The following is a 72089-nucleotide window of genomic DNA, read 5'->3' as shown; positions in this document are numbered from 1 at the left end:
TAGACACAGATGGCTTCAGAAACCATTGGCGTGTTGACTACTTGGGACATCTGCATCTTTAATCATGATTCTTTTTACTACTAATGCACAATGAAGAAATAAGGCTAAATTTTTTTTCTAAAAGAAGGATATCTGAATGATGATTATAATTATCTACAGACATTCACATGGAATGTCTGACACACAATAAGAGAAAAATGATGGTACATTCAACTAACTGTAAATCTGTAAGTAGATGGACAAGCATGACGTTTCATACGTTGGAAACACAGTAACAGTTAGATCATGTGGAAGTAACATAGGCCAAAACAGAAGTGGGGGTAATTGAAATGATGTATCACACCCACATAGCTAAAAATCTGTATAGAGAGTGGTAACTACTGGGTAAGTACTGGAGACACAGCTGATTTACAAAAGAACACATGCATAATGGTAAAGGAAACACAGGTACCTACGGAGATACCATGTTAAAGGATAATATTCAGTATTCAAATCTGAGCTCCGTGATACTAACTAGTCCTCTTCCAGGGGACTGAAAAGTCCCTGGAATATTTTTGTCTGTAATTTTGTTTATATTGATATACATACAAAAAAGGGACAATTTTAATGAGTATCATAATCAGTTATCATCATTGAACAGTCATAGAAAGACTAAAGTTCTGAATATTCTGTTAAATTGGTTGAATGTATTTGGCACTTCCTTACTTAAAGGTATATCTTGGTACAGGACTGGGTGTTTGGAAAGTGGAAGGGTGGGAACGAAGGGGAGGGGGCCAACGAAACAAGTGAGAGACCTTGATTAAGCTTGAACTAAATCGATTAAAAAGAGCACAAATATGGAAATGGAATTGATAGGTGTTGAATGTTATGTTGTGTACTAGACATATCGTCATGCACTTTATATAGTCTACCTCATTAAATAATAAAGCCATTTTAACCCTTTATTACTACTCTTAAAGCATTCAACGTGTTCTCTGCCCTTTAAGCTGTGCTGAAAGTCCCTGGAATTATTTTGTCTGTCATTTTGAGCCCACAGAAAACAAAAAATAAAGCCATTTTAGTGACCTTCATAATCAATAAGCACTTATCAAATATTTACGAAAAGAGTGCAGTTCTGAACAATCTGTTAAATTGGTTGAATAGATCTGTCAGTTTAAAAATAAATTTTAATGCTATGTTCTAATTAAGAAAATACATAGTAGTAGCAAAAAGTAGAAAATATTGAAAAGAATAAAGAAGAGAGTGAAAGTCATCCAGAAAGCATCACCTAAATTTGACCATTATAATATTTGAACAAATTTGACCAATGTGTATATATCAGTGCATTTCTTTTTATCTTCACATATATATGCACACTTTAGCATAGTTGAGAGCATATGATATACACAATGCTATATTCTACTTTTCATTACCCTTTACTTTTAAGCAATTTCTTATACCATTAAGAATCCCATAAAACATAATTTTAATACTGAAATGTTATATCCAATTATATATGTGTACTATAATTTACTTAACCATTCATAGGATACTTTTTTCTACTACTTTATTGTTTTAAATATTACTATAGCGAATGTCCTCCTTCCTTCCTTTATTCATTTGTTCATTCAACAAATTTTTATCAAATGCCTTTTATGTTTTAGGCACTGTATGCCAGGCACTGTGCTGGGCTACGGAGGTACCAAAGTGAGTAAAGGATGAAGATAGCCTATAAAAACAAACAATTACAATAAAGTATGATAAATGCTAGTATAATGTCCATATAATTCTGTGTTTGCACTTCTGATTATTTATTAACATTATATTACATTTGTCACTAAACCACTATCAACAACATATTATTAAAATTTTATAAATATTTGCTAATTTGATGATAAAAATTGTATTTCATAATTGACTTATTTCTCATTTCCTTATTAGTGAAGTTAACATACTTTCATAGCCTAGTCAGTTTGTTCTGTATCTTCTTTTATGAACTGTTAGTTCATTTTCTTATATTATCCCATTGGAGTACTAGTGTCTTTCTTATCAATATGTATGTTCTCTTCATAAAGTTATTATTTTTTGTGATACAGTTTTAGTAAATATTCATTCTCAATTTGTATGCCCTACCATTCTGTTTTGATAGTTTTTGAGTTTTGATATACATTAAATTTTAAATTTTAAACACTTACTTTGATATTTTATTTTATGATTTATTTCCACATAGAACTGTATACTTTTTCACAACTTAAAATTTTAAGTTGAAGATTATATGGGTGTTTCTCTCATATACAGTTTTCTTCTATTATATCAAGAGTTTCTTATCTAGATCACTAAGATACGTAGGCTTATTGATTGGGTCAAGGTGGACAGCAGAATTATAGGGAGCTCTGGAAATCCACTGGTTCTACCATCTCTCTCTAATAGAATCTCAGTTATCCCTGGGTATAAATTCCCCCTTACAACTTGGCCTTGTCGTGATCCCACACGGCCCTGACTTACTGGAGCCTCTCTCTCTTTATACATATTTTTCATATTAGATCCTATAGCTAATTGGTTGAGGCTCTTTATGTTTCCCTATTCAGATTTAAAGAACACGTCCCAGTTCATCTTTATATACTAGATCTTGGTCTAGATTGATCATCAGTATATGGATTGCATGTTCTTGAGTTGGGTTCCACTCTTTAACCACTGAACTGGGACAAACACAAAAGAAGTAGTGGTGCCAGTGAGCCAAGTTGAGCAGGATTTGTCTGTGGGCTGGCCCGTATCCCTTAGAATGGATTGTGGGTGTTGAAAATCCTGTGATTGACACTGTTGTCTCAAAACAGTTGCAAGTAAGGATGCAATTGGGCCATCAGGAGATCATTGTACTAATCTCAGCTCTGCTGCCAATTAGCTCTGGGACCTTATACAAATCCCTTGACTTTTTTAAAAACACCGTTCACTCACTTGAAAAGTGTTTAAAGTAATTCCAATTTCAAAATGTTTACAATTCTTTTACATAGTATTTGACCATCTGAAGGTATTTCAGAACATTTAAGTCCTGATGTAGTTTAAAGAACTGTTATCCAGGAGGAACAAATATACAGACTTGATAGTCCTTGATTGCTTACAAGGGAGTTCAGTTAAAAATGTGGTGTGAGCAAACCATTTATTATTTCAGTTATTTGTTTTGAACTTAATAATAAAATTTGCTAAATTTCTGAAGAGAACAACAATCACAAAATGCTCCTCAAATTAACAAACCTAACACTTATATGCAAAATCAATTATGTCAACAGAAGAATTCTTAAGGGAAAGTTTGTTATTTGGGGGTAATTAATGCTAGCTGCCATAAAAACAACCCCAAAATCTCAGTAACATATCAAAATAGGCCTTTATTTCTGAATCATATTACAGTTTGAATATTTGATGTGTGGTCTTTTGCATGATGCTTGAAGGATCCTGGCTCTTTCCATCTCTGGCACTGCTGTTTTCTAAGCCTTCTTCAAATGTCTCCATAGCTTTCTTTGCTTTTATCTGGCAACAAGCAAAGTGTGAGTGAGAGGGAACTCTTGGAAAGTCCTGGAAGAGGTGTAAAATACTTCCACTCACATTCTTTCAATAGAACCTAGGAACAGGGCCCTACCCTGACTGCAAGGAAGTTTGGGAAATGAAGTCTTCCTATGTGCCAAGAGGAGGAAACAGGGTTGAGAACATCTAGACAGTATTTGCCACAATGCGTGAAATATGAAATATATGATAAATAAAAAAGTAAGGGAGCATACAAAATGAAGTTTCTATCTTAAAGCTGTATCAATAATAATGAAATTGTCAAAAATAAATTTACTTCCTAGAAACTGAAAAAACTTTTCGTATAGAAATAAAAATTATCTTTCACTAAGATACTTTTGGGTAATTCTTATTAAATATGGAAAAATGTCAGTAAAGTTTGCACCAAATAATTATATTTAGCATCATATTTTGGTGATATTTTTTTCCAAAGTAAATTTTTTCATAAATTCTCAACTGATTTTAGATCTCAGGTAAATTGACATAAGGTGGCTACTGATAACATTGTTACTGTCTAAGAGGAAGGATATTTTTAACACCTGTGGATATATGTATCATAACAAAGGGCTCAGAAGGACAGTCAGCATTTTTACATATTATTTTGTACACAGATGTCAGTCACATTTTAACACATTTTTTCTTACTTTCACATAAGAAAAATAACAATAAACAGTATTTTTTTTATCTTCTAGCTTCATTGATCTCAGTGTCACGATTTATTCCTCAAGGTTGATTTCTTTTTTCCCTTCTCCTTTCTACTCATCCTTTATTCAAACTCCTATAGAGAGCAAAATGTTTTTCCTTGTGTCTATTTTCCTATTTTGTCTTTATGAATTTCTTTGTTAAGGTGTCCAATAGACTTATTAGTATCTTTTCCTTAAGCTATATCTCTGTTCTCATGACTTTGTCACTTGACTATCAGTTATACTTAGCCAGTAATTCAGAGTATATTGAAAAATAGAACTTTAATTAGTGTTCATTAGGTGACCTATACATTCTCTCATGCACAGAAAAATAGTATTGTTCTTTTGAATACAGGAATAATTTCTGAGCCCATTCAGTGTGTCATGTATGTCATGTTAACTAACAAAAGAAACCAGTACTAAAATTCTACTAATTTGAAATGATTTTGATTTTTGTATAGTGTTTTGTTTTCTGGCTGATTGACCAATATATGTATTCAAATTCCTTTAGTTTAGTAGACTAAATCATTTGGAGCATAAGGGTGACATTCTTTTTACTTCAAATGCTTGACATAATCCTTTTCTTCAAATGGATAGCATAGAAACAGTATCTGGCATCTTTTTCTTTTCAGGTACAACCAGTGCTTTGTCAAAAAAAAAAACAAAAAACAACAGAATATAAAGCTGATTCTCCATCATCTTGGTTTGAACCAATTTAGCAGTTGTCTTCCTTAAGTTGTCTTCATTTTATCATAATAAATCATCAACAATTCCAAAGAATATTGAAATTAAAATATCTTTAAAGAATTATGGTTGTTATGGATACTGCTAAGTACTCTACATTGTGGAATGGTGCCCTATTGTGAGATCTAATATTTACCAAGCCTTAGCCCTATTAGGGAAAAATACCATGATATTTGGATTTCAATCTGAGTTCTGCAGTTCTGAATAATATAATGAGATAACAGTTCCTAATGGTGTCACCAATTGAACTTTTGGTGAGAGTATCAGTATCAAATTTACAATGTTCTGTGATACCAATAAATATGAGGTGTGACTGAAAAATATGGTGAATGTTTAAATTAAAAAAATTATTACACTAAAAACACATTGCCATTAATCCCCCTCAAAGTACTCCCTCTCGCTTCGAACACACTTATCCCATCGTTCTTGCCACTTTCTGAAGCAGTTTCGGAAGTCCTCTTTCATGAGTGTCTTTACTTCATCCTCCATCATGATACTGCTCCGTGTCATAAATCGCTTCTGGTACAGCAATTTCTGTCAAATAAAAACGTTATGGAGTGTCCTCATCCACCTTGTTCACCGTATATGGCACTGTGCGACTTCTGGCTCTTCCCCAAAATGAGCATGAAAGGTAAACATTTTGAATCAATTCAAGACATCGAGGCAGCCACGACAGTACAATTAAAGACACTCACGAAAGAGGACTTCCAGAACTGCTTCAGAAAGGGGCAAGAATGATGGGATAAGTACGTTTGAAGTGAGGAGGATTATTTTGAGGGGGATTAATGGCAAAGTGTCTTTTACTGTAATCATTTTTTTTTAATTTAAACATTCACCATAGTTTTTGATCACATCTCGTAAGCCCACAAGTTTATCCCCTCTAATACTGAACATCATTAATGTAAACATTTTTTACAATTTATATACATTAACTGAATACCTAATAAGTACAAAGCATTGTTTATGTTGCTTATAAGAAGATAATAGTCAATGAAACACACATGCCCATTATATTTATTTATATAATGTGCCCAAATAAGTAGGGACAGCCCTATGATGGAATGCTAATTAATCATTAGATGATTTTTCAGATTGATACTTGCTAATGTGGGAAATATACACCATATGTCTTTGAGCGAAAAACACACAAGCTGAAATTGATATGGAAATATAATTTTAAAAGGAAATATATGATATAAAGATATACTGGAAGGATTTATATCAAATGTTTATAATAATCATCTTTGGATGATGGCATTATAGGCAATTATTTCTTTGTATTTTCATGATTTGTGCTTTAAATATATCACATGCCTGTAATAATAAGAAATGATAAATGCAATTAGAGAACATAATATAGTTTCAGAAATGAATATAAATAAGTGTAATATTGGAAAGAGCTACAAATCCATTCATTTGTTTATTCAGCAATTTTATTTAATATTTACTGTTTCAGACTTTGGACTAAGTACTGAGCATGCAGCCTCTCCCCTTAAAGACCCCATTGATTTGTAGCAAAGTATTAGGGCAATTCAGAGAAAGACACATTATTTTGGTTGATATCCAAACACCAGGTTTTTATGATACCAGAGAAACTTGAGGGTCATTATTCACATGAAAACCTCATCTCTTTGTAAATGACATCAAAGAAGCATCTGAAAAGCATCACAGCTGCCAGAAAAAAAAAGGGGGGGATATTTTAAAAATAATTAGAGTAATTGAAAATTCATTTTTCTATTTCATAAATAGAATATTTGAAAAGGAAAAAGAAGCTTGGGAATAATACTATTTCAAAGATTTATTGTTAATAATAGAATGTTATAGTTTATAAATATATAATTTCTCCTACACTTTAATATAGCATAACCTCTTGGATATAGACTATCGTAGGGCATGCCCCCATGTTTCAAATATCATTAGAAGCTAAGAGGACTTTCTGTGTTCTAGGAACTGTCTCAGGTCAAGAAGGCAGTGGGCGCTGGATCAATGTTATTTGTCATTGCCCCCTCTTTCTGGTGGTGTGGACCATAAGAACATTTCCTCTTCACTGGCCACTGGTAGGCTACTGATTTGGAATTTCTAAGGTTTAAAGAAAATAATTTTCACAGGAGAATAAGAGATCATATTTTGTACATTAGCTCATCTTTATTATCCAAATTTATTTCATTATCCCAGGGGTGGGAGTTTATTTGTTTAAAATTAATCCATCATTTTAAATGTTTCTTGCAGACCTACAAGCTTCTTTGTGTACTGCCTCAAAATAGATTTCTGTATGTTTGTTCTGGTGAAGGTTTTTAAAAAATACAATTAAGACATCAAATAAAGTGATTCAATATTGCGAGAATATTTTGAAAAGAATATTAGCTCATCCACCTGGGATGCTAGCTTACCCAAATAAGGATCATGGCTTAGATGATTTTGAAGTTCACTGATTTACTAAAATGACTTTCATTCATTTGGTGATTTTTAAAATTGCAACTCAGTTTTTATCTGGGGAGGCTTCTTTATATCTTGTTGTCTTGCACAATAATATGCTCTGAATTTACTTTTTTGATTCCGAGATATAATCAATTTAGTTTCCATGTGCAAATAGCCTATCTTCCTAACATACATGTCAGCAAATTTCTGTCAGAGCACATGGGGCTCATACACACCGCTTAATGTTGCAGTGTGAATAAGGAAGTTATTCACTTAATTTTATACTAAACACTCTGTAATTGGACTATTTCTTTATGTTTTTTTAAGGTCTACAATTAACTAGCCAATAAGGGCATGTTAACAAGAACTTCATAAAGGATGTAATCTTCATAGGAGATGGTGAAATGTGACTGGAGATAGAAAGAAAAAGACTTGTAAAATTATACCATAAGCCACATGGCTCCAACAGCAAAATGGAAAACTGTAACAAAGAATAAACTGGCACATATGATGGTTATTGGTGAAAATCTTAGAGGTCACACAGACCTGGAGAGAGGAAACATTTATAGATAACTGGGTGTGAAGGGGTATGATTATAGCACAGAGCCCCAAATGAGAGGAGACACAGACCCGGATTCTTAGCATCTGTGGGATTTACCTAGAGTGTTCAGTCAGGCCTGCTATTTTCAGGCTGCTCAAAACATTTCTGCCCTAATTCCTTCTGGCCTTTATCTAACTCCAGCCAAGAATTAAAGTAGAAAAACAATCTGATTGGACATTTTGCTATCAGCATGATGGCAAACAAATGTTTTGACCAAACACTCTTTTCGGCCTAATGGAATGATAGATCCTATAGTACTATGGTCCATTTTAAGTAACAGTAAAGAGTATTTTTTTTATCTTTCAGCTTCGTTGATCTCAGTGTCATGATTTATTCCTCAAGGTTGATTTCTTTTTTCCCTTCTCCTTTCTACTCATCCTTTATTGAAACTCCTATAGAGAGTAAAATGTTTTTCCTTGTGTCTATTTTCCTATTTTGTCTTTATGAATTTTTTTGTTAAGGTGTCCAATAGACTTATTAGTATCTTTTCCTTAAGCTATATCTCTGTTCTCAGGACTTTGTCACACACTATGCATGTGTGAATGTGTGTATGAGTATGTGAGTATGTTGTGAAAGACATATAGAAAATAATATATAGGAATATATAAATATATATATATATAATAGGAATATATAAACTATATATAGGAATATATATGTAGGAATACATAAACATAGGGAGAGGTGGGTGGAGAGACAGACAAACTACAAAGCCTGATGTGGACTAGGTCTAGATTTCTAGATTTAAGAGTTAACAGAATAACTATGATTTGTCTGGGTTTCTAGGAAGCTTTCCCTGCATAGTCAAATATTCTTAATTTGTTAGGTTCTAAAAATTCATATTTTAGGGATTTATTTCTCAGACCTAAAATTTTGTCTTTTATCCTAGCAATTTCACACCTCAGTGTGAAGCAATTTGCTATAACTTTTTCTGCTTTTGTACCTTCAGTTAATTCTTACTATACACTTTCCTCCTATTCTTTCCCCCACACCTAATGGTTCAAGACCTGGTTCAAGTGTCTTCCAATCTAAACTTTCATGAATCTTCTAAGTGAAGTTGGTAACTTTCTTCTATAAGTCGTGTTTATATATAGTATGTCACTCTAATTATTGTATTCATTACATTGGTTTGCATTTATTTTGTATCTTTCTCCCATTAGACTATGAGTTATTGAGTATATACTTTATGCCTTATGTGTTTTAATAATTCTAGCATCTGGCACTTGATTCTTCCAGATTCTTAACTGAATACATGATTAAATGAGTTTGTTGTCAGAGAAGGGGAATGCTTCAAGGATGAGGGAGCATTCAGAGGAAGAGAGATGAAGGAGAAAGGTACTGCTGTGCACACTCAGATGAATTTCACTTCACATTTTCTTTGGGGGCTGAGCCTTTGTGTCAGTTACCACCTGTGTACCTTAAGCTCTGTGTACCTTAAGTCAAGCCCTTGATTTGCAACCTGGGCTGCTATTTGCAAAAACCTGATTCTGAAAGCCTTTTCTTAAGATCTTTTCTGCTTGTTGCAACTACCTAATATGGTCTGTCTTTTGTGGTAATTTCCCAGAAGTCTTCATCCAATTGTTTGTTCAATTAATCCTTGAAGAATTTCTTCTTTGGTGGCCAAATAGATGGCTTCAAAGTATTGAGGAGCTGAAAGAAATAATGTTACACGTAGGAGGGGGGAAAACTCTCATTTTAGACATGTAGACTTCTGAATGGGAAAGGCAATTTACAACAGTTCTTCACGCTAATGACTGCCAATGTCAACAGACATAACTCTGCCATGACATTGGGAATATCAAGGTAAAAGTTTCAGGTTGATTTAAAAGTGGGTATTTGTAAATATAGGAAAATAAATCTGATTTAAAAGACTTTTCTTTCTACAGGAATGCTGTATCTGTAATTAAAAATCTGCCTGAGAGAGAGAGCAACTTTCAACCTACTTAAGTTTATTTTATAATGCATTCTGGAGAGCTAGAAAGCAGTGCAAGGTCAATGTTAGGTTGTCCTTCTCTATCAAAAAAGATACTGCCAAAGCGTGGACTACTTCACAGCATTTGTGTGAAATAAAAATGCTGGAAGGTTCATGATGCTCTATCTTCCTTACTTACCCGCTCCTAGTTATTCACCGGATGCACTACTTGAGCTATTTATTTATTTATTTATTTATTTATTTATTTATTTATTGCCTAAATGTGTAATATTGAGGGGTGTTTAATCATATTAAATTTAAGACTTTTTAACTTACAATGTTGACAAGTTTGTTACTCCTAAAAGATTTATGTGAGTAAATTTGCCTCCCCAGGGAAATAAAACGTTGTCTTAGAAGTTTGGGTCATGGCATAGACTTTTGCCCAATGCACTGTGCTAGGTATAGAGTCTTGTGGAACTGAATTAGTTTGTAACAGATAGCCAAAAATGGAATGTTGAAGAGGGAGATGCAGGAGCAGAATTGGTCTCTGTTATAAGGGTAAAACAAAATGGAAAACCTCTCTTAGTTTTTGACACATTAATGGGTATTTCTGACTTCTTCCCCTGGATATAATTCTAAAGATTATAATTAGCATACAATTCTGTGACAGAAGTGATGGTATGGTTGATTCTGAGAAACTAAAATTAAATGACTGACAATTCTTAGGAAGACATAAGTTGATTGGTGTTCATGTATATGGAGAGAAAGTACAACCTAGATATAAAAAGAGCTGGGTTTAAGAACAACAGAAGTTTGGGGAGAAACTTTTAACTTGCAGTTCCTGCTTTCCCCCATTGCCCTGCATGGATTATTGCCTATGGTAAGGAGAAAAACAAAAGAAAAAAATAGTGCCACCAGCCTAGTAGCACAAGTAACAGATGGTGGGGAAATAGCAGAATGGCATGTTTGTCTGGCTGGGGTGGTGGGTAGATAACAATAGTTTCTCAGACATTTTGGCTGGCTCCTGAGAATTCCTTCCTCCCACAAATCCCTGTGCAAACTACAGAGGAGAAAAGGAGGGTCCCCAAAAGGTAGAGTTTCTTACGGTGAGAGAGAGGTACACAGAGAGTGGGTTAGGTGTGAAGTTAGAAAATCTCAAACTTGAGGTTCATCCATCTACCTTGTACCAGATAAAGGACAATTAGTGGACCAGAAACTTAAAATAAATATAAACAAAAAATTAAATATAAGTTAAGCATAATCAATATTCTCAACGAGGTATAGGAAACTATTGGAAAAGATAAGCAGAATAATAATTTTTAAATAAAAAAGGAAATAAAGAACCCAATAGTTGGATTAAAACATGAGAATGAGTACAACTGGTTAACAAACTAGTGAGTTCAAAGATTAAGTTGAGGAATTCTGAAAAAGTTGTCAAGAAGGGTAAAGAAAAAGAACAGTAAAACAGAAGTTCAGAGTTATGGACAATGGATGTGCAAGTGTTGACCTCTACATTAAAGGTTTCCCAAAAACCAACAGGAAGAAAATATTTGAAGAAATAATGACTTAGAATTTCTAAGAATTAAAGAAATAAAACCTTGAAAAGTTTTATAATGCCAAACCTTATAAACAATTAAAAAACAACATATTGGAGTGAATTTAAAAACATAAAAAAATCTTTCTTAAAGTTCCCCAACAGAAAGAGGAGATTATTTAAAAAGAAAGAAGAAATGGATCAATAATATATTCTCAGTGTTAATCTTATATTCAAAGTACATACAATGTTTTATCTTGCATGAATACCATTGTTAAAGAGTTGGAATAAAATAACTTTAAATCGAGAATACTATATTCAACAAACAGTAATTTAAATGCAAAAGAAATATACTTATATATTCTTAGACAGGAACTGAGCAGTTTCATCAAGCAAATGGCTGTTTTGAGAACACTCTTTCAGAGGTACACCAGTAAATTACCAAATAAAGTTGGGAAGAGCTAAAATATATATGGACTATAGAGGTGAGGAAATAACTTAGTAAGTTTTCTTGTTGCTCAAACAAACCTAAATTCCATAAAAGATACATAAATCTCAGAATTAAAAGTGTAGAATAAACAAACATGGTGGTAGGAGTGAAGGGAATGAGAAACAAGAATTTAGATGGTATAGATATCGATAAGCATAAGAAATGGGTAGAAAGGAAAAAATGAATGCAGATATATATTGTTTTACTGGAAGAGAGAGAGAGAGAGAGAGAGAGAGAGAGAGAGAGAGAGAGAGAGAAAGGAAGGAAGGAAGGAAGGAAGATAGGAAGGAAGGAAGAAAATGCACCGTTAATTTTCATACAAGAAGAAGAAACTTGATATATCTAGTGGAAAGTATGAAAGGAGAATTAATGTATAGAAAATATGTAATAGAAAAAAATCAAATATGAAGGTAGAAATGAGTGCCAAAAGCAATTGCAATAAATGTGAATATGTTAAACTCACTGAAAAAACAGAGATCTTTAGAAATGGATCAGAAAAACATCCAACAATATATAAAATACAAAAGAAAGACTTCACAAACGATAATAAAAATTGAGTACAAAGATGGGACTTATAATTACAAATAACGTTGGATTAGGTTATTAGAGCCAGGTCTTTCATTATAGACAACTAAAAGTCAGATAAAATATTAAAATCATTTTTATCTTCATAGAAGAGTTAATAAGACCAGGCCAGATTGGAGGGAAAATGAGAACCAAGAGAAATAAGCAAGTACAAAAGCTATTTTGACTAAAATCTGGCAAATTTGAATTATACCTCTACCTTGGGAACTGGGAACTGTATTTTTTCCTCTTAAGGTCCTTTGTCCACATACGCAGAAACATAGAAGTTTCTGATAATTTAGTTCCTTTTTGTATAGCCCTCGCTTAACCAATGGCTGCCATGTGCAGGTGTATGACAGTTTAGCTTCCTTAATGTGGGCAGCTGTGCAGGGTAACTTTCTCCCGAGTTCCCCTGTAGGATCAGGCTCAAGCTACTCGCTGCAGGTTTTTGACTGAGATTACACTCTTGCTTGGCTTTCTTCTCTCCCCTCTCCTGCTTCCCCCATTTTCTTGCTGGTCTCTCCAAAGAGTATTGCCTTACTAAATCATTTATTCATGAATTCTTACTGCTTCTGGAAAAACTGACCTAAGTTACCATTTCATTAATAATGTCTCTTCCTATTTTTTTTTAAATTTTATGGTACTACCAGTAAATGTCTATTAAAGATTCATTTTATTCTCTGTCTTTTAACTTCCCTTTCATATGTTCCAACTCTATGTTTACATGTTATAGTACAAATGATTTCTTCAGCTCTGTCTCCCAGTTATTAAATTTCTCATTCACTGTATCTAATCTACTATTTAATCCATCTGTTGTTATTTTTCTTCTATTTCAGTTACACACTACGTATTTCTATAAGTTCTATTTGGCTCTTTTGCAAGCTGCTTTGAATTTTTATAGTTTTATTCTTTTATTTATTTAAATGTGTTCAACGTATGATTATGATTATGGGTGCAAAACTGTTCTGTCATCTGTTGTTTCTATTAGACTTTAGTTATTCTTTGTGGGCATTGTTTCGTAATTTTCTTTTTTTTTTTCTGTGAATTCATATCAGGTTGGAACTTTATCTACAGGAGTTTTCAGCAACCTGGGTAGAAGGTGTATTCCATCAAGGAGAATTTGCCTAGGCTCATCTCAAATGCTGGAAGGCATTACTAATGTGGGACTACTTTAGATTATTGAATATAAGTTTGTTGAGTCACCAAGTCAGAATGGGTTCAGGCTACAAATCAGCATGGGGAGTGTTGTTTCGCTGTGAATAAATACAGAAGAGATTTTTTTTTTTTTTTTTTTTTTTTTGTGAACTTAACACTGAAGTCATGGCAGAGAACTTTTTTGCTATCTCATGCTATCCGGTAGGTTTTTTACTGGTACATCCCACACTCAGGATATGACTTTTTAGAGTCCCAGCAATACGTAGAGATGTCCTATTGATTTCTCACCTTTGGTAAGCTGTAGGCTTTGTCTTCCATGTCTTTTGTCCTGTGAAAACAGGGGGAAAAAATAAGAAACCTGAGATTTAACAAAATTAAATATATATCCCAAGGTAAAAATGACTTCAATGTTTTCCTAAGTAGATAAAACTTTTTATTTAGTTTTTGACTTTGCAAAGTTCTTACAGTTTTGAAACAACTAGAATATAGTTATGATTAAAATTTTTTTAGTTTAACATTCTAATTGTTTTTCTTTTAATTTCAGTACATCTGAGCCATCACTTTTCTCAGAAATGTAAGTCAATTTCTCTGTTTTTTGTTGTTGTTGTTGTTGTTTTTGTTACAAATGCCCAGCACACGTGTTTCGCCAAATTTTATTTTGACATGACAGATTATTACTTATTTATCTCTTTATCTACTATCTACTTATTTAATTATATATGTATTTATTTATTTATTGACATAGTTGTGGGTCTATGTATATCAAACATGCTGCTGACTAATTATTCTATTAGTCATGAGGCAGAATAATTCAGTTTAATCCATTTAGATTTTACAAAATTTATATTAAGTAAAGAATAATGTATTGATCAACAATGTAGTAATGTCTGTCTAGAATTCACTGATGAATGAGATAGTATTCACCCTCAAAGAGTGTGAACTTTAGCAAAGGAAATAGTAAAATAAACAATGTATGTTGACAAAGGTAGTGACTCAGTCTGGCAAAGTTAGTTAAGGAGAAATAAAATTAACCAGACAAGTTTACCATTTATATTTGAGTAAAGGGGAGGGTAAGAGTGAAAAATGACTTCAAAACCCTTTGTTTTTTTAATTTCATAGCTTATTTACTAATATATGGAAGGATGAACCAGGAACAAGTTTTGAGTTAAAAAGATATTGAGTTCTTCACCTGTGAATATTTTTGAGATACATATTGAATATCCATTTGATGATAAATAAAATTTATAAGAGGGAGGCTAAGATTAGAGTTTAGGTTTAGAGGTTGCTTAGAGTTTATAAAATGGTAAAAGGAGAAAGCTGAGGAAAGAATCCTGGGTAACACCAACATGTGAGAAATAGAAGCAAGAGATGAGTGCAAAATAAATTGACTAGAGGAGACTATGGTAGCATCATAAAAACAAATGAGGAAAGGTTGAAAATGTAAGAATAGTTATTATTTTCAAATGTTACAATAAGGATTAAAAGTGTGATGCTCTGTTTGGCAATTAGAATGTCACGAGTAACTTTTTTCCCTATAGCTTTAAGAGAGAGTTAAAAGTAAAATAGACTACTCTGAAGAATTTGAACTGTGAAGAGTAAAACAATGTTAAAAAATAATGTTTTTTTTTTAAATAAGATTGGGGATAACTAAGCATGATTAAATATGGAAGTTAGGAAAACAAAAAGATACCAATGGAAAAGTGGAGGTTGAAATAAATGAAACATTTGATTAGAAAATATTTTTGAAAGGCATAACATTGAAATTAAATTCATCTAAGCTGACATGTAAATGCTACTCTGAAAGATCTCCAACTGTTTCTAAAACCAATGTTTAGATATAAGAGACCAAAAATAGCCAAAAGAATCTTGAAACAGAAGAAAAAGGTTGTAGGACTCACATTTCTCAATGTAAAAACATACTACAAAGCTACAACAATCAAAAACTTGTATAAAGACAGACATGTAGATCAATGAAATAGAAATGAGTGTCCAGAAATTAACACTTACATGTATGGTCAATTATTTCTGACAGATATGCCAAGATAATTCAATGAGGAAAGAATAGTCTTTTCAATAAATAGTGGTGAGACAAATGGATATCAACATGCAGAAGAATGAATCTAGACCCTTAATTCACATCATACACAAAGATTAACTCAAAATGAACTCAAAACCCATATATAATTGCTAAAACTATAAAATTCTCAGAAGGAAACAAGAATAAATTGTTGTGACTTTGCATTATATAATGATTTCTTAGCAATGACACCAAAAGGGCAAACAAAAAAGGGAAGAAGTGATAAATTGGTTTGCATCAACATTTAAAATCTTGTGTTTCAAATCACATCATCAAAAAGTTGAAAAGAAAAAAATACTTGTAAATCCTGTTTCTGATAAGAGAACTGTACCCAGAATATATGAAGAACACTTACCTATAATAAAAAGGCAAATAACCCAATTAAAACCGGGCGAAGGATTTGAGTAGATATTTCTTCAAGAAGGTACAGGAACATCTAATAAGCACATTAAAGATGCTCAGCATTTTTAGTCATCACAGAAATGAAAATCAAAACCACAATAACATACTACTTCACAATCCACTAGAATAGCTATATTAGAAAAGACACAATAAAAAGTTGTGAAGATGTGAAGGAATTGAAACCCTCATTGCTGGTGGGAGTGTTAATTGGTGCAGCTACATTGCAAAACAGTTGAACAGTTCCTCAAAATGTTAAATATAGAGTTACCATATGACCTACAAATTCTACTCTTATGTATTTACTCAAAAGAAATAAAAACATGTCTACATCAAAACTTGTGCACACACATTTCATAGCAGAATTATTCATAGCCAAAAAGTGGAAACAATCCAGATTTCCAACAAACTGATGAATGAATAAACAAAATGTGGCATATCTATGTATCTGTACAATGGAATATTATTAGGCATCAAAAAGGAATGAAGTACTGATACATGTGATGACACGAATGGACTTTAAAACAGTATGCTAAGGGAAGGAAGCCAATCACAAAAGATCACTAGAGTCTGACCCTATTTATATGAAATGTCTATACTAAGCAATTCTATAGAGACAGAATGTAGATTAGTGGTGTGTAGGGCTGGGGTTTGATGAGGTTGGGTGAGGGCAAGTTGGAAGTGAATGCTAATTTTTTTTGTTTTGTTTTGAGGTAATGAAATTGTCCAAAAATTAGATTGTGATGGTTGCACAAATAAGTAAATATAGTAAAAACCAATGGATTTTAAATGAGTGAATATTATAGTATGCAAATTGTATATCACTAAACTGTTTAAAAGAAGTGTCCCCTATTAATGCTCATCACAGAAAATATACTGCTTACATTTTTATTAAAGCCTTTTTAAAGGCTTTTATTATTCTGGAATTTTTCCAAAGGTTGCTCTCTTTGGGCCACATAGTGAGGGACGTCAAAACTACTGTTCAGGAAGATTGACCAAACTGTGGTACTGGGTTGTTGCTGGACTGTTCCACAATTCTATCTCCATTCTCAGAAGAGTGAAACAAAGACAGTAGAACCAAACAGACTTTAAGGATGAAAGCTCTGTACTGCCTATCGTTTTATATTTCGTTTGTTGACTTGACGGCGATTAGTGATTGGATTTCCTTTTGTACTTGAATTTTACTTCTGCTTTTACTCTGAGATTATGGATAAAAATTAATGATATTTTCCAACTCGACTTTTAAGGTAAATTAGCCTGCAAAGATTTAAGTTTTATGTCTGAGGTCAGTGCACTACTAAATCTGGCTTGAAGTATTTATTCCTAGACAATAGAAAAGAGATAAAAAGGTTGTATCAACCTTGTTCATGGTACTGTGATTTACTTTAATGGCTAAAATAATATTCTTTGACAGGATACTAAATTCCTGCTTTTAATTATAAACTAAGTTGACAGGATTACATTGAATAGTCTTTTTATTTATCTATTACAATGCATTCATTTCTAAACACAAATAATTTTTTAAAAATATTTTAAACTAGGATTTAGAATGGCTTGCAGCTTAAATTCCACTCAGATTCTTAAAACAGAACCTCTATCCTAGTTGTTATAGACTGAATGTTGAAATTCTAACCCACAATATGATGGTATTTGGGGATGGGGCTTTGGGAAGGAATTAGGTCATGAAGGTGGAACCCTCATGAATGGAATTTGTACCCTTACGAAAGAGACCCCAGAGAGTTTTTTAGTCCTTTTTCAGCCATGTGAGGCTACAAGAAATCAGCAGTCTGAAACCCGGGAAAGGGATCTCACCAGAACCTGGCACCCTGATCTCAAATTTACAGTCTCCAGAACCATGAGAAATAAATTTCTATTACCTATAAGCCGCTTAGCTTATGGTGCATAGCCTGTTATAGTAGGCTGAGCTGACTAGACACTAGTCAAATCCCCTGTAGACAAAAAAAAAAAAAAAAAAAAAAAAAAAATTGGTTGTAGTTTGTGCAATACACCAAATACACCAAAAGATGTATATGGTGTATATTGGTATACACCAATACACCAAAAGGCATCTACTTAAGATCAAATAACATACAAACCCCTTTGTTTTTAAATAGGAATTGTACTATTAGTTCATTTAGTGCAAAATATTGTTAAATATTTTGCTGCGACTGCATTTGATTATCCCAGAAAATAAATACCTTTGTTATAAAATGTTCAGGAAATAAAGCAATCAAAAGCAAGCTTGGAGCTCTTATAAGATTCAGAGCCAAACAAGAGATTGTCTCCACAGTGAGTTGAAATTTCAAAGTGTCATACTTCAGGGTGAAATTAGTAATACAGCACACGGTAAATCACAGCCCAGATCACGAGTTGTTTGTGCTATCTCTGGTCTTGAATTGGCAGTAGCTCCAAACAAATACAAGCCCTCCTTAGATGAAAATACCATTATTTCAGTCCTCAAAATATTCTCCAAATAATTTTTCACATAATTGTCTGGCATGTAGTAAAAAATATCCAGACATAAATATAAATAGATTCTATGAATGAATGTCAGAAAACAAAAACAAAACAGAAAACAGATCAATTAAGACGTTATAGTAGAGAATGCCAGTGAATTACAACAACAACATTGAAGTCTGTTACTCACTTGGCAATAATGAAAATAAAGAACAAGTAGCATTGTTACAGATTCAGGAACACATTCAGGGTCAGGTTAGAAGACATGCCACTAATTTTTCACATATAACATCAAAAGACTAGAGAATAAGTGTTTTATTATTATTTTTTTACATAAAGAGAAGGACTAATAATTTAACCTAAGTAAAAGAGGGATAGCAAACTTTCTACCTTTTCCCCATTTGATTAGGTTGTCTTGTCCTGGAAGGAAGAATTATGCTTCTCCCTTGGATTCTGTCATTGTGAATGAATGAATTATTGAAGCAAATGTTTTAAGTGATGTGAAACTAAGCTTATGTAAGATATTAGTTGTAATGAGTGTCTTGGTGTAGAATTAACCCCTTGTCAGTCACAGAATGTAAAACTATTTACAAGACTCTGTAAGAGTATCCAGAGAAAAGATATATTGAAAGTTCAAAAGGGAGAGAGAAAGTTCTGTTTGGAACTGGCAGAAGTTTTGCCAGGGCAGTTCGAGAAGGAGAGCTGTGGAGAAGAGGGGTAAGAGAGAGTTACTGGCAAATGGAGTTGTGCCAGAATAGAGTTCGATGGGGGACAGCTGTGCCAATGAGAAGGAATGTTGGGGTTTTATATTTTTCTAAGCAGGATGTAGCGTGCTTGTCAGCTTGCAGGGGAGCTGCCATTATCTTCTCCTGGGAACTGTCCTGTGTCCATCTATGATGGATATCAGCATGCAGGGGGTTGCTGTTGTGATTAGGAACTGTTCTGTTCTCACTTATGATGGATATAAGGTGCTCGTCGGCTCGTGGATACTGCTAGCCAGGGGACTTAGAGCCACGCAGTTAATGTTTAAGCTCGTTCCTGTTAGCCCAGAAGCTTGCTCCTGTTAACTTGTCTCATCAATGGGTATACACCTAAGAACGTTTTTGATTTTCTTTAAGAGTTAGTTGAGATTTTAGGCTAAGGAGGAGTCACAGATAGAATCAAAGCTCAGAAGGTGATAAAAGTAATAGATAATGATCTCTGTCAAAAATTTCAAGAAGTCCTCATAGATGTAATAGGGACAATAAAAAGGATTAACAGCACTTGTTTAGGTGGAAGTATTTCTTCTCTTTAAGGGTTTTCTAATATTATTGCTACCAAGGATCATTTTATTATTAATTCCCACGACTTTGCGTATTAAAAATATTTTACTCCTTATATTGCATTTAAGAACTAACCCAATTCACCTTTCCATAATCAAAGGCATATAAAATTGGACATCATATGAGTAAAAACTAACCAGTAGACTACAGGGTTGATGTCAGTGAAAACAAAAGCTAATATTCTATTTTTTCATTCATTCATCCTTCACTCTTTTCATTCATTCTCCTATTTATTCCCTAACTCATTAATTACTTTATTAGTTATCCTATGCATTTCCTATTAATCATGTATCAGAAACTGGGCTTGTGAATCTTTATTTTGGTTAAATACAAGGTTGTTTAAATATAAAGCTTTTTGACATACTGAAAATAGCTCAACGACTCCTTATGACAAGCTCTGTCGATTGAAATTTTTGGAGGGCCTAATTTCATATGGAAACATTGAGACCTAGAGAAGTTAAGGGGTTTGCCTCAGTGGGTACAAATAATTCATCGTTTTATTAACACTAAGTACAAAAATAGTTGTAAATATATTCAGAATAATTAAAAAATTGAAGATTACTTATTTTTAAGTCTTTTTTCCTAGGATCTGTCATTATAATTATTGCAGAATAATTTGTATTATAACTTTCAATTGTATTGATCAGCAACAATTTTTCTCCCCAAACTCTCATCAGAAAAACATACTTCTGGGTCTTCATCAATTGTAGTTGCTTGGAAGTAGCCTTTGACTAATTAGCACAATTGAAAAGTGTGGTTAGGTAAGTTTATCATCAAACACATAGACAATAGCCCAAGAGATTTTGACAAAATGCAGGAGCAACTAATCTTTGGTAGTACATCAAGACAATTGCTGCACAGCAAGAAGAAGGAAGAGGAGGAGGAGGAGGAAGAGGAGGAGGAGGAGGAGGAGGAGGTGGAGGAGGAGGAGGAGGAGGAAAAGGAGAAGGAGGAGAAACAAATCAAAGTTTTATGTTTGTTTGTTTTTTAATCACCCATTCAACAACCAACCTGGATCAAATCTACTTAAATTTAAAAATCAGATGAAATTAGGACTATTCTATCTCCCTGTAGGTAGGTAACTCCTTAAACATTCAGACTCTACACTTTTAATAGAAGCTGACTGTGTCTTCATTATTTATTTATCCCAAGATGCACTTATAAATATGAAATATCATTATATGAGTTTGTTATACCATTAGCTTTAAATTTTTATAAACTACTGAACAGGTGGCAAATGGGAAGTTAAGGAGGTTTATTGTTGTAAGAAAAGTATATCAGTAGGAAATACCTTTGGTAAACAAACAAAAAACCCTAAAGACTAAATTTTACTAAATGCTTTTGATTTAAAAAATGTATTTTTCAAGCTTTCAAAATATTGAAGTTGTCTGAATGACTGAAATATGTTTAAAAAATCTTAAACCAGGAGATTTGTTTCATTTTTCCTTTGCAAAAATGATTACTGATTTTGTTTTCATATGTTCCCATTTATAGGAATACACTCCACATGCTTCTAAAAGAAATTTATAATCAGTCATCGTTTTCTAATTGAATATGTATGGATACTAGAAAATTATTTTCCTTTTCTTCAAAAGGAACATTATTTTAATGAACACATTGGAGGTCCAACAAGTAACCTTTTTATTGGGAAAAGCTTGGAAGGAATTGTTACTCTAGAGTTAGTTTTGACCACCAAGAAAATTTGTTCAGTGATGTGTCAGTAAAAGAAATCTTGGGAAAAAAATGTAAGAATTGGAGAAATGCTAAAATTAACAAAAAGGACCTTTACAGTTTTAATTCATTTAATAATTATTAACATTGATCAATCACTCCTTCCATGACAAGCACAATGAAAACCTCTACAGAAAAAAATAAGATAAGTCCCTTGCCTTCTAACTTTTTATAGTTAAATGGGGAATGCAGACATGATAATAGGCAATCATTAATGCAACATAGTGTGCTAAATTCCACAGGAGACTGTCATGAGGTATCATATGACACAGGGGAGGTGCCTAATTTAGGATTGGAGGATCAAAGACCTGTTGGATAAATAAAAGTTAGAGAACAAAAGGGTTGAGAACAAGAAGAGTGTCCCCAATGGAGAGGGCTATGTAAAGACTAGGAATCATAGTTATGAAAATATAATACATCTCCCCACTGCTTAGAAAAGATGGTGAGATGTTAGCAAATACAGACAGGAGGCAAAATTATTCCATTCCTATTTTTTAGCTGCCCTTGCCACTATGGAAAAGTTATTATCAAAATAGAATGGATTTAAAAATAACACACCATTAAGAGTGAACTGAAGTCGCAGAAAAAAAATTTAAAAATGTATATAAAAAGCCACTGAGACATTTTAAATGAATTCTAGTCTGCAGCCATAGAGAAATTACATTCCATGGTGTTGAAAGAACTTACAGATGTAATCAAAGAATGATTGACAGTAATCTACAGAAATTATAGAGAAAGGGAGTGGTGCCAGGAGATGCAATCTGAGTAAATATGACCCCAATTCTCTTACAAGGTAAAAAAGTAGATACTAGAAACTATTAAATGGGTAGTGTTGATCTTTAATAGCATTCTAGAATAGATTACTCTAATAAGGAATTGAGAGTACTTCAAGAATAACAAAATTACCTGTAGGATCCAGTCTGAGAGCAATAAAAACATTCCTGCCAAATTAGCTTGATTCCATTTTTTTTAGGGTGAGTAGGCTGGGAAATTTCATGAGGATGGGAGAGTTCAATATTGGTATCCAAGTAAGGATTTTGATGCAGTCACTCAGAATGTCCTTAGGGACTAATGCAGAAATATACGTGGATGCTAGTAGGGGTAGGTGGACGTGTAGTTGGTTAAACAACTGTATGTAATTAATAATTTGGTGTTAACTCATTAGGGAGGTTTCTCACAGTGTGTCTGGTGGCTAGCTCCTTGGCCTTGTCTTGGTCACATTATCAAATCTAATCTTGTGTAGAGACATTAGTCTGGAAGGAGTAAGTGAACATACTGACTGATAGAATTAAAAAATGTCTTGGCAGATAGAACAATGCATAAAACTCAGGTTTCTGAGCTTTAGCAACAGAAATGCATGTAAAGTTTTGGCTTTTAAAACCAGTTACATAAGAGTTTTTAAAAATTCATCTTAAAGCAATACAAAGCAAAATTAAAAACAAACAAAACAAAACACTATGTCCTTTGTCAACCACAAACTCCAAAATGTGCACCTGCTTAAAAATAAGTGAATTCAAACTAAAACTGCATTAATACAGGAACAGTTTCTCAAATGCGAGAAGTGGCAATAAGACTAATTCCTAGTATTTCACTGAACTAGGACTCTGGTTAGACCCAACATGAGTATCACATATAGTTATTGATGCATGGTGGACAGATAATGCGGTTATTTCCTCAAAGTCGTCTCCACTTGCCCTGTTGGTACCAGCCATAAGGACTTGATCGCACCACAATTTTAAGAGTAGGCTTTGCCTAGCCAAAGCTAATCAGGAAAATTTCACTTTCCTTTGCACTGTAATTGGTTTAATTAATCCAGGCCTAAGTTTATCAGTGTGTGGTACTCTCCTGGTTTTTAGGGATTGGTTTAGGGGTGGCCGATTGATGTAAATCTCAGTGTTTTCTTTTTCCCAGCAGTTAATGGGAAGCAACCTGCTTCTCCTGCTGAATGAGGCATCATGCAGCACTAATTGATGCTGGCAGGCATCCAACAACTATGAGGGAAGTCAGTATGAGGAGAACGTAAACACAAAGATAAAAGCGGAGAACAGCAGGATGAAGGAAAATGGACTCAGCTCTGACCAAAGTATGCCTAACTTGCCCTGATGCTGGAGTTTTTAGTTCTTCTTTAAGCCAAATTGAGTTTTGTTTTTTATCACCTTTAACTGAAAGCATTCTAACACACCCAAGAGGAAAATTCTAAGGAGGTTGTTGTCAAAACAGAGGGAGGCCATGCCATAGGAAGGAAGTTTGGAAGAACTCAGAAAGAGGGAAACTTAAGGGTCCTATTGTTGTTTAGAAACATCTATCCCATGAAACAGAGAGTGGATTGTTGTAACTGGATAAGAATTCAGGGCTAGGACTATTGCTACAGAGTTGTGGGAAGGGAAATTTTGACTTAGTATAAGACACTGAGAATTACTCTTTCAAAGAACACTTCTAATTTTTAGAGGCATTGTAGAAAGAAAGAGCTGCTTGCCAATTACTGGAAGTGGTGAAGCAAAGAATAATGAACCATCTGTAAGTTCTATTTAGCTCCAGGATCTGATGGTATTTTGCCATCCTTCACTATTTAAATGGAGATAAGGTAGTGACTGAATTAAGAGCTTGATTCCTGCCTTGACTTCCCTATATTACCTGACCTATATTTTTCTCAGGGTCTGTACTCATCTGAAGTGTGAATGGATTAAAATGACTGATTTCTAAAACTGTTTCTGGTTCTAAAAATTTTTGTCACCCAAAGAAAATCGCTAGAAATGTGGCAGCAAGGCTTTTGGCCTGCTATCTCTCGAGATCGCAGTAAAATCTAAAATTGGGACATTAGAATATCAGCTTCCCGTTAATCACATCACTTTTCAAAGTTAGAATTGGGGATTGCCTTGGGAAATACCACCGAGACCTAATTCCTGAAGATATTATGAGCGTATTTCAGAAATGGAATCTTCTATTGAATGAATTATCAAAAATTCAATCAATTAACAAGAAGTTATTGAGCACTTATATCCCCAGGCCTGTGCTAGGCACTATGATAGAGAAAACCTTACCTGTCTGGCTTTGTCTAAGATACAAAGTAAATCATAAGCTTTCAGTGCAGTACATTCTCTGTTATTCAGAGGCCACATAATACCTTCCTTAGCTTTTGCTCTTGGTACTGAATCTAAGATATTGTTACGATTCTCAATATGGGAAGAAAAAGAGAAGATAAAAATGTATCATTTGAAGTGCTTATTAGATTATTTTGAGAGTTCCGGAAAGATCCTTTAAATAAAGGCGGTAAGTTTATTTTATACTACCTAAACACACATATTATACTGACATCATATTAAACAGTAGATACGTATTTTTATAGTAACTTATTTAAATGTATGCTTCTTAGAAAATATAAACCAGCACATAGAGAATTCATAAACATCCTGTATGTATCTAAGAAAGTCCTACTATGTATTCATTGCAGGTACTGTGGAATCTGTATAAAATGCAGTTCCTGACTCCTAGGAGGTAGTAATTGGAAATTATATAAATGTCTAACCACTATGCTGTGCACCTGAAACTAACATAAAATACGACTGAATGTCCAAAAATAAATAAATAAATTTAAAAATGTAAGCTAAAAAAAAAAAGTAAACTAAAAAATAGGTGAGTGAGCTTTACAGTAGTTTGATGGGCATGTGCTAATTTATGTGGCACATGTCATGAGTGTCACAGAAGCACGGGGGGCCGGGGAGAAATGCAGTCTGAGAAGCTAATATGGAGAGTGTAGGTCTTAGCTGGGCCTTGAAGGATAGGCTGAAATTTAAGAGACAGAAGACGTGAAGAGTGCTGCTTAGGTGAGGAAAGAGACTCCGGTGAGTAAAGGCTCAGAAACACTAGATTCTCATATAACTCTGAGGATACTGACCTTACTAGACAGAGGAATGGGGGTTTCGTGGGGAATAAGGATGTGACCAGATTCTGACAGGTCTTAGAAGTCAAGTGAAGTAATTAAGATTACACAAGATTTGAAGTAGGGTCTAGGATGTTTTTGAGCAGAGAGTAACAAAAGCAGTGCTTAGAGATATATATATATTGGCAGTGAACTACAACATGAATTGGAGGATAAAAATGATTGCTAGGAAGCTTGTGTAGTTATCATGTGTCAATAACGACGTCAAAACACGGGTAGTTAAGAGAGTAATAAAAAGAGTAAAACTTGTGTTTAAAGGAAAAGGAGTTTGATAAGTGATTGTAAATAGGTAATTCATGCCAGATCTCTCGGTTTGGAATACACTCATTTCCCCATTATTATAAGTTATATCAAACCATCATCTGAGCTTTTATGTATAGTCCAGTCTTTCCAAGTAGACTGACTATAAGCTTCTTTTCGGCTTCCAGGGAGAGCATGTTGTGCATTACTGGGGCTCTGGCCTATTGAGGAGATGAGAAGAGGAAAGGGAAAAGAGTAAACATTGATAGAAAGCTTTCCAACGTAAGCAACAAATGTGTCTCATCTACCTCTCTGATACACTCCCAAGGATAGGATGATTGATTTTTTTTTTAAAGCAAGTGTTATATTTGAATACTAAACTGTAAAGTTTAATATGTCAATATTATCTTAAACACCCATAAACCCCCATTCTAGAAGAACTTGACTAATGCTTCCTTTTGTAAGAATGGGATGGGAAATTGAAAATAATTATTTGTTATTGATCATACCAAACTATGCATAAGGTGAATGCATAAACATTTGCTGAAGTTCCCTTTACTTTTTAAATGTTGTTTTCACCTTTTTATCTTGGGTGATGTGCAAACAGTTCAAGATTTCCTCTTCTGGTTTGTATTGTCACTAGACATGTTGGACACAAGCGTTTAATTTGTTCTATATTATATGTCGTAGGTTACAGATGTGGTTTTAGATTATGTACACGATTAATAATTAAAAAGTTAAGTATGCTGAGAAATGCAAAATTCATTATGGGAATCCAATAAGAAAGTGAAGAGGCTACATCTATTACTTATTTCTGCAATCAATCGTGTTGATAGATGCACAATTACTTTGGGGAGAATAAAACTACTGAGATAGATCCCAAGAGGAAAACAGTAGCTAAGCTAAAATTAAAAAAAAAAAAGTCTGTTTAACTTTTCAGAATATATATTTCTAAACGGTACTGAGAGTTAATTATATTATGAAATAGAAAAAAAAAGTGTGGTTGGAAGTGGGTTCAGATTGCCATAACTTTTGAAAGGAGAAAGGCAGAGTATGTATACAGGGATACAGGTAGGTTGACGGTTTGGGGGTGGAAGGATAAGTATGGTCTCTTTTTGTGGGTTGTTATTGCTCAGAGAACAGGAGACAAAATTATCACCTATGCAGTATTAAGTAGGGGATACTTCTATTTTTTAAAGGGAGAAGAATGAATGAAATAGTTATTTTAAACTGGAAGAGAGAACTGATTAATAAAATATAGAATTCCCAGGCAGTACAGAGGTTTTCCTTTATAAATTTAAAGTAAGTTTGACTGCATTTTTCTTCAGGTTCAGCTGCACAGGCTTGTGAGTGTAGGTGACGAGCTATATTCAACCAGGATTAGCATTGTGTCAGGCAAGAAAGATTGTGGGAGAAAGGGGCAAGGAACTAGATGGTGTATGCAAGGGAGTAATTGTAATAATAATGCGTGGAATCCGAGCAAGTATGGAGAAAGTAAGGACGTGGTGTGGTAGAAAAATTGTAGGAATGGAAGTATTAGAGGTTTGAAGTGGAAAGATGAGAGGTGGTGATTACATTGTGGGATGTTGAAACTGAGATTTGGAACATGGAGCAATTATTGGGAATGACAGATCTAGAGTGCACTCAAAGAGGCGGATGGTGGAGAAGTTGGCATCAAGGAACCATCTTGCCTTGGTTTTGAAGGGATTTCCCCCATATCTATTGAACACCAAGGCTGATGACAGGACTAACAATAACAATAGAAGGAAGAACCAGTAATCTAAGAGCTCAAATGAGAGGCAGTGTCGGAAAAGACTGAGGATAATGGCACTAAATGCTGGGAGGTAATATGACATAGACAGTAAAAGAATGGATTCTGGAGCCTAACTGCCAGGACTCAAATCCTGGCTCTAATATTTTCTAGCTGTTTGACTGCAGACAAGTAACTTAACATCCCAGTACCACAAATCCATCTATAAAATAAGGATAGCAATATATGTAACTCATAGTATTGTAAAAATTCGATCTGAACAGTGCCTGACACAGAGTAATCATTATATAAATGCTATTAGCTTGTGGTATAAACTGATAGGTAGGATTTTTCAATGTGTGCATGTGTGTGTGTGTGTAAGCATGTATTTATTAAGGAGCATACAGGAATCAACAATAAAGTACAAGACCTAGTAATACATGAGGTATTGGAGAGAAAAGAGCTGCCACTTGAGAAGGCTTCAGGGGAAGCTGTGACCTAAGGTTGGTTCAAGTTTCAGTGAAAGCATAAAGGTAATGAGGATGCTGAGCAGAAGCTGAAGATACAGGGATTAGTTAATAACAGTCTATGCGTCTCAGAAGGCTCAAGGCAAGGATTGAGGGTGGTGTAGAGGAGAGGTCAGATTGGGTCAGATTTTAAGGGATGTGCAGAGTCATTAAAGACGGTGTTCTCGTCATGGTGGGTAACTTGAGAGTCTGGGCTGGTCCTGCTAAGTCAGGTAAACTAATAACATGAGGTATATTCCTTCTGGTGACTGGTATCACACGGTTCTCCAAAAGATGTAATGTGGAAGTCCTACCGCAGATTGGCAGAGCTCCTTGTGGCCACTGTGTAGGCTAGAGGAGCCACTGCCTAGCAGAAAAGCCAGAACACATCCAAGTCAGAGATGAGAAGCTAACTGATGAGTGCTGAAACTAAGTCCTGATGGCTAATCAGATCTCCAAGACTAGATGAAATCATTGTTCTACATTTTCAAACCACCTGTATTTCTTCTCCAAGGCACATATCATAACAGTAATTGTATAATTAACTGTATGCTTGTTTAATGACTGTTTCCCCTCACAGGATAAGCACAGTGTATGCCTATTCTATTCACTGAGGGAGCTTTAGCGCTTTGCATGTAGCAGGTACTATATCTAAACCATATCTACGTATCCAAACTTCTGTTTTCATCTGTATCTCCAGCGTCTGTCTTTGTGAGGGGGTTAGATTAGGAGTTAAGTTGCCAAAGTAGATTTATTGGCAATGATCATATCTAATTTCAAAGTTTTGCTCCCCAAGCCAACTGCCCCCATGTCCACTTATTTATGGTGAATCAAGGTGGTTTTGGGAAGAGCAGAACAGTGAGTAATGGGGTTCTTGTCTACAGCTGTCCTGAGGGCTTTACTAGCAGACTATCCTCCAGGGAAAACAACGGGGACTTGGCCTAGGGCATGAAACAGACTTTGAAATGTTTAAACTTGATTAGCAGAAGGCAATGGAGCTAGCAAGAATGAGTTCACTTGAGGCATTCTTCTCATCGCCTAAATCAATGGACAAAGATATCTTATTTTCATGTTGCTTGGAATTGTCCAGTGATTATTTCATGTAAGTACCTTTTTTTTTTTTAATTCCTCAACTAGATCACAACTCCCTAGTGACAAAAAGGACTGTCACTTAGGCTACATACAGTCAGCTGAGCTTCATTTGGCCAAACCCAGTGGTTTCTCATTATACTATATGATGAGCTTTGTTTGGGAAAGTCATGGCGGTGTCATGTAATCCTACATGAAAAAGGCCATCTTGTACTCAGGGCACTGTGGTTAATGGGTGAGAAAACAAGGTTGCAGAGCACTGCCACCCTTTTAATGAGGCCTTCCGGAATTAATGAGGCCATGTTCTCAGGGCATATGGGATGAGAATAGACACCGGATCACTTACTGCTGCTCTCCAGTAATACAGAATGCTGTCTATGATGGTGATGGTGTACACTTTAATAATTATTTTTCTCAGTGACTGGAAATAGTATATTTTTTCACTGTCACACTGTCAGTAGCTGCTGTAGTGTTATACTTTTGTACATGGAGTAGCACCCTCAGTTGAAGTTGACAACATTCTAGTGTAGAGAAAGCTATCAGGAGACAGCTAAAATGAGGCAGCAGTGTAGTGTGTTCCCTGTGCTTTGTTCACTACCTCTAATTGAATTAACACCCAATTTAACAGCAGTGTCTGTATTCAAATTGAAGAAAAGGGAAAAGAAGAGGCCCAGGTGGGGATTTCATGGAAAGGCAATAGTGCTTTGCTAATCGCCGGAGTCCATTGAAGTTGAAGCAGTGAGCCAAGCTGAACCAGGTTAGGGCAGGCAATGGCACAGATTCAGAGAAAATAGTAGGAAGGTGGGGAAAAAGAGATGGTGGAAAGAGGGTGTGTTGGAGAGTAAAAGAGTAGGGACATGAGGATCAGCTAGGGGATGTATAGAGCCATGCAGAGACATGTATTCTCATCATAACGGGTAACTTGGGAGGTCTAAAACAACTTGCATACTTGACTTAGTGTGCTATTCTTCTTTTCATCCTAGCTTTGTCTGTTTATTTGGCTAAAATCTGTGTCCCAAAGCAGCTATCTTAGTTGGGGTTGAAAGTAAGATCCTAGGAACTCTTTACATGGAAGCTTGGTTTAAATCCATTCAACTCATTTATTCCTACCCATCTAATACTGTCACTTCTACAGGTGACAAGCCATATTGGCAGAGGCTGAAAAGGAAGGCTGACTTGTTCTTGGCCTTTCCTCCTACATTCACCTTTTACCAGCACAAACAATGCGTGAACATAATTCTAAAGTGCTCACAGGGATTTTTAAAATCTCACATTCAAATGGTAACATCCCAAAACATGCAATGTTTTCTTAGACTCTTGAATAAATTGTTATGCTCTGGTTTCAGTGATAACATTCTTGACTGTTTTCCTCATGGATCATACTGTAGCCCTCAGTCTTCTTGCTGCCACCCTTGCCTCTTTCCACATAGCAGCCGACGTGATCTTTCAAAAAATGTGTATCACATCTTGAAACTTTTCTACCTAAAATGCTTGAATGACTTATGTCTCCTAGAATAATATTCAAATCCTTACCATGGTCTACAAGGTATTGAATACTCCTGACTCCAAATTCATCTCTTACTGTTACATAAAAAACTATTTTCCATCCAGGACCTTTGCACCTACTTGTCCCTGCCTGAAATGCTCATCTTCCACTGATTGTTTTATATCAAACTTACCAAAATTTCTAACTACTTCAATTAGTAACTAATTATTTTTAAATACTTTTAATTTTTTAAACATTTTTATTAAAATGTAGCAAACATACAATATTATATTAGTTACAGGGGTACACTATAGTTGTTTGACATTCATATACCTAAAGAAGTGACCGTCATGATAAAAGTCCAGCAACCATCTGACACCTGACTATGCTATCACAACATTATTGACTATATTACCTATGCTGTGTATTTGTTGTATATCTGGAAATTTGAATCTCTTATGCCCCTTCACCTTTTTCCCCCTATTTTAATTTTTCAATTACAGTTTATATTCAATATTATTTTATATTAATTTCAGGTATACAGCATGTATGGTTAGATATTTATATAATTTAAGAAGTGATCCCCCAGATCAGTCTAGTACCCAGCTGGCACTACACAGTCATCACCATATTACTGACTATATTCCCTATGCTTTACTTACATCCCCATGACTATTTTGTAACTACAAATTAGTATTTCTTAATCCCTTCACCGTTTTCACCCTGCCCCTCAAGCCCCCTTCTGTCTATCACTCCAGTAATTCTACTGCCCATCTGACACCATACATAACTATTACAATATTATTGACTATATTCCTTATGCTATACCTGACATTTCCATGACAACTGTGTAACAACCAATTTGTGCTTCTTAATCCATTTCCCTTTTTCACACCCCACCCCCAATTCTCCTCCTATCTGGCAACCATCAAAATGTTCTCTATATCTATGAGTCTTTTCTGTTTTATTTATTTGTTTATTTTGTTCTTTAGATTACATTTATAGGTGAAATCGTATGACATTTGTATTTCTCTGTCTGACTTCCTACACTCAACACAATACCCTCCAGGTCCATTCATGTTGTTACAGATGACAAGATTTCATTCTTTTTTGTGGCTGAGTAATATTCCATTTTATATATGTACCACCTCCTCTTTATCCATTCATCCATTTAGGGACACCTCTGCTGCCTCCACATCTTGGCCATTGTAAACAATGGTTCAGTGAACATATGGATGTATATGTCCCATTGTTTTACCATTTTGGTTTCTTCCGATAAATACCCAGAAGTGGGATTACTAGGTCCTTCTTTGTCTCTTGTTACAGTCTTTGCTTTAAAGTCTATTTTGTCAGTACAAGTGTTGTTACCCCAGCATTTTGTTTTTGTTTTTGTTTCCCTTTTCATTAAATATCTTTCTCCATCCCTTTACTTTAAGTCTGTGTGTGTCTTTTGATGTGAAGTGAGTCTCTTGGAGGCACATATGTATGGGTCTTGCTTTCTTATCCTTTCAGCCACCCTCCCTTCTCCTCATCACTCCCCCCCCTCCTCACTGACCCCCTTCCCTCCCCCCACCAAGTTCAGCCACAGCTTGTGCCCTGCACAGGGCTACCTGGAATGAGCCACAAAGCAATCTGTAAATGGACACCTCGCATGCTGTTCTTGGAGGTGCCTTAAAAGGCCAAGCCATGAACCCAGGCCAGCTGTCAATAGTGCCGGGCTTGGGGCTGCTCAGCCGTAGATATGGGAACACACTCAAGCCATATGCTGCTTATTTGAGTTTTGTGAATCTTTGAGAGACTTTAGGAAAGTCTGTAGCATGAGCCAAAGCAGGCCATTTGTATGGTAAAGCTACTGGAAGAATCTTGGGTAGGCCCAAAATTTTGGTGGGGCAGGGTCTCAGGGAATCACCAGGGTGGGGTGAACATTGTTAGCCAGACTCAAATATGGTGGCTCTCTGTGTCTGCATACTGGCCCAACAAAGAAACAATGGTTTCTGCCAGCTGCTCCGTCCAGGAGAAAGCTGTCCCTCCTGCCTCGCCCTGCAGCCAGACAACGTTGTTCCTCCTTGTATGCTCCTGATGCCTTGCATCAGGGGACAGCCTTGCAAGCTGCTGTCCCAGTACTGGAGCTCAGAGTGAGTGGGTGCATCAGAAAGTGAGTCCATGTGTGGGCACATTAAGTGGAGTGCTTGGGACTGCAGCTGCCCATCTCTCACTCAGCCAAATCTCCACTGGTTTACACAACCAGAAGTAATGAGGACTTCTCTTCTTAGCACTGGAAACCTGGGCTGGGAAAACTGATGTGGGGGTGGGACCCCATGCTCCTCAGGCGGTGACCTCTGCAGCCAAGATATCCCTCCCGATTTTTAACAGTCACGTGCGGGTGTGGGACTAGCCTGTTCCACGTCTCCACCACTGCTACCAGTCTCAAGATGACTTCTCTGTATGTCCTTAGTTGTAGGGCTTTGGTTCACCTAGAGTTCAGGTGATTCTCAATGATGGTTGTTCTATAGTTTAGTTGTAATTTTTATATGGTAGTCAGAGGATGTAAGCACAGCATTTATCTATTTTGCCATCTTTCTCAGAAATTTCTAAATACTTTTTAAGTGTTTGTCTCTGCCACTAGAGCATAAACTGCATGAGGACAGGAACTTTCTCCTTTCCATTCATTGATATATCCCTAGCACCTAGAACAGCATTTGAGACGTAATAGAAACTGGTGAAATAATCATAGAATGAATTAATTCTAATTTAGAATTCTCAAAGCATTTTCACTGACACCAAAGAATCACTTGCTGTTTTGATTCCCCTGTTAAATTTTTTTCTTTAGCTTATGATTTCTTATGAAACACATATGTGCCTTCCTACCTTCTCATTTATTATTAAATACAGGTTGCTTGGTGTCCTTCTCTTCACAGCTGGGAATAATCCTATTCATAATATTGATTATAAATACCACATGTATCCAGTTGGCTTCTCCACAGTAATATTTTTGATGTGAAACACTGGGGCCCAGCTCTGAGCCCTACACTCAGAGGGCTTCACCCTTGCTCTCTGCTGACCTCACCTCTTCTATGGGGTCAGAAGTCCATGAAACCAAGGGGATGTGTTCACCCAGAGACTAAGCACTGCTTTCTTGATTGTAGTTGATCTCACAAGATCCTGGGGTTCCATGATCAATTTGCCCAAACCTTCTTCAAGACCTAGTCTGGCATGCACTGTACCCCTTGGACTCAGGAGTGGCTGTTTCCATTGGTGTGGACAGAGCCTGAACAAGCATGTCTGTGTGCAGGGCTAGAAGGACCAAGTGCTGAGGTTGGGAAGAGAAGCTGATCTGGCAATCAGTAATTCCAGAATTGGTCAGACAGATGTAGCTTCTTGAGTAAAGAGACTTGCTTCGTGTATTTACTCAAAGATTTTTGCTGGTTTGTTCTGTAAATTTGTTGCAGTTAGAATAAGAAAGAAGACTAGACATAGAAAAATAAGATAACAGAAAAATGAAGAAAGTGTGTTGTTAATAAGATTCTCTTAATTGAAATAGCCCTTAATGAGAATTTTATTACCAGGAAGGTGATTTATTTATTGTTTCTTTGGCCAGAGTATGAGAATTTTTAGAACACTCTAAGTCTTATATTTTACCTTTTCTCATGAGCCAGTTCTTGAGGAATGAAGGAAAGTGACTTCCTGTTTCTTCATAAGTATTCTCATAGAACTTAATATAGACTAGAAAATGATTTTTTAAAATTCTTCATGTCAACCTTCCTAAAGTTCTGCTCAGTTGTGTTGATTGCCTCTATAGGTATAAAATGTCAATGTTTGTGATTGAAAGTAAAATATAGACATGTTCTCATAATTTCCTGCATCTACCTTAGTATTTCATGTTCAGGGAGGGAGATGGCTATGGATAGATTCTCATGGAATAGCTCTTGCTCCTGCCTGAATAGGCTTGAATACTCTGGACTAAAAGAGCAGCCGTCCAGATGTATATCCACTCCCTCATTTTATTTTAGTTTACGTCCATGTGTATGGGATTTGAGAAGTATGGCATATGTATTCCCCACCCCCCCAAAAAAATCATAGAACAATAGAAAAATTTAAGTAAATTATTAATATATGTGCATTTTTCATAGGGCCTTAAAGTGATGAATCTTATGATTTGGTTATATAGAGCACAGCTATCATTGTAAATTAACTTTAAATTGTCTGTCTAGAGATACAAATATTAATTGTATTTCCTTTTAGCAGTTGGTTTTGACACTATACAGTTGTCAGTTAGAAGTCCTTAGAAATCTTTTAAGCATAGAGAGATAAGATAATTATTGAAAACCTGAATGAAATAACTAAGGAATGGATCAAGAAGGTGGAAGTGAATATGGAAAAATAAGGGGTAAACAGAAATATAATCAAATCTACTGATGAGAGTAATAAAAATAAATAATGCAAATTATCATTACTAGGTTGAAGGGATTTAAAGTTAAAAGGCTTCCTTTGCATATTAAAACAAAATAAAGCAAACACCTACGTTTCTCTGTCCACAAATTCATAAGAATACTATTGTCTCTATATGACCTCAGTAGGTTGTGTGATCAGGCAGCAAAGATATTTTGACAGTACAAGTGTAGATTGAGTCAAGGACAATATGGGTCACAGATTTTGCTAATGGCATAAAAACATATCAAAATTCTTCAAATTCATTTCATCTACATTCACCTTTCTCAAAGTTGCTGATATAAACTATACAAAATGGCATCTTTGACTTATAACTTATCTATTTTGTTTCTTCTAATTGAGCAGCTTTGCTAATTGCAAATTATTATTGGTTTATATCACTTTCTTATGAGATATGGTATTGAACTGCTTTATCTTCAGTTAGTGAATACAGAGTTCATACAGGTATAGTGAATTCTGCTTACAGTGGGTATGAACATTTAAACATTAAAACCTTGAACTATTACATGGTAAGGTTTGGAGTGACAAGCGATAGCAAGGAAAGAGTCTCTTTGATAGTGTTCATAAGAAGTTTCATAACAAGTGTCACAGAGTCCAAAATTTTCCACAGTGAGGAGCTATTTTCAGGTGGTATATTGCTCATCTGGTACCGCCTCTCTGCCAGAAATTCAGGTGCTCGTGTGAACACATACATGACACCATAGCACAGGGTAGAAAAATGTACACGAGATGTCATCCCCAGGAAATAGCAGCTACGGTTGGCATTTTGCAGAGCATATTGAAGTACACCTTGCATTTTAGCATTACATGGATTAGGCTTAGAACTATAGAAATACATTGGTATAATCTGAAGTTTGAGTACTTTCTGCCAGAGAGACTGAAATTCAGCACTATGCAGTAAAAATTAGCATGGCACACACTTGCTAGACTTAGAATGTGAACATTCAGACAAGAATAGTCTCGAGATACCAGAGTCATTTTGCAAATTATTTGCCGTCTTTGAAAATCAAGCCATATAGTTTTTGAAAATGTATCACTCCTAATATACATAGTTTTTGTATTTTATATTTTATGTTGTGAAATTATTCATGCTCATGTGATTTGGGGGACTATTTTTTATGAATCCTGGAAAAAAAGTTCTCTAAGTACATATTTATGAAGAGAATTATTTAAATTGGGTCAACTCACACTAAACATTGTAGCTAAGATTCAGATGCTCAGATTTGAAAACAGGTAAGAATCACTTCAGCAGAATGGTGTTTAAATAGAATAAGATTTATTATTTTCTGGGTGGATTTCACATAATCCTTGAATGCATATTATAAAATAGGCTGTAGTCTATGATTTTTGTACCTAAAATCACTCATACTTTCCCAGGATGAAATTACATTTTTATTCTTAATTAAAATGCATCAAAAACATAGTCACAGAAGAAGATAATGACAGAAATAGCTTGTCCCTAGGTCTACTCCTTGATCCTCCCTCCCAACCATATTTTTTCTGGAGGACAGAATTAAAAGTTTTATATGATACCATTTTGGTAGACAGAAACTAAGAGCTAATTGCTGCATTTCCTAAAGTGCAATATAAATATTTCTTCCATAGCCTCCAGGATATCTCAGCTGATTAGGATTGTGGTTACCAGGCAAAATGCAAAAGTGAAGCTTAAAAACATTCTACTTCCTGTTCACAATGGAATTTAGTTGGTCTGATAAATCATGTACATCTTATCAATTCTCTTTTTTATTGATAAAAGGTCAATAAGAGCATATGCAGTTTTAACTACAAATGGAAAATAATACTTTGGATGTAAAGTATTAAATTTGAAAAAATCTAATCATCAGTCATTCAAGATGCAATCAGGTGGCCTTGTGAAAACACTTGCATTTCCCTGAATGCAGCACCTTCTCTCACACCATTTTGCCACCACACAAACTCCCTACAACACCTCTTTCCTTGTTCTAATTTGGCAAATTTTTGCTCATCTGTTAAAAGTCAGCCTGGCCATTATATTCTCTAGGCATCCTTCCTTACCATACTTCTGTCTGAGTCAACTAATCTGGTTTGGATATTCTTCCTGGTCCTTCCATAAATACCTATGCTTTTGTCTGTCATACAACATTATCATCCAATATTGCATTCATCTCTTAGCATACGTATCTTACCAGAGAACACCAAATTTATCTTTTAACTCTGGATTATCAGTACTTAATACAGTACCTGGTAGGTTAGGTGTAAAAGAAATACTATAGCATATACAGTGATGTCAAAATGCAACAGATTGGGCTTTTGATAAAGCCTGTCATGTGTTAGAGGATGAAATGTTTAGTCACTATCATTGTTTTATTACTGGTTTTATTACTGGTTACCTAGAACAAGTCATGTTTTATGAACCTAATGAACATACAGGCCTACTGAAGAGAACTCTATTAGATGAGATTGAGAATCGTCTTTAACCAATGAGATATTGTTGGCTTTAGGGCTAAGTTAACTTAAAAGGGTCTCTTACTGTCAATACAGGTTTCTGAAACACTCTAACACCATCATCATCATCCCTGTTAATGTGTTCTGAGTGCATGTTCTGCCGCAGGCACCATTACACATTTTGTGTGAATAATTTTTATTTAATCATCACAACATCTTCTGAAATAGGCATTGGTAATTTACAGATGAGAAAACGGAGGCTTAGGGAGAATAAATAACTTGCCCAAAGTCACAGTAAACGGGTGAGACAGAATTCAGACACTAGTCTGTCTCCAATGCCCATCATCTTCACTGCTGGGCAATCCTGCTTCCATTGTATACAGCCCAGATGTGTTCACAGGTGTGTCAGTTCCTTCCCATTGTCACTACCAGGTATTTTCTAACTCTTCCCTTTCCTGACAGTGGATCCCATAACTGGTTGTGACTCCCCACTCCAAACTCCTGCCTCTGCCTCTTACCCTTCCCAGTGTCCATCTAGCAGCAAGAATAATTGATCAAGTTTGGATGGAACAAAAGGAAAACTCAGTCTTCCCATTTTAAGCTCTTAGTCACAATTCTCCAGCTCCTTCTGTTCTAGTATTACTTATGCAGAATAAACATAGAATTGAAATGGGAGGTAATGGGCAGAGAGGGGAAGTAAACTCCATTCTGCTTTTTCTGTCACCAATCTTAATGCACTTTTGCTGAAACACTCCACTGAAAATTGTGTGTTAAAGAGAAAAGAGAAAGATGAGAAAAAGGAATAGAGTGGGACACATGAAGTTAAGTAGTAATCAGCTTTTTTCTTCCATCTTTACCAACCAAATTACCCTAATTATCACACTCATTTATGCTTTGTATAAATAAATGTTTCTATTGAAATATGATATACATACAAAAGTGCAAAAATCATAAATTTACAGTTAGATGGATTTTCACAAATTATACACATTTGTAACCACCACCCACGTCAACAAACATTATCAACACACTGTGGTTTTAAATTACATTTTCTTGATGACTAATGAGATATTTAACAAGAGCTTATCTTATTTAGTAAGATCACTCTTCAAGTCTTGTGTATTTTTTTATTGTGTTGACTGTCTTTTTATTATTAATATCTAAAGTTTTTTTTAATATTCTGAATCCAACCTTTATCAATTATATGTATTGCAAACATTTCCCCCCTTTATTTGCTTTCCTTTGAATGAGTAGTATCTTTGATGAACTGAATTTTTTATTTTAATGTTTTATTTTGTTTTTATGTCATATTTCAAATAATTTTAGGTAATTCATAAAATGTTAATGTAATACAACTTATCAATAATTTTCCTAATGGTTATACATTTTCTGTTCTGTGGAGGAAATCTTTAGCTGCTAATAAATTATGAATAAATTATGAACATATTCTCTTATGTTATCTTCCTGAAGCTATCTTTTCTCTCACATAAATTTAGATCTCCAGTCCACCTGGAAGTGACTTGTGTGTATGTTGGGAATTACGTGTCAAGAACCATTTTTTTCTTCTGAATATGCAGTTAACCCAGAATTAGTTATTGAAAAACCCATCCTTTCTCCAAAGCACTGTGTCATATTTGCCCTAAGTCAAGTGTGAGACTATTTCTGGACTTTCTGTTTTGTTCCCATGGTTTAATTGTCTGAAGAGCCAATACCACACTCCTTTTATTAATGTAGCAATGTAAATCTTCAAACTTTGTTCTTCAAAATTGTTTTGGCTTTTTGTGACCCTTTACTTTCCAATTAATATTAAAACCTGATTGTCTACTTTTACAAAAACAAAGTGCCTGTTGGAATTTGCACAAAAGTTCCATTAAATAGATAAATATTTTCAAAAAATTGAAAGCTGTAAATACCAAGTCTTCCAATACAAAAATTTGGCATAAACTCTCAGTTTTGTAGGTTATTTTAGTATTTCTCACAATATTTTATTGTGTTGAAAACTTTTACATATTTCCTAGGTGTTTTTTTTATGCTATTTTAAATGTCCATTTTTAGTTTTATTTTCTAATTAGTAGTACATATAAATAGCTTTGATATTTTTATATTGTATTTTGTGCAAGAACACTGCTAAAGTCTCTTATTGATTTTAATAATTTAGCTGTATGTACTTTTAGATTTTTAATGTATTATCATATAAACTGTGAATGTTTTATTTCTTAATTTTCCACTCTTAAACACTTTTCTCCTTTCTTCCTTCCTTCCATCCTTCTTTTCTTTTTTCTTTTGTTTTGTTTTTTCCTTTATTGTACCAATAGGAATCTTCAATATGATGATGAATATAAGTGGTGATAGAGTACATCTTATCTTATTCCCAGTCTCACAGGGAAATCTTTTAATACTACAGCATTAAAGAAGGTTTGCTGTAGACGTTATTTTATAAATACCCTGTATCATAAAAGTAAGTTTTCTAATAATTACAGTTTGCTAAGATATTTTAATCGTGGTGCTTAATTATTTCAAATGTTTTTTGCATCTATTGAAATAATCATATTATTTTTCTTCTTTGTTCTGTTAATGTGGTGAATTACTTTATTAGAGAATATTAAAGCAACCTTGCTCTTCGGAGTAAATCCAACTATGTTGCAATATAATATTCTTTTCACATACATTTGAATTGGATTTGCTCATATTTTCTCAGGTTTTGCATTATGTTTATAAAATATATTGGCTTGTAAATTCCCATTTTTACAATGAACTAATCATTTGGTATCAAGATTTAATTGGCCTTAAAAAGTGATTTGGTAACATATATGTGTGTGTGTGTGTATATATATATATATATATATATATATATCAAAAAAAAAATGTATACTAGTGGATGCTTTGGTGAACATTGCTCAAAGAGTAGCTTGCCGTAATCAGAAGTGTCTGGACTCTGATGGTAATTGAGCACTGCTTGTAATTGCAGAAGTCAAATGTGACTTGTATTCATCTTCCATTATTGGTATATATTATTACAATTTTAATAGATTTTCCTCTCTTAAAATGTGTGTACATTGTTTTGGTCGCCTCTGTGTGTGTGTGTGTGTGTGTGTGTGTGTGTGTGTGTGTCTACACACACGCACACAAAGGGTGCCAAAACAATGTGTGTGTGTGTGTATATATATATGCACATATATAAATATATTGCTATTTGTATATAAATATATATGGTATTTATATATTATATGTATATATATACATATTATATATATATAATTTCTCTGGCCTAGTTTGTATAGACGGTTGTTATTTTTATTAAAATGCTTGGAAGAAGTCGCTATAAAGTTGTCTGGTGGTTACATTTCTTTGATGTTGTTGGAAGATTTTAGTTCCAATTTCAATTTGTTTAACAGATAGAAGACTATTCAGATTTTCTAACTCTTCTTTTGTCTGTTTTGAAAAATAGAGTTTTTTTCTTGAATTTTTTCTGAATTTAAAATATTTACACAAAGTTGTTTATAGTATTCTCTTATGTTTTATAACAAAATATGTAAAAGAAACCTATCTTTTTATGCCTGATATTAGTAATTAGTACTACCTTTTGTATATATAATTTGAAATATTCATTATTGGTATATATAATAGAAAAGCAATTAACTTTTGTATGTTGACCTTGTATTCTGTTACCTTTCTATGCTGATTAATTCCAGGATTTTTTTTGTTGATTCTTTGAGATTTTCTACATAGACAATAATGCCATCTGTGAAACAAGACAATTTTATTTCTTCCTTTTCAGTCGGTATACTTTATTTAATTTTCTCACCTTATTGCACTAGCTAGGACTTCAACTATGATGTTGAATAGAAGAGGTGAAAAAGGGCATTTTGTTCTTGTTCCTGACCTCAGGGGGAAGGCATCCAGTGTTTCACCATTAAGTATGATGGTGGTTAAGTAAATATTCTTTATCAATTTCAGGAAGTTCTCCTCCATTTCCAGTTTGCTGAGGATTTTTATTATGACTGGTGTTAGATTTTGTCAAATGCTTTTTCTGCAACAATTGATACAATCATATCATTTTTCTTCTTAAACCTGTTGGTGTAGTGGATTGTATTGATTGATTTTTTAATATTGAACCAAATTTACATACCTACATAACATAAATCTCATTTGGTCATGGTATATAATTCTTTTTATATAATATTTGATTTAATTTTTAACATTTTATTGATTATCTTTGCATCTATTTTTATGAGAGTATTGATCTGTAGTTTTCCTTTCCTGTAATGTCTTCAGCTGGTTTTAGCAGTAGGTAGTATTGGCCTCCTAGAATGATTTAGGAAATGTTTGCTCTCCTATTTTCTTTAAAAGATTGTGGAGGATTGGTATTATTTCTTCCTTAAATGTTTTTAAAATTCATCAGTGAAACAATCTAAGACTAGTGTTATTTTTTTGAAAGATTATTAATTATTTATTCAGTTTATTTAATTGACATAGAACTAAATATTGATATTAGTTGTTTCTCCTCATGGGGGTTTTGGTAGTTTGTGTCTTTCAAGGAATTATTTCATTTCACTAATTTATTAAATTTGTGAGCATAGAATTGTTCATAGAATTCCTTTGTTATTCTTTTATTGTCTCTGAGATTAATAGTGATGACTTCTTTTTCATTTATAATATTGATAATTTGCATCTTCTTTCTTTGTCTCTTGGTTAGCTTTGGTAGAGTTTCATCAATTGTATTAATCCACAAAAATCAGATTTGGCGTTCATGTTTCCCTTTTATATTTCAATAGTTTCTGTTTTAATTTTATTATTTCTTCTGCTTGCCTTTCTTCTCTTCTTTCTCTAGTTTCATAAGGTAGAGGTTTATATTATTGACTTTAGATCATTCTTCTTTTCTGATATATGCATTTAATGCTATCAATTCCCACTATAAACATTACTTTCACTGCATACCACAAATTTTGATAAATTGTATTTTCGTTTAGTTCAAAATATTTTAAATTACTCTAGAGACTTCTTCTCTGACCCATGTGTTATTTAGAAGTATGTCTATTTATTTTTCAAATATTTTGAGAATTTTCTTGGTATTGAGTTAAAAGTTAATTATATTGTCATTTGAAACCACACTTTGTATGATTTTTATTCCTTTAAATTTATTAAGGTGTATTTCATGGCCTAGAATATAGTCTGTCTTAATGATGTCTATGTGGGCTTGACAAAAATGTGTACTCTGCTCTTTTTGGATGGCATATTCTATAAATGTCAATTAGATCAAGTTGACTGATAGTGCTGTTCAGATGAACAGTGTCCTTATTGATTTTCTGCCTGCTAGACCTATCAATTATTGAAAGAAGGGTGTTGATGTCTCCAAATATAATAGTGGTTTTGTCTATTTCTCCTGTTAGTTCTACTTGTTTTTCTCTCGTGTATTTTGATGCTCTGTTGTTAGGTGCATACACGTTAAGGATTGTTATATCATTATGGACATTGATTCTTGATTTTTTTTATTATTATGTAGTGCTATACTTTATCCATAATAATTTTTCTTCTTCTGAGATGAGCTTTGTCTGAAATTAATACAGATACTTCAGCTTCCCTTTGGTTAGTGTTAACATGTTATATCATTCTTCATTCCTTTACTTTAAACTTACATGAGTGCTTATATTTCAAGTGTGTTTCTTAAAATAACACATAGATGGGTTTTAGGGGATTTTTAAATATATTTTGACAGTTTATGTCTTTTAATTGGTGTTCTTAGACCATTTATATGTATTAATATAGATAGATACATATTTACCATGATTGTAACCATTTTCTGTTTATTGCATTCATTTTTTTTCTCCTTTCCCTCTCTTTTTCTGCCTTTTAAAAATTGTATTTGAGCATTTTATATGATTCCATTTTCTCTCTGCTATCAACATATCTACTATACTTCTTTTATAAATTTTTGGTTGTTGTCATAGAGTTTATCACCAACTGCAATTGTTTTTTAACCAGTCTAATTCCACATCTGAATAAGACTGAACTGCTTCAAGTGTAGTGCAAGTAACATAAAAGAGTATTCCCCATCGCTCCCTCCAACTTCTTGTCACACTGCTGTCATTCATTTCATTTATTCACAAACTATAATTACCCAATACATAGTTACTATTATCACTTTAATAATTTTTTTGTAAATCAATTAAGAATAAAAAACAAATATAATATTATACCTCTATTTATTCCTTCGTTTTCTCTGACATTTGTTTTCTCTTTGTGTATACTTGAGATTCTTGCCTACATCATTTTTCTTCTCCTGAAGAACATCTTTTAATATATCTTCCAGTACATGTCAATTCTCTCAGTTTCCCATACAATGTGAAGAATGCACTATTTTTTCTAGAGATGAATTCCCTCAGTTTTTGTCTGAGAAAGTTTTTATTGCTCCTTCCCTTTTGGAGAATAATTTTACTGGATATATAATTTTAGGTTGGTTATATTTTTCTTTCAACATTTTAAATTTCAAAAATTTCTCACCACTCTCTTCTTATTTGCATGGTTTTTGAAGAGACTTATAATAATTCTTATTTTCCACATTCCTATGTAGGAAAGAGTCCCTCTCCCTCTTGCTTCTTTCAAGATTTTCTCCTTTTTAAAATTGATATGTTACCTGGAAACATTTATGTCTCTATAATTCTTTTTTTTTTTTAATTTATTTTTAATTTATTGGGGTGACAATTGTTAGTATAATTACATAGATTTCAGGTGTGCAATTCTGTATCACATCATCCATAAGTCACACTGTGTGTTCACCACCCAGAGTCAGCTCCCCTTCCATCACCATACATTTGATCCCCCTCACCCTCATCCCCCCCCCAACCCCCTTACGCTCTGGTAACCACCAAATTACGTTCCCCAGATTAATTTTCAAACCCCATGGCCATCCTGTGGTCACCGACTGCCCTCCAATCCCCTCACCCTCCCCCCACCCCCCACCCCTCCCGCCCATCTAGCAACCCTCAGTTTTTCCTCATTGTCTCCCAAACTGTTTCTGTCTCTATAATTCTTATTCAAAAATCCCAAATATCCTGGAAATTTTTACTCATATGCCTTAGATGAGCTAAGCACTATTTTTATTGCCATCTTACAGACATTCAAAGAGTCAGACAGAGTCATTAAGAGTTAGTAAATAATTTGGTAGTTTTACTTCAGATCCAGTGCTCTTAATTACTGTACTACTGACTCCCACCAATAGCATCATATCTCTTACTAGACTACAGTGTAGTAAGAGCAAATGCTGAATGACCAGTCTCATCAAATCAAGCTGTGTGCTTTCACTGTACTGACTACTTATCTCCTGGGTTCTATGCTTGATGAGGATCTCTGGACCCTACTCCTTTAAGCAAATAAGAAATCAGTGCTGAGCAACGTGTAGTTACCATCAACACTGTCTTATTCTATAGGTTACATATATTAAAACAAAAATAACATGCATTGTCTTCTTATCCACTTGTAATAAAATTCTAATGACTACTACTCTGGTCATAGGTAATAGACATAGTGTTGCTTCAATACATTTACACAGAAAATTTCCCATTTAAAGACTATTCAGGTATAATTTAACCAATTAAAAAGAAAAGCATGAAAGAACTTACACAACAAAAATACTACTTGTTACATATGCCTACAGTTAATTACCCAATAACCTTACCATCTGATTAGAAAATGAAAAAAAAAAAGCATGAAATCCAACAAATTTTCGAAAGAGATTCATCTTTAATGTATAATTTTAATTTGTTAAATTTTCCCATGATTAATGTGAAATTCATAGGTATAACATTCATTTTTACATCTCTCTAGACACGAAGGCCATATGAGGTCATTCTCCATGCTGAAATCTTTAGTTCTGATATAGATAATATGTGTTCTCCCCTCCCAGGGGTTTTCTGGCTTCTGAGTGCTTCTTTAAGATGTTTCTCTATGGAAATGAAGTCTTTCTCCCTATTAGATACAAAACTAGGTTCTTTCCTTTTTAATAATTTTAGCTGATTATCATGGCCGCATATTTGAATGCATCTTGTTTTCTGGTTTACTCCAACCAAGTCCCTGTTTGAGTTACCCTGACTCCTAATGAGGGCTCTCTTGCAAAGAAATAAAAGTGAAGGGGCATCTGGAAATATATTGCTTCTCCCCACCCTCTGTGTATTAATACTGCATATAATTATTTTACATAGCTAAATTTGTTAGAATTTGGATATTAATCTTTAAAATTAATACTACAATAGAAATGTAATAAAGCACTTTACATCTGTTTCTAAGAGTTCAAAATACATGAACTGAAAGAGAAAAGTAGTACTTGCAAGAAAATTTCACCATCAACCTCCCAGCCTGCACCATTACAGACTTTGGTATATTTCAGGTCTGAAGTCTTCTCTTTAATTCCAAAGCAAAAGATAAAGAAGGATTTAAGATCAGAATTCTAAAATGTGAAATATTTTTTTAAATGTTTAACAGAAAGCATCAGGTCTTCAGTATCATATCATCTATTTCATAAAAGTCAAAAGACAAACTCGATCAACTTATGTGTTTAGTATAGAGAAAATGATCACTGATTTTAAATTCTCACATATAATAAGGATATGTGCAGAAGTAAAATGGAGAAAAGAATCACTTGTGAAGAAAATACTAGAGGTTAATTAGTGTTTATATTTAATAGTTGATCTTGAAAGATGATACACCAATTCCTCCTCTCCATGAACTCCTCTGGAATTCCTCCTCTCCGTATTACATCAAGAGGAGCATCCCCTCTGCTTGAATCTGGGCTGGTCTTTGAGCAATAGAGGGCAGCAGAAAAGAGGCATTAGGAGACCATCAGTTTCTGTACTCTTAGGGTACTCCCTCTCAGAAACCAGGCACACAGACAGGTGTCGGTAGAGAAAAACTTAGGAGACCTGTTTGCCAGTATGGATGGTTCCTGACAAATGATGGTTGACTTAGGATTTTTCAAATTTACAATGCTGCAAAAGTGATATGCGTTCAGTAGAAACCTTACTTCAAATTTTTGAATTTTGGTCTTTTCTGGGGCTAATGGTATGCAGTATTCTCTCTTGTGATGCTGGGCAGTGGCAGTGAGCCTTGGCTCCCAGTCAGCAACACAATCCCAAGGGTAAACAACCAATACTCTACAGAATACTGTGTTTCCAGCATTTTCTATATATTGTGTTTTGTGTTTTTTGCATCCCATTTTGTCTCCAAAATGCCTAACTCTGTGCAAAGAAAAAGAAGACAATTACTCTTGAGATGAAATTCAAGATAATTGTCCAAACGTAAGTGTTCTGAGCATTTCTAAGATAGGTTAGGCTAATCTGTGATGTTCAGTAGGTTCGGTGTAGTAAATGTACTTTGACTTATGGTATTTTCAACTTAGGATGGGTTTATGCAATGAATCCCATTGTAAGTTGAGGAGCATCTGTCGTTCTCAGCCAACAGCTAGCAACAGCTGCCAGTCATGTGAGGGCGTCACCTTGGAGTCTGTAGCCCAGCCAAGCCCTCAGATGACTACAGTCCTAATTGACATTATATGGAACAGACAGACCATCCATCTGAGTTCAGTCTACTCAGAATGGTGAGGGACTGTTAAATCACTGTTCTGGGGAAAGATTCAATGCAGCAATAGGTAACTAAAACATATATGTGATGGAATAGTTGTCCAGCATGTGAAACTGGTAAACAAGTTCAGTACAGAAAGAAACATATTAGGCTAAGGAGGGCCAATAAAATTTAAGATAAATACCTGGCTAACATGTTTATACTAGTTAAATGAAATATTCTCTTACGGGACACAGATGTGTTTTGTGTTTGTTTCTGTTTAATTTTCTGAATTTGAAAGCAAAGGAGACAAACTTTTGGAAGGCAACTCTTTAGAATGTAGTTTTATAGTTAATGTGGAAAGAAAAATTAAGGAGTTTAGTGATACTTCATAAATGTCTAAGTTTCCTTGAAATTTTTGTTATTTAAAAAGAGAAAGAGCAAAAAGAAGAGTGAAAAACCTTAAGTACAAGTGATTTAATAAAGTAAGAAAATTGTTAAAAGTTTAATGAAAAATATCGAGGACAGAGTGAAGAAAAAGGAATGTGATTCTGGGGCAAGAAGTAACACAGAAGAAGTGAAACAAAATTTTACGGTGTTACCATGTCCTCTTTGCTCTCATAATCCTTTTTCATATGGGTAATGGAAGTGACCACATTCAATTTTAACTTATGAACGTGTCTGTCTCATCACTAAAGTATAAAGATTTCCAGGGCAGAGTCTTGTCCTGTTTACATTTATATCATTGAGATAATATTGACATTAATCGATGTTCAAACAGTGAATGAATGATTTAGTATAAACTGATAAACGTGTGAAATTATTTGTGAAATGCAAAATCAACCTATTAGCAGAAGCATGTCCGTTGTCAGAGATGCCTGTGTTATTTTATGGGGTGCGTTAATTCTCTTGGCCTGAAATTCAAAGAAAGCTGGAAAAGCCCTGTTCTAGACAGCCAGAGGCTGACCATAATATGTAAGAAAAAAATGCATATTTAAAAAAATCAGTAAGTATATATTTTGAAACCTAATGTGTTACAACAGCTCTGAGCGTCGGGAAGTAATTGTCAAAGTCTTCCAATCATTTCAGGTCATTAAGCAGCAACTATGTGCTAAGCATCTTTTCTGGAGACATGAATGTGGATACTTTATGGTCTCTGCCCTAAAATGCCATGGGACATCGGGCAAGATTAAAATGTAAACAGAAGGGCCTATATGTGCAAAGAATTATTCTAAAGTCCTTTGATTTTATTATCTTTTTAGAAACTCACATATGGAGTAGTTTTGTTCCCATTTGTAGGTAAAAAATTAGGATGAGAGATATTCAGTAACTTGTTCAAGATGAGAGAGCCAATATTTAGAAATCCCTTCCCTTCCTCTCTCTCTCTGCCCACCCTCCACCCTCCACCCGCAGTCCATCTCCCAAACTTCGTACCACAATACAATGAGTTGAAAGTATTGATTTGACATAATCTATACCAGATACTATGAGAAGCGGGGCAAATATCTCCTGGAAGGAGTAACCTCTGCATATATGGGATATTATGATCAGATTCCCACGTGTCTGCATCCCTGTTCTCTGCTGCTCTCTACTGGTGTGGCTATTCTGCAGCAGCACAGAATGGCTAAGAGTTTTTGGAGTGAGGCAGACTTGGATTGTAATTCTGGTAAATAAGGCAGATGTGTGACTTTGGAGAAGTTACTTAGTAGTCTATGAGAGCCTCTTTTTTCCTGCCCATAAAATAGGTAACAACATGTACCTGATAGAGCTGTTATAAGGATCCTACATGAGATATGTATTAAGTACTTAGTACAATGACTAGTATGAATACCTTCTTAGCAAATGCTGGGAGTTAATGAATCTTTTATTGTAGCTACTCTGATTTGTGATTGATTGGTCTGGTTCAGTGGGTCTGGATGGGATGTTTTCCCAGGCATCCAAGATTTTGTCAGATCTTTGATATTCTTGCTGAAATAAGGGGAATTGTGGAGTACTTTTTCTGACCTGACCAATAATTACAGCCCTTTAATTTTAAACCTTATCTCCAAGAATGAGCTATTAAATGTCCTTTAGAGACCTAGCTTCACACTTTATGATCTGTTTCTTTTGCATTCAGAAAGAGGAAATCATTCAGGAGCGAAGGCTTTGCTTCACCTCATGCAGCATTCATTTCTCCTCAGCCTTGTATGGTAGTTGGCTTTTGCCTGCGACTCTCGTGAAGCAGGCAGCATCAGCTCTCTTTGCAGATATGGAAACTAATCCCTAAACATGTATTCATCATAGCATAAAAAACAGAGTATTTGATCAGGGAACTTTAGGCTCATCTACTGGTTCATACTTTTACTCAGCCCCTGAATCTGAACAGAAATAGTTAATTTTCAAAAGGCTGTAACTAAAATAAAATAAAATAAAATAAATTAGTGCTTATTTCCACCCCAACCCTGGCCTCATCCCAGCCAAAGCTGGATCTTCAAAATCTAAAATATCTGAGGTCTGAGGGTCTGCCTTCAATTCTCCTCAGGCAGCAGGACGAGGAGGGAGGTCAGAGCTCACAATCCTGACTCCAGATAACAAGGGCGGCATGGGAAAAATAGGTGAAAAGACATGAATTCATTAAAGAATAACAGCTGAAGCAGGCACTTACCAAGTGAATTGGGAAGGAAATTTCTGAGAAGGCCTTAAGAATGTGGAGGAAAAGGAGCAGTTAATCTGAAATACAAAATTGAGAGGCATGGCAGATGCATGATTCTAGTCTTCCAGATAAGATTCCTTCTGGAATTCAAAAGCATCTAAAAGAAGCAAGACAATTGGCTGCTGGGTTCAATATGTAAACACAGTGCTGGTTTACACAGTGAAGATGTTTATTAGAAAAGTTAATGCAATGTCAGGGCGGAAGATCAATGTTTAACCTGCTTTCATTGCAATCTATTGGTCTGCCTTGGAATACAGAATGGAAAATTAGCAAACCAGGAAAGGAAAGAAATGTAAGGGACTTTTTCATAAGAAAACTGTCAAATCATGGACACTGATATTTGTGGTAATAAAAAAGTCAAGAATCACTTGCAATTTTAGTTAATGTAGCATCTTACAATGTATATTCATATATTTTTATTAATTATTAAAAATGTAATAATTATATTAAAATTATATTTGCCTCAATATCCAGGTAAAATCACAGGATCTTTGAGAATCACTGTTCGTTCCTCTGATTTCATAGAATAAAGCCTAAGGAAGAGAGCTGTCACGTGATTTTCCCGAAATTTCACAGTCAGGTAGAAGTATGATCAGTGATTCCGCACTGGTTCCCAGATTACAGGTAAAGAGAGGGGCATGAGATCAGGAGAAAGATGGTTGCTTGTGCCATGAATCCAGTCTAACATTACTATCTGACTAGCCTGTATTTAATATTTTATCTCACTATAAAATTACCTTTAGAGTTCTTTGATGTAAAACGTTCTGCAAGCATTATTTAACGAATCCTTATCATCCTGTAAACAAAATAAAGATCATTCTACATTGTATAAAGATACAAATATATACTTGATTGCTGGACTCAGGGATGAGATAAAACAGCCTTTTTGATGCCCCCACATGACCTCTAGCTTCTCTTAATTTGGTAATATGGATAATATCTAATGGAGTTATTACAATCTTTTTCCATCGTGATTATTTAAGGTGATCTTTCAGTCTATATTTAAGAAATTCTCATTGGAGACAGAAACTAAGAAATTATTGTTTTCCATTGTTTTGCAGTTGTGACAGAAAAAAATGCTATGTTTCCAGGGCCTGAGGAAACCTGTCAATGGCCTGGGAGAGAGTGAAGGGTGGGTTTCTGTGCATCGGCAAAGGGCTGACCTCATAACGCCGCTGCTGTAGTGCTGGGCCTGTGGAGCTCACTCCTGTCAGAGGCACAATTAGTACACCCCCCCAGCATAGCTGTCCATTTTGGGCGACGAATTTAAAAAGCAGGAGTCAGCCAATTAATGACATTGTCAGCAATAAATATAACAATGGGCTGTGGTGGCAATCCAGTCCTGTGATGCATCCAAGCAGCCATCTGTACATCTGTCTTTCCAATCCACATGGCACTTGTTGCTGCAGAACTGGCGTAGACCAGTGGCGTAGACCAGTCAGGTAGCAGACAGGAACTGCCTCTCCTCCTCTGTGGGGCTGTCTCCATGAAGTTTCACTCCTTTCAGAGGAAATCACCTTGGAGAGCAAAGCGGGAGTTCAGCAACAGCCCCGGCCCTAACAATAAATAAACAGATCATTCGTTCCATCTTGTGTTTATTCGTTTACTAACATTTATTGAGAGATTTCTGTTTGCCAGGCACATGCCAGAGAAGCACATGAGGGGAACTGAGTACAAGTAGAAAATAATGTACATTAACAGGGCAACACTAGTGATTTTCTGTGTTTTTTTTTTGTGGTGAATGTGCGGGATAGTTCTCCCTTAGACAAATCCATTTTTATGATCCATGTGGACAATTAAAATTTCTGCATTCATCCTTTTTCCCCCAAATATTTTTTACTATTCCTTCTTTGAATTCTTTGAGTCAGCTTTGAAGGTGGTGATTAAAAAAAAAAAAAAAAAAAAAAAAAAAAAGGAAGCACAGGAAAGTCTTATATGATACTTATCTACTTAAATTAAGAACAATGAGTCCTGGTACTTTGTTATTGATTGATGTCTGATCTATTCCGTCAGCCAAAGATGGTGCATTGCTGGCTTGATAACCATTTCTTAATTTCAACTAGATTTCATCAAATTCCAGAGTGATATCACTCCAGTCCTGCTCCTCAGTAGCAGAGAATATTTTAGAATCAGTTGGATATTTCTCCTGTTTATGCTCAGAGGGCAGCATTTAGAGTTGAGGATTAAAATAGTTGAAGAGCTCTAAGCAAACATTACTCTAAGGCCTCTTCTGTTTCTACTTTCCTTTGTATTGTCCCTTTCTTTTTCTATTGCTCTATGTTTATCTTTTTATCCGCACTACTAACCAGATCTGGGCTTCTCATCTCTAATTCCAATCCATAAATACGAAGCACAAGTACTTTTTTAAAATAAATGATACTTAAAGTTTCTGTTTTCTTAATTTTACATAGCAGATGAGATAAATATCTTACATTTGTCTCTTGCTAGAGGCTTTCTCCTCCTTTTTAATAGATCCAAGCCTTTTTCTAAAATAAACAAGAAGAAGGAGAGCCAGGAGAAGAATGGGAATTTTAGTAAATCTAATCTACCTTACTCCATTTGTTCCATTTTGCCTCAAATAAGTTTTACAATGAGTTGGCATTTAAAATAAATAGTCTGTTATTCTGGTGAGGGGAAAAGCACACACTGACATATGATTTGAAGCAAAATGTAGATTTGGGTTGAAAATGAGTTTTGATGATGTTATGGTAACTATCTTATTTTTTGAATATTCTTTTCTGGGAAGAAAGACAATAAAAATAACATGATTTTTCTTTCCTCCTTCCTTTTTTGCTTCCTTGCTTTCTTCCTTCCTTTCTTCTTCTTCTTCTTCTTCTTCTTCTTCTTCTTCTTCTTCTTCTTCTTCTTCTTCTTCTTCTTCTTCTTCTTCTTCTTCTTCTTCTTCTCTCTCTCTCTCTCTCTCTCTCTCTCTCTCTCTCTCTCTCTCTCTCTGTCTCTATCTCTGTACCTCTCCCTTTTTTCCTTATTTCCTTTTTATCTTTTATCTTGTATCTTTAAGTACTTAGTACATGTGGAGACTGAGCTGGATGTTGGTTAAAAGTAATGAAAATAGCCTAGGCACTCAAAGAACGTATAGCATAGTTGGGGAAATTGACAAATCAAAAAGTAATTTCAATTCCTTGTTTAAGTGCCCTCAACTAGGGTTTTTTGAGAGATCTTTCATAAGCGAGATGCCTAACCTAGACTTGTCAGTGTCCTCTAAACAGAAATCTGAAGCTGAATTAAGCATGAGTAAGGAAAATAGAGGTGTAAATTGTTTTCAGGTCATAGGAAACATCAGGAACAAGGCCACAGAGCAAAAAGAGAACATAGGATTTTGAAGATCACTTTTTCTTGTCATCTTTCCCCCAACCTAGTTATGGAAAATCTTGTGAGTTCTAGGGCGTGTGTGTGTGTGTGTGTGTGTGTGTGTGTGTGTGTGTTTAGAAGACGATAAAGAGAATTATACTTGTCTGGAGAATGTAGAATTGCATGAGGATTCTGCTTAGAAATTTTTGGAGAGGAGAAAGGAATATTTAATATATGAATAATACAATAAAACCACTATTTAATGGGTCCGTTAAGAGGTGACAATCATTGTGCTAAGTGATTTGTTGTCTTTTTAATTTTGGAAGGTACTATTATTGTTGTTATTATTATTATTATTATTTATAAATGAAGAAGTTAAAGCTCTGAGATCTTAAGCAAATTGCCCAAAGTATTATAAATAATAAGAGTTTCAGGCATATTCCAAATTCAGCTGTTTTATACCTCCTCATGAAAACATTAAGAAGTAATGATCTAAAAGAAAAAAGAAAAACAGAGACACAAAAAACAGGAGGAGTATGAACAGTAGCAGTTTAACACTTCTGCATTACAACTATGTGCACGGTGCTATGCCAGGCACTTTGGTAAATATATAAAATAATTATATTTCTTATATAATTCTTATATAGTTGTTATTCTTATATAATATCTTATATAACAGTTTCTCATATAATTATATGAATATTTTGTTTGTATATAATAATGAATTTATCTCTAATATTCTATAATTTATATGTGGAGAAAAGAAATATGTACATAAATTAATTTATAACACTGAGTATCAATGATCATAACTAGCATTTGAATTATGATTTGCAATTTCTAAAATCAGGAGCTGGGATTCAGGTCTTTGTCTTAGGATGTTGACTTTGGTGTACTTTGCTATGACACAAAAGTCCTCTGAAAAGAGAAAGTGATTACTTAAGACCAAAGAATTTGAAAACTTTTGGGGAGAGGTAATATTTAATATAGATGTTGAAAGATATGTAGATAGTAAGTAGGTTAAATCATCTGAGTTTCATGAAAGTATGTGAGATGGTAAAATCAGTCAGTTTTTTGCTAAAACAAGGCCATGAAACAACCCCCAATTGTAGCAGCTTATTACTGCAAACATTTTTTCTCTTGACCTTTAAATTTCATGTTCTTGGTTTTGGTTTACTGATCTTGTGTGGGCTTGTCTCGCTATGAGGGGGGTTCTGCTTGACTCCAGGTTTTCAGTTAAGTTTGGTTCTGCTTCATATGTCTTCATTCTGAGATCTAGGATAAAGTAGTAGCTTCCTAGGGCATGTTATCCTCAGAGTGGATCACAGGACAACAAAAGATGGCCATCTAAGCTGCGGAAGCTCATATAAAGCATCTGCTCATGGCATATGTCTTAACCTTCCATCAGCCAAATCAAGTCACATGGCCAAGACCAGAAGCAAGAGGAAAAGGAAGTATATTCCGCCCGCAGTGGAAGACACTGCAGATTGCAAGACAAAGGATGTGGATGTATCATCCTGCTATAGGGAGGAAAAGAAATGAGAACAATAATTTTGTATTTACAAATGAGGATAGAATCCCAAAGAATTTAGATGACCTGCTCATGATCACACAGTTAATAAGTAGAGGATCTGGGATTCGGGTCTTTGTCTTAGGATGTTGACTTTTGTGTGCTTTGCTATGGCACAAAAAATGCTCTAAAATAGGAAGTGATTACTTAAGGCAGAAGAATCTGAAAACTTTTGGGGAGAGGTAATATTTGATACAGATGTTGAAAGATATGTTGATATTAAGTAGGTTAACGTACATGAAAATTTACCTGAGATAGTCCCTGAGAAATTACCCCTTCTCTCACCTGCCCTCCCCACCCCCCCCCAAAAAAAAAAGACTCCCAATTTGGAAGATATATTGTATGGTCCCTTTAGGCTTTGATAAATGGATAGGAATAAGAAGTGTGTCCCAATAAAGAAGAATCTTGTATGTAATTCCTGAAAAGGGGCAAATATACACATGGTATATTCAAACGCAATGAAGAGACTAATTTGTTTGGTGTGGCAGCTACAAGTTTGGGGGTTTTCAGAACAATTTATTGGAGACACAGTTGAGACCAATTTATTGGTTGTCAGGCAGGGAAGATGGGGCTGGATTTCATAAATTAGTAAGGAGTCACAGAAAATATTGGATCAGGACTGTATTACAAGTGGTGGTTTGGGAAGATAAATGTAGGACAAAGTGAATAAAAGAAAGTATGGGGTAAGAGAATCAGTTATTAAACAAATTCAGCAGTCTTTGTATGAGGTCACGGCAGTCTAGATAAAAATGAAGAGAATGAACTATAAGGGACAGGCAGTAGAACTATCACAAGAGAAGAGTATTAAACATCCAAGTGGAAATGTAGAGAAGGCAGTTGGACATATGCAACTGGAACTTAGAGAGGTTTATGTTAGAAGTATAAATTTGAGAGTCTAGTCTTGACATTTACTGTGTGACCTTAGACAAGTTACTTAACTACTTTGAACTTCATTTTTTTTTTAATAAAAATCTGGAGAACAGAGTCACACTTCTATGTAACAGTGAGTACTGACTCCTCAAAAAAAGAGTTAGCTATGATTATTCTCATACATTATGAAAACATTTATTGAATTATTTCTATGTTATTGGCACTGGAGTATTTTCTCTGAGAAAAACAATGTTCATTAAAAATAAGTCTGCTCTTAGAAGTCTATGGTCTGGTAGAAGAGATACAGTTAATAAGCCAAAGTATGCAAGACACAGAGGCATAGAAAAATACTATTGCATTTTGGGGTGGGAGTTATTTCCAGTTGTGGAAAACACTTATAAAGAAGGAAATAAATGAACTGGGTCCTGCCAAATTGCAAGTATTTGGATATATAAAGATGATAGAAAGAACACATTTAGCAGAAGGATGAACAATATAATATTAACATCTAACTTGCAATTTTATATTTTACCAAATATCAACCCAGTGGTTAAGTTTAGCTTATCTTATGGTTACATAAAGGGAATTAGTGGGAAATAAGCCTGGGAGTGAGGTCAGGAGAGCCTAAAGTGCTTTAAATATTAAAGCACTTTAATATTTAGATGGAGGAACATAAAAGAGCCATGTTGAGAGACCTGAGGAAAGACAAAGGAATGACAATATAGGGAAGTGCATTATTTAGAAATATTTTGACCATATTTTAAATTAGTGTAAATGGAGACTTTATTTAGGAAACTCTTGTAATAACTCAAGAGAGAAATAATAAAGATCTGAACTGGGATATAGGCAATGAGATTAGAGAATAGAGAGTGGATGAGAGAAATATTAAAAATGTAGACTCAAAAGTACTAAGAATGTGGTCGAATTGGAATGTGGAGTAAATGGAGCAAGGGAAACAAAACAATCTTTGAGAGTGCTGAAGTTTCAAATCCAAGAAAAATGATGACAACATTGACAGAAACAGTGATGATTGGATTTGTGCAGAAAAACAGTAAGCTTCAGTGTGGCTTATTAGGTTGCAGGTATAAGTGGAATAGCCAAGTAGTGATAGTTAGTGAATAATTGGAAATATGGGGCAAAAACTTAGGAGAGAGTTCAAATCTGAAGATATTAACCTAAGTATCAACTACATAGAACTGAAGTAATTCTATTTTCAGAATGTCAAGGAAGAAAATGTAAAGAGAAGAAGAAAAATAAATTGAAGGACATAAATGAAAAATAATTATTTTGAGAGGATAAAAAGAGGTCAAGAAGACAGAAAAGAAATGGGGAAATAGAAGGAGAGCCATGAAGAGGTCGTGCCATGTAAATGAAGAAAGGATATGGACACTTTCTAAGGAAATCATGAAGGAAACTACTGTGGGAGAGAGGAGAGTTCACCATTTTGGTATTTGTAGGACATAAAAAATTTGACTTAATAGTTGAATGATCACAGAGTGACGCAGAGTAGCATCAGAAAGAAGTTGGCACTACAGAGGTAGACAGATGAGTCTTGTTTATAGACAGATCAGATAAAGTTGGGGAAACAGGGTGATGAAGGAAGTTAAACTAATTAGAACAGAACATTGAGGCCCAAGCTGAGGGACAAAAGGATGATGTGAGTCAATCTTTTTATAGTTTTTAAAAGAATGAATAGGTTCAAATATGGCAGGTTATATATACATTGGAGTTTACCAGTCTTATAAGGAACCCGAGCAGAAATTTAATCTTAGAGATATCCCTGGATCTATAGATCGCTCTCTGGATCAATACTTATTATTTAAATACTCCTGCTTGCTTCCACTTTTTTTTTCCCAACCAATCAATGACTTCACTCAATCTTTATTTTCTGGAAAGAGACCATTTTTTGAAGTCAACATTCTAGTGTACTGATAACAGTTCTTCCTAATTTTCTGTTTTTATTTAATTCATTAAAAACTAAGGTAATTTCCCATGGAATGAACTAGTCTTGGTTTTGTGAAGCCTGCATGTATTGAAGGTTCAGCTTTCATTTAAAGATGAGGGTTCAGAATATGAACCTGCTCCACTGGACAGGTAGATATGTGAATTGAAATGGACACAGCAACAGAAGGGCTTCTGCCCCTTTTTGGGGGCACTTTTCCTCAATTAATGCTAATTGCTTGCTTATTCAATATACTCAATGCAATAGGTACCACTGGGAATTTTATGACTTAGGAAAATCCTGTTTTCTACTCCCAAGTGTGGAGGAGAGACTGTTGCATAATGTGACTGCTGTCTGCCCTGCTGTCTGTCTGGCCAGAATGGAGCTTGCTTTCTTCAAACCCGCTTTGAGACTGTGATCATAATTAACTGTTCTGACATAAATCAGCACCTCTCCTTTGCCTCTTGCTATGTGCTGGTTCCCAGTACAGGTTGCTGTCCTGACCTGGTCAAGCATGTAATGTTGTGTACCTGGTAGCATTCACGTACTAGTCCCATTGACTATCATCTCCCCTGCCTTTACTCTATATAATTTTGTGGTGCCTGCCAACCAATGTGGGGATCCATTTAATCTCTCAGGCACCCAAGATGCATCTTGCATGTAAGTTTTCCTTAATAGACTCTGTTAATTACCAGACTTGAGTGGCCAACCTCTTTCTTTGTTTTTTTTTTTTTTTTTTCCCCCGCCCTCCATTTAGGGAGATATATTTTCAGTGTTGGGGCTTTTCCTTGGGTCTGTGTGTATGAACACCAAGGAACTTTGAAGAGATCTAAAGCCTTCTCTAAGAATGGATGATATTCTATCATGCTATAGAAGAGGGCTCTGGTTCTTTTACAAAAACATTTGACCTTATAGAAGATACTAGATGTCCTCAAGAGGGGAAAAGCATAGGGTTGTGACTTTATGTCTTCTGGATTGTCCCAAAAGGTAATATTGCCAGGTTGTATCTGTTTATTTTGTCCAATTTTCTGACTACAAGTCATATTACTCCCTACTGCTCTGTTAGAACTAGGCAAGATGTTAACCCAGCTGTAGCTTCTTCCTGGTTAGGGGTGTTCCTCAGGAGCTGCACCTATAAATTTCTACCCTACCTCTTTCTACTCATAGCATAAGTCTGTTTTCCAAAACCAGAGCTTATCTTGTGTGGTGGGATTCTGCAGCCTTTAGTCTAAAGCTCCATCTAACCATCCAACATGCCTGTAAAAGATGACATGATATTGTTGATATCTCTATGCATATATAACTTCTCTGTTCTCTTAAGTCTCCTACTTCTTTCTTAAGAGCTACATATTCTCAAGCTTCAACTCTGGTCCTTCTATGAGTGCAGACGTTCTTATTCCCTGCATGCTGTGGAAAATTTCAGGCAGGACATATCATATGGTGGGAAGAGGTCAGGAATGATAAATCAGACTGGTGTTCTGGCTTCAGATTTTTTACTCTGGGTAAATTTTGATCTTCTGTGTCTTATTTTTTCCACCCGTAAGATAAAAAGGTTGAGTTTGATAATCTCAGAGGACCAAGGCCAGACTAAGACTTGGCATCCCTTGTTGCCAAATGATTTGGCAGTCCTTCAAACTGATAATCTTCAAACAATTGTTCAACATGCATTTTGTACAGCCAAGGTCAATAAGGTCAATGCTGCAAGGATTTCTTTTCTCCACTTAAGGCCACTGTCTATATTGGCAGCGATGAGATCAATTTATATTTTCCCAATTATACAAGAATTCCCTCCCTCTTGTTAACTGGCCCTGTATTTCTTATGAACTCTTGCCCTGTTTCAGCACTCTTTATAGAGCTATGCTCGAGTGTGCCTTAATATAAATCTGATAAGTTCCCTTTGCTTCTCTGTCATCTACAGATACCTAAGTCAACCAGAGTGGCCTGTCTTACCTATATTTGCCTTCCTGAAATATATACTCTACTTCTCCCCTCTTTATCCAAATGGTCCAATGTTGTTTTCTTCTATGGATAACTTTCCTCCAATCCCTCAAGACAGAATGAGGTGTTCATAACACGGTGCCCTCCTGTTCTTTTTGCAAACCTCTGCAAAATGTATTTTATTGATATAAGCTATTTAGTTATACATATATCTTTGTTAATAAACAGAACTTCAGGAGGTTAAAATCCCTGTATTTGCTTTTGTGTTTATGTCCCAAGTTTTTAGAACATGTATTAGTCAGCTAATGCTAAAATGGTGTTGCACGGCATAATAAACCACCTCAAAACTTAATTGCAATAATAAATATGTTTCATGCATGCATCTATGGATCAGCTGGAAGGGCTCTGCTTCAGTCTGCAGGTCTGTGGGTTGGCTAGCGCATCTGTGTACTATATGCCATATTCTTTAATATTTTTACTTTTAAATTTTTTCCAGGTTTATTGAAATATAATTGACATATAGCATTGTATACATTTAAGGAGTACAAGGTATTTATTTGGTAAACTTAGTAATATATTGCAAAATGATTGCCACCATAGCACTCATATCATATCACATAATTACCGTTTCTTTTTTGTAGTGAGAACATTTAAGATCCACTCTCTTAACAAATTTCAAGTGTATACAATACAGATTATTAACTATAATCACTATTCTGTAGATTTGATCTTCAGAACTTACTCATTTTATAACTGAAAATTTGTAACCTTTCACCAACATCTCCCCATTTCCCCTCTCCCCAGTCCCTGGTAACCACCATTGTAGTCTCTGTTTCTATGTGTTAGGCTTTTTAAGATTCCACATATAAGTGAGATCATACAGTGTTTGTCTTTCTCTGGTTTATCTCACTTAGCACAATGCCCTCAAGTGCCTTCCATATTGTCGTAAACGAAAGGTTGACATTTTTTGTGGCTGAATAATATTCTAATATGTATGTAGGCATGTATACATGTATGTATGTAATATCTATATATCCATTTATCATCTGTCTATCAATCTATCTATCTATCATCTACCATTTAAATTCATATACCATATTCTAAGGCTCAATGGATGGAGAGAAAATGGTTATTATTTTCATTGCAATGGCAGAAGAACAAGTACTATTTAAGGCCCTAAGTACAAGTCCTGAATACTATATCTCAATGGGCAAAGCAAGAGACATGGTCAAGTCCAAAGTCAAGGAGCATAAAACATACTCCTCTCACCATGAGACCATGAAAAGGATGAGGATGCATAATATATTATAGTGGTATGAAGAATTAAGACTATAAATTCAGTCTACCATAGTACTTGACAGTATGTGTGCTGCTGAATGTTGTTGAATGAATGCATATGCATGGATAAATTTCAAAATTACAGGTGATTCAACAAGGATATAATTTAATAAGTAGGGAAAGATCAGGGCAAAGTGCTAATCTGAGCTGCAAGTTGTGCTACTGTCTAAGGCTGTTCATTGATTAATAAAATAGAAGCTAAATGACGTGACCCAGCCATGTGCAGTGGCACCAAAAGGCCCTAGAAAACTCCAGTGTCTGTGGTGATTCATTCCTTAATCTAGACCTAAGCTCAGGTATAAAAGCAGCCTTTTCTTCATATCCTGAGAGCAACTGTCTATGAGAGAGAAAAGGAAAGAAGAAGTAATTCCTGTTTCCTGTATAAATCCCTGACAGCGAGTATAAGAAATGATTCTTCTCTATTATGATTATGTTTTTTAGTTTCCTTAGAGTCTCCCCCCTTAACCATCCCCAAGAAAAATTCTCACTGGGATTAGTTAGCAAGAAATGATTCTTCTCTTTACTAAAACAAACGCATAATTCTTTTTATTCTAAAATGGGAGGGAAGATGTCAGATCAGGAAATAAACTGTGAGTTTGGATGGAGGGATAACCTCCGATAAAGGAGAGCAATGGCCATGTAAGGCTTTAACATTTTACCTGTTTAGACAGACCAGGAGAACCTCCAAAACACGGAGTTATGTCACGGACATGTGAGGGTTAAAGTCTTACGGAGCTTTTCAGAAAGCCAGTGTTCCAAGAGAAAAAGAGCAGCAGGAGCAAAGAGATTTGAGAATTCAGGCAGAGTTAATCAGGAGGGAGCAGGCCAGAAAATCAGCTACCAGAGGAATCTGGATCAAAGGCAGAAGAGGAGAGCTAAGGAGGAATACAAGCTCCGGAAGGGCTCCCAGGCATTCTGTGGTGTTGGTGTGGAGATGCCTGTGACAAAGCAGCAGCTGTTTCAGCCATAAGCCAAAGAAGGGTCACTTAGGAAAACGCACTGTTTTTCCAGACAATAAAAGGAGGTCAGAGGCCTTGACATGGTGAATACAGAGAGGCTGGATGAGAGGCTCCACAGTCCCAGGATCCAGTCCTTTCAGTACCTGTAGTTTAGAGAAGAGACAGATGACAGGGTAGGCTAGGATGTGGTGTGACACTAAAACGTGTGCCACACTGAGTGATGGGAGGCACATTGGTGATTTTCCTTCCCTGTATGTAGGTTGTATGTCAATATGCATTGATATTCCTAAAAGCCATGAACAACGTGGGGAATGCAAAGCCAGGAAAAAACACAAGGAAAGATAATAAGCACCCCAAACGTAAGTTTCTTTCTCTTTCTTCCTAACTTCTGCCTTCCTTTCTTATTTATCAATTCAGAAAATAAATAAATAAATAAATAAATAAAATAGCCATAGCACTTCTTTCCTTTCCCTCAGGATTCTCTGAAAAATGGTTTAGAAATTATTGCAAAGCACTTGGAAAGGGTAAAGCACTTAATAACTTTCCAAACCAGGCCAGGCACGGCAAATTTGCTGAGTGTTGTGGGGGAATTTCTTTAGGTTTTCAAGTCCCAGTGAGAATGTGAAAAGCTTGAGATTTTCCCTTTTTGTGAACATCACGATAGTATGTGCATAAATAAGTCAAGTAAGGCTATTTGACATTTTCCAGACAGAGGGATAGGAACTCACCTATCTACATTTTTATACCTTTCCCTGCCCATCTCTCAGACTGTTTACTCTCAGGGGGGAAAAACAACAAAAACAGAAAACAATAAAAAGTAAAAGGCCAAACTGCCTGAACAAACCAGTATATTAAATGCGCTTATCTTTGCTTGTATTCATTTGCTAAAATAAACAAAAAGACAGGAAGAACGGGTAAGGGTCAAATAATTAGTTAGTACACACATTTTGAAAGCCGTAAGTCTGTTCAGTGCTGTTCCAGGCACCATGGAGCTGACTCTTGTCTTCACAGTGATTATACCTCAGTGGTAGAAACAGAATACATACAAGTGCAATGAAATAAAAAATACAAGAAAGTATGGTTTGACACTGACGTGTGTGTGTGTGTGTGTGTGTGTGTGTGTGTTTAAGCAAATTTCTGACATAACGTAGACATAGAACTAAGTCTTTTCTAACAGTTATAGTAGCATAGAATGAAAGAAAAGAGATTCTCATATCAGGAAATTCTTTCCAAAGCCATTTCAGCCACAATATTTGAAATATGGATGGCCTAGATTATAGAGATGGGGATATGTGCGGTAGGTAACAATGGAAATGGAAATGCCATATCAAAACAAAAATTGATAAGATTTTATAAATGACTCAGTTATTTTTAACAGTGACCAGGCTTCAAGTGTATGATGCTTTCCCACATCAATACTAAAGAAGGTCTAAGGAATACGTTTATCTGCCTTGCCAGATGTCTTAAAATGCCAATTGAGGAAATACAGGTTGGCTGAACCAATTTGAAGCTACACATTCCTCCTTACCTAGAATTTGTCAACTGCTCCAATATATGGAGACACACAGTGAGAAATATATTAGAAATAAAGCTTCCAGTCTTTCCAGCCTGCATTGCCAGTCTCCAGTCTTTCCAGCCTGCATTGCCTCATTCATCTGCCTTTCCCAACCTGCTTTCTCTGGCTCACATAAATGTCCTGTTTTATCAACATCCTCCAAACTCACACATCTTTATGTCTGTGTCCTTGCCTTTTTGCTTATGCAAGTTCTTAGACCTGGAATGCCCTCACCTACCAGCCACAACCAAGTCCCACGATGAATTCTCCAAGGATCAGCCCCGACAACAACCTCTCTCTGAATCCCTTCCTGATGCCTTCTTGCCACCTATTCTTCTGGGTACAAGCAAACATGCCCTCTTCTGAGGTCCCCCAGAACTTTATATATATTTCTATTATATCACATTCCAGATTGTTCTCAGTCTATGCAATTAGTTGTGTTTGTGGTTTTTCCTGCTCCCTAGGCTTGAGTCCTTTAAGGGCGAGCACCTGCTTTTTCCCAGTTTGTATTCCCAGAGCACAGTATAGTGTTGGGCAGTTAGCTGGGATTCAATGAACAATAAGGGATTAAAAATAAAGAATATATTTGGAAGTGAGGCACTATAGTCCAGAGAAAAAAGAGAGACAGGTCATCTCAGATTAGTATTCATTCCCATTTGGAAATTCACTTTCTATTTTAATCTTTCTTTCTTCTTTGAAACTTCAAGCGAAAAAAAAAAAAAAAAGAATCTTTCTAGGTCATAGGACTGGCAGAGTGGCTGTGACTGCCTTGATGTTTTCTGGAAGAGATTTTGTAGGCATGTACCTGTAAAAATACTGAAGAAAAGACATGGGAATACAACTTTTCCATTAAGTGAATGATAAAAATATAAATCTGTATAATATGTATCAATGCACATATGCATATGGAAAAATAAAAGTACAAAACCAATTTCAACCAAAAAGTAGCCTTTACTTCAACATTTAAACTGAAAATTAATTTGCATTGACTCAGGTGCTATCTAGATTATTTATTCTTTAGGTCTTTGGCTTCCTCACCTTCTCCCTCCTGCAGCCCAGATTTTGGTGGTTTCACTGTTTTTGATGTATCAGGATATAAGTGATGCTAGAAAAAAATGGATGTTTGAAATCAGTCAATCAGGGTTTTATTTCCCCCCCTAGAATGTGGTCTAGACAAATATTTGGAGATTTAAATTTATTGATTAAATACCATGCCCATGGTTTCATCGCCTCTTTAATAATTAGCAGTAATTTGAACAATATTTAAGTGCCATTTAGTTCTGAAATTTTAAAGTTGAGCACTTTTATTTTTCATATTGAATATAGACCGAGGTATACTAGAAACAGTGTGTCTCTTGTTTTTTTACGTATTTAAAAAATATTTCAAATTTAATTCTGGCTTGTCTGCTATCACTTAATCCCCAGCAGCAATAACCTTGGGGGTTCACTGTGGTTCTGTCATCCTTCCAAAATCATACACAGTAATTACATATTTGAGTTTTGTAGGCAGCTCTCTAAACTTGTACCTGCTCTTATAGGTTATTATGCAAGCATCCATTTTCCCTGCCTACATGGGCCATTCAGTTCCAATTTCTGCTGCTTCTGTGCCATACTTGGGGAATCTTGGTAGACACTAAAGACCCCTAATCACCCAGTGCTATTCCCCCCTAGGTCTGCTGCTACCAGGGTGCAGCCAGGAAGCCTCCTGTCCCGAACCCCAGGCCCTAGCTGGTCCAGACCAATAAACGTCTCTTGTCCCCTCCTCCTCCCAAGGGGGAAATCTCTTTCCAGTTTGAAAGAATTCTTTCTCTTTTAAGTTTCTTAAAAACATTTGCCTCCACCCATTACTCCCTTTTCCATCCTGGGACTTAGTTTTGGAAAACAAAAGCCAAGAATTATTGTGCGTAAAGCTTCCTTTCTTGTTCTCTATTATATCGTTTATGTTCCTCTCTGCAATAAACAGAATGTGCCACGTGTTTGGATTAGGAGACATTGAAAAGGTGAAAATAGAGGGAATTTTTTTTTTAATCTCAAAACAGTATCTAGCTATAATAAATATGAGTTGAAAAGTGAAAACATGAATTTACGTTGTTCTCAGAATCACTAATCATTCATTGCAGACTCTCTCCACCATAACTTCCCTAAAAGTGCAGCAATTTGGTTCCTATGAAGAAATTAAAGAAACAAGGAACTGAAATTGTATCAATTTCATTACTTATATTTCTTTAAAATACAACCAATGATGTGTGAAATTATATAATTATTATATGAATATAATTTGTTAATTAATATTTCCACTAATAATTAATTGGAAAGTTCTTGCTTGACAAATTTTTACATTACTATTCACTCCCTTAGGCAATATATATCTCTCGCTACTGAGCATGTTTTGGGCCAAAATTACGATGCTTGTCTTGGCAAATAGAGAGTTATAAGCCTAATGATCAATTTTTCATTACAATTGCTCCTCTCCATCAAGAACATCAGGCTTTGAAGGAAGTTACTAAAGAAAAAAAAAAAAAAAAACAGAAACAAAACACATCAGAATTTTGATACCTAAAAGAAAGATTATAATGAAAGTATCAGCCTTAAGATGAACTCAGAGAAGTAGAAGTGATCTCATCATTTTGCAGATAAGGAAACTAAGCATGAAGAAGGTTACATATGTTTGTGAGTCTATAACTGATGAGGGAAAAGGAACAAAGCCCTTCTTGTTTACTAATATCATTAACATTTTAAGGTTTATAAAGCACTTTCATATGCTGTGCATTTTTCATTTAAACTTCATAATTCTCTAAATTGTGCCTTATTTTATCCTCATTCCATATGTTAAAAAAAATGAAAGTCAGTGACTAAATAAGAAGCTAAAACCCTCATACCTAGAAATAGTCACATAGTTCTCTGATTTCAGATACTGTGTTATTTTCAGTAAACTATGAGGATTTTTCTAGATTATAGATTTTTACCAGACTGTGCATTCAAATACTACTATATGAAATAAGAATTACTGGTGTAGACAATGACTGTTTGGTAACCTCATCTTCTACCACATCTACCCACACACTTCTTTCTTTGTCAGGATACACAGGATAGATGGCGTGCTCACGAATGACCCAGGGTTATTTATAATTTCCAGTTGGGACACTGACTTTTCCCTTTTCTGTTCCCATCAAGAAGGTACCCCATTAGCCAAATTACAGGGTTAAAGGTACAGTCCTCTTGATTCCAAATCTGCCCAAGCCTTCTGACACACTGTTACGAGTTAGAGTCCAACTACTAAGTGGAAGGAAGAGTCCACACGACTCTCACTTCTGACATCCTCTCAAATTCAGGGGTTTTCTAAATCTACCCTCAGGTTTGATAATTCACCTGAAAGACTTACAGAACTCACTGAAACCTACACTATTCACAGTTATGGCTTATTACAGGTAAAGACACAAAGCAGAAAGGAAGGATCCCAAATGTGAAGCATCCATTGACCTCAGAATGTGTTACCCTCCTGGCATCAATGCATGATAATACACAGGGAGTATTGCCAACCTGGAAAGCTCACCCATGCTTTGGTGCCCAGAGTTTTTATTGGCATGACTGATTGATTGCCTATGAAGTGAACTCTGTCTTCAAGCACCCCGACATCCTCAGAGGTTGGGGCAATATCTCGTGGCCTATTGGGCCTAGTGGGCCTAGCATGAGTCGTTTTGTTAGCATAGTCTGCCCGGTATGATCTGAGGGGCCCACCATAAATAACAAAGACACTACTGTCACTCTGGATGTTCCAACAACAATTTAGAGGTTACTTCCCAGAAGCCAGGGACAAAGTCCAGACATCTCTTTCTGCAAGGCCAAAGTCTTGATTACACAAAAGATATCAGAATGGGGTGAGACACTGACATCATTTGAGGGAGAGCTTTAAATCCTCTATAATTTATCTCAATAACTGAGGCAGTCACAAACCTCAGCATGTTAATATTATTAGTAACAAGTTACATCACACCTCACAAATGATTGCCACCCAACATATAAGTGTGTCTCTGCAATGAAGTGAGAGCTGCTGCACTTGTCACGCAGGAACTCAATGCACATCCCGTCCCCTGCATCCACGCTCACGTTGTAATCTCTCCATTAAAAGCACTCTCAACACTACACTCTACATAAGGAAAACTCTTATTCTTACATTCTTTAAGGTGAAGTTCAATTGTCATCTTCCCTTTGAGGCCCTTCTCAAGCTTCTCAGGCAGAAGCGTCTTCTATGAGATGGGTGTGATACAAATATTGGCAAAGCATGATCCTCCTCCGTGAAGCAATCAGTCCATTTTTCCCTTGCAGACTGTGCAAATGTGAGGGTAAATACCATTTCTTACTCATTTTTGAATCTTCAGACTCTGGTACAGTGACTGTACTCAATATTTGTTAAACTTACCTGTAATAATAAGCAATCTTAATGTGGTAGGTATTCGGTTACCATTGTAGATTCTTAAAGAACAGAGTGACATGATGAAAATGGAGTTTAGAGAAATCCATCTGACAGTGTGCAAGATGCACTGGAGGAGAATGGTACTAAAGGAAAATCAACAAACTAGGAGGCACTTGTAAGATTTAGGACAATAGTCCTGACCAGTGACATTTCAAAGGAAGACCTCTACCTGACTTGTACAAATTGACAAAGTTAATTTAGTAAATCAGTAATGTCAGTCAATCATTGGCCAAGGTCAGCCCTCCCCAGTGTGAGACATAGACTCAGGTTGTAGTAGCTTCTGTTTTCTCAAACACTGATCTCTGAATGAAGGGACATCTGTGAGTTGTTAATAGCCAACAGTCACGGCAGCTATCAGACTACATCATACCTGGGATGGGAGCAATGGCTAGTAAAGAAGAGTAGGTCACTAGTAGCATTTACTCTAGTCCATTCCTTAAAACATTTACTTTTCATTTAAGTTTACACAGTCCAGGAACAAATTCTTGAGATTTTCTGGTTAGTCACAATTTCAGGGAAAACTTAAAAGAAAAGTTAGTAGAAAAACTATAGTTCTCACTTCACCATTGGTCCTGAGTACAGGACTAATACTCATCATCTTCCTCACCTTGCTGGTCCAGGTGGCTTGTCTGTTAAGTTGATCTAGCCTCTTGACCCTGAGGGATCTGAGCTCTGGTTACCTTCTCAGATTATAGGGGGACATGAGCATATCAATAGATGCTTTCTGGTATATGATCCAAGTGTAAAATATATTTTTGTCTGTCTCTATTACATAACATCAATCCTATTGTTCATGATAGTCAGGATCTATTATGCCTGCCAGAGATTTTTTTTTCTTTTCCTCCTGATTTACTGGCACAAGGAGCCCAAAGTGTTAAGATGGTAGCTATAGCATAAAGTTCAGTGAAACTCTTGCTGAGTTCTTTTGTGGGAGCATTCCTCCCCTTAGAGTGAGGAACTCTAGACCTACTAAGCCCAAAGTTGAAGAGACTGGATGCAAAAATTCCCTAAGTAGTTTAGTGGAATGAATAGTAAGCAGGACCACTTCTACTTCCACTCCTTGGTTTTTTTCCTGGACGCATACATTCTATTTCATGAGTATATAGTATTATTTATATAATGACCAATGGTTTAAGGTATATACCACATCTTGAAAAATACCACTTGATTCTTACAGGATGTTGCCTCCAAGCTATACCTCAGATAAGTCTTCAGGAGATCAGTCCAACATTTTATTAGAATGGCAGCTTCTGAATGTTTAGGACCAGTGGATCTCATGATAATGTACCCATTGCTATACTTCCTTTGCCACAAAATGATACTTTTATTAATTGTTTTAGACAATATTTGAAAACTGTCATATCCATTGCTCAGATACTCTGTGAGTCTTTGGAGGGTGCTGGCTGTGGCACTTGAAGCACGAAGACAAACTCATACCCTAATACATGTCAATGGAGGTCATGATTGAACATTGCCCTTTCTAGGATACAAAGGGCACAATGTTGTCAACTTGCTGCCAGATTTCTGGTTGGTACCATATGGGGAATTCAGCATTGAATTTTGTTACCGGTAGGTTGGACATTTATGAGCAGCAGTAGCTAGATCAGCCTTTGTGAGAAGAAGCCTGTGTTTTTGGACCCATACATAGCTTCCATCTTTTCTACCCATGCTTACTCTGTTTATAACGTTATTGTAGAAGCACTGAGATGGCCAAGGAGAGAGGCTGGTTGACAGCTACTGGCCAAATTACTCTGTAGTTCAGTTATTTCATGCCCCTTCCTCAGTGGATGTCTTTTATGAACAATAATGTGTGGCACACCGATCCTAACACTTTTTGCTTTTAAACATAGGTTCAAGCCGCTTATCTCCTTGAGCTGCCTTTTCCTGGTCTTGGAATCCTTCTCCTACCATGACCCCGACCAGCAAGCCAAGTCATTCACCACTGCCCATGGGACTGTACACTTTGGCAACTTTTTTTTCCTTTTATACTTTTTTTCATCTACTCAAAGTAGATGAACAGACCTATAGGCCAAAGGTCTGTCCTTTGGGAGGATAGTCCCTTATTACTATCAAATCATTTAGCGTCCTTCTTGAATAGGGCCACTAGTACAAAATCCATTGTCTGCTTTTACCCCGTACCATGCCATTCACTTACCAACCTCAGGCTCTTTCCCCTACATGTAGTTACTTGTGTAAATGACCATAGATCCCTTTAGGAAAGAAAAAAAAACACAGAGAAAACACTTCTGAATACGTGATGAAGTGAGGGTTTCAGGGTCCTTCTTCATGAAGATCTTGCCTCTCTTTTGGTTGACAGGTTTTGGTCTTAAAGCTGTTATAAATCTGGAAACTGAGTGAGGATTTGTGACTTTCCACTGGGGCCACTGATCTCAGGCTTCTTCTCATTCACTCTTGATCCCCTTTTATCATATGTTAAGCAGTTCTTTTATTGGTGGCTCATCTTTCTTGTTTCTAGAAGCACCATGTTCTGTGAATCACCTCGGTAGATTCCTGGGGGTGAGCAGCCCTCCACCTCTACACCCTACTCCCATTCTGGGTACTGCCTTTTTGACCTTGCTGCCATTTAAAGTAACTCTACTCACTCTGCTTCTGAAGTTAAGTGTTGCCATCTAGCCTCTGGCATTCCCGGACCTATCATCCCCACTGGGTACTAGAGATTTGTAACAGCATCTCCTGCTATTAGTCCCGGCCTTCAAAAGATAGTCATTACAGAGTTTTTAATGAGCCAATGCCTCTCATCACCAGCACATTCTTTATTGCCCTGGTAAAATTTTATCTGGCAAGCGCTGATGGATTTGGTGGCTGATAAAAACTGGTTATTTGAGAAATTGCATTGCATTTATTCAGCATTTTTCCAAAAAAAGGGGAAGAGAGAGAGAAAGAAAAAGAAAGAGAGAGAGAGAGAGAGAGAGAGAGAGAGAGAGAGACCTTGTACATTCTACTTATTAGAAATATTCTCTCTGTGGTTGGAAAGGAATAATTCATGAGACTTTTTCCATGACTTGAGGGAAAAATTTTATAATAATATGTAATTTTATTTTCTATTATTCTAAGTTTAGAAAGCATCCTTCTGATTATTCATTTAGTTTCCAGATACCTTGATAATGAGAAATAGTGACCAGAATAGCAGACATGTGGTTCTATTTTCTGAAGCTCCCTGGCGACCTGAGAAATTCGGATGTCTAGGCCTAGAAAACTTAGTACCAGCGGCAACAGGAAGTTGTTCATTCAATATAAGATAAAACTGATTTCTCCATTACCAAATGATTAGGTAGGGGTGAAAAAGTATCTGCTTTGGGTGTTGCAGAGGAGATTTTTGCTTTGGAACAGGAGTTGATGCCTTACAAGTAGTGTCTGCCTTACTGGTGGGCCTATGATGTTTGACAGGATTAATTTTAGAACTGCTGTAATTGCAAAACTAGTCTTTGCAAAATTGTTGTGCAACTGCTTAAGTGTTTTGTCTTTTGTTGTTAAACATCCCAATTCCTCTGAAATCTTCCCCCATGGATTCTTGAGGTTCAACTTTGACACCCCAGTAGCCTCCTGAGATGTTGCATCTGCACTGTCTGTGGATCATGCTAAACCTAAGGGATTTCCAACTATGATGGTCTGGAGCTCAGCTGCTCTCTCAGCTATGAAGCGAGGCTTGTTGCACTGATTTCTTTTAGGAGGGATCGGTGCCAAATGGTAAATGATAGCTGTAAAACTGAATATATATATATATTTGCTAAGTGGATGCAAGCAGGTGGACAACATAGATGCCTTGAGCACATACTGAAATTATACATCAAGAAATAGAGCAGCTAGCTATTGGTGGCTGAGAAGCAATAGCAGAAAGCCTAGGACACAATTATCAGAGAAGATACAAAAGCATCACTGAATGGAAAGGCAGACGCTAAGAGCAGGAATGCTAGAGTCAGATAGGCCTTGGTTCCATCCTGGATCCTGTCACAGCAGCTCTGCAAAGTTAGACAACAGGGGTAACAGCTTCGAGGTGGTGTCCTCATCTGTTAACGAGGATAACAAACTTATTGTGTTGTGTTGATAATTAAATTAAATGATATACCTAAGCCTCAACACAGTGCTTAATCATGTAACAGAGACAAATAACTATTATTATCAACAGTGCAATTATTATTATTAATAATATTCAAAAGCTAAATAATTACAAAGCCTTACACATACCAGTCTAAAAGGCAGGGTCTGACTGCACTCTTTTTGTATAAAGGTCTATTAAGTTTAGTGTTGTTATTTATAATCTATACTGTCTGCCTGCGGATCTATCCCACTAGTGTGTTTAAATAGGAAATTATATATAAATATAATATTTATTTATTGCATTCATATATAATATACATTTC

The sequence above is a fragment of the Rhinolophus ferrumequinum genome, chromosome 5, assembly GCF_004115265.2.
Source record: "Rhinolophus ferrumequinum isolate MPI-CBG mRhiFer1 chromosome 5, mRhiFer1_v1.p, whole genome shotgun sequence".
In the NCBI taxonomy this organism is placed as follows: domain Eukaryota; kingdom Metazoa; phylum Chordata; class Mammalia; order Chiroptera; family Rhinolophidae; genus Rhinolophus; species Rhinolophus ferrumequinum.
This window is presented reverse-complemented; position numbering follows the sequence as displayed.